The sequence below is a fragment of the Plectrocnemia conspersa genome, unplaced genomic scaffold, assembly GCF_051122295.1.
Source record: "Plectrocnemia conspersa isolate PC_06_02 unplaced genomic scaffold, ASM5112229v1 ptg000014l, whole genome shotgun sequence".
NCBI lineage: Eukaryota > Metazoa > Arthropoda > Insecta > Trichoptera > Polycentropodidae > Plectrocnemia > Plectrocnemia conspersa.
The window spans coordinates 16,164,142-16,236,230 of record NW_028277178.1 but is presented as its reverse complement, the minus strand read 5'-3'; the positions used below and the strand labels follow the sequence as shown (position 1 = coordinate 16,236,230).

At 30.1% G+C, this 72,089-nt stretch overlaps 5 protein-coding genes and 1 long non-coding RNA gene across 15 annotated transcripts in view; 4 read left to right on the top strand and 2 right to left on the bottom strand.

The window, feature by feature from the left end:
• The first annotated feature begins 24,949 nt into the window (after positions 1-24,949).
• On the top strand, positions 24,950-33,863 carry LOC148226367 (uncharacterized). The gene is made up of 6 exons (XM_088203338.1): positions 24,950-25,267; positions 25,325-25,513; positions 25,581-25,744; positions 25,804-25,951; positions 26,016-26,145; positions 33,137-33,863. The coding sequence occupies exons 1-6, from the start codon at positions 25,013-25,015 to the stop codon at positions 33,220-33,222; spliced, it is 972 nt and encodes a 323-aa protein (XP_088059464.1). The 5' UTR covers positions 24,950-25,012; the 3' UTR covers positions 33,223-33,863.
• RabX4 (RAS oncogene family member RabX4) lies at positions 33,481-34,980 on the bottom strand. Its single transcript, XM_088203339.1, has 5 exons — positions 34,833-34,980; positions 34,328-34,527; positions 34,163-34,255; positions 33,866-33,979; positions 33,481-33,797 (listed from the first exon to the last, which is right to left on the bottom strand). The coding sequence occupies exons 1-5, from the start codon at positions 34,954-34,956 to the stop codon at positions 33,690-33,692; spliced, it is 639 nt and encodes a 212-aa protein (XP_088059465.1). The 5' UTR covers positions 34,957-34,980; the 3' UTR covers positions 33,481-33,689.
• Positions 34,981-37,711: 2,731 nt separating this feature from the next.
• LOC148226365 (VWFA and cache domain-containing protein 1) lies at positions 37,712-42,685 on the top strand. The gene has a single exon (XM_088204068.1). The coding sequence runs from the start codon at positions 38,018-38,020 to the stop codon at positions 41,597-41,599; it is 3,582 nt and encodes a 1,193-aa protein (XP_088060194.1). The 5' UTR covers positions 37,712-38,017; the 3' UTR covers positions 41,600-42,685.
• A 3,349-nt stretch (positions 42,686-46,034) lies between these two features.
• LOC148226364 (uncharacterized) lies at positions 46,035-47,533 on the bottom strand. The gene is made up of 5 exons (XR_015812268.1): positions 47,396-47,533; positions 47,128-47,331; positions 46,922-47,066; positions 46,680-46,818; positions 46,035-46,611 (listed from the first exon to the last, which is right to left on the bottom strand). It is a non-coding gene; the product is annotated as an uncharacterized LOC148226364 (long non-coding RNA).
• A 1,170-nt stretch (positions 47,534-48,703) lies between these two features.
• On the top strand, positions 48,704-58,905 carry LOC148226363 (V-type proton ATPase 116 kDa subunit a 1-like). 8 transcript variants are annotated; one of them, XM_088204664.1, is made up of 18 exons: positions 48,704-48,891; positions 50,620-50,796; positions 50,867-50,995; positions 51,914-52,165; positions 52,255-52,358; positions 55,561-55,687; positions 55,758-55,934; positions 56,004-56,216; positions 56,282-56,432; positions 56,505-56,644; positions 56,725-56,961; positions 57,032-57,141; positions 57,215-57,363; positions 57,426-57,646; positions 57,722-57,841; positions 57,912-58,038; positions 58,109-58,241; positions 58,315-58,905. In XM_088204664.1, the coding sequence occupies exons 6-18, from the start codon at positions 55,610-55,612 to the stop codon at positions 58,415-58,417; spliced, it is 1,959 nt and encodes a 652-aa protein (XP_088060790.1). In that variant the 5' UTR covers positions 48,704-48,891; positions 50,620-50,796; positions 50,867-50,995; positions 51,914-52,165; positions 52,255-52,358; positions 55,561-55,609; the 3' UTR covers positions 58,418-58,905. The 8 variants fall into 8 exon arrangements, with proteins under 8 accessions (XP_088060790.1, XP_088060786.1, XP_088060789.1 ...); XM_088204660.1 differs by having other exon boundaries at positions 52,255-53,093; XM_088204663.1 differs by having other exon boundaries at positions 51,677-52,165.
• Positions 58,906-65,100: 6,195 nt separating this feature from the next.
• Positions 65,101-72,089, top strand: part of Gpdh1 (Glycerol-3-phosphate dehydrogenase 1) — an 8,281-nt gene continuing 1,292 nt past the window's right edge. For 2 of the 3 annotated variants that reach the window (XM_088204654.1, XM_088204653.1), the window contains exons 1-7: positions 65,101-65,186; positions 67,928-68,105; positions 68,249-68,389; positions 68,677-68,784; positions 68,849-69,179; positions 69,954-70,107; positions 70,637-70,729. In XM_088204654.1, the coding sequence (XP_088060780.1) occupies positions 65,146-65,186; positions 67,928-68,105; positions 68,249-68,389; positions 68,677-68,784; positions 68,849-69,179; positions 69,954-70,107; positions 70,637-70,729 (1,046 nt within the window). In that variant the 5' untranslated portion in view covers positions 65,101-65,145. Of the gene's footprint in view, positions 65,187-67,927; positions 68,106-68,248; positions 68,390-68,676; positions 68,785-68,848; positions 69,180-69,953; positions 70,108-70,636 lie in introns of all 3 variants that reach the window. The other variant, XM_088204655.1, reaches the window with a different exon arrangement.

The window sequence follows — 72,089 nt, the reverse complement described above, 5'->3', positions numbered from 1 at the left end:
TTGTACTATATTATGTGTAAAAAAACACCGACTTGAATGCCTCAAAAACTCGGTGACTGTTACCCTGTTTACGTGATTAAAAACGTATTTGCCCCGCACTTTCTACAAGATTCATAGCAACTAGCGACCGACGCAATGGCCGTAGTCGTACATTTATCTACCTACTATATTGCGCACGTAGTCCATCGCGTCGGGCAATCTTTTCCTAATTGCTGGTATTTTTAGAGCGATGCCATTCCGGCGCCATTACGGCACCATAACCGATCTGGCGCCATTATTCGCCACCCCTTGGCTCTGCCCTATGGCGGCGGAGGTCGGCGGCTAGTTTCATCCATTTTGTCACCGAGTCACAATCCACTTAAATTTACGACGAGATCACACCGCGAATGGGCGACCGTGCCCGACATATTGTGCCCGAGAAAATTAAAATATTTGTCAAATTAAGCCCTAAATAAAATGTACCTGTTATAGTGCAGAAGAGAGTGCTTTTAATTGTTTTGTTACCAAAATAACTCACTGTGTCTTTTTTTTAATTAGAAAATCTAGTCGGCAATAGCGCAATGAATTAATATTATATTTATATTGTGAGAGTTTTGAGTTTGAATCTTGTATATAGATTGCCGTAAGAGCATAGCCAATTTATATATAATATAATGAACCGTGAAAACTTAAGTAGAATAAGCCTTACAAATCATTTGTAACTTTTTTTGTGCAAAGAGGGAATGAAAACTCAGATGAAGAATAAAACTTGTCTATTGACATACATTTTTATTTTAGAGGCAATTGCTAGTGAACAGTTCGCGTTCGTGATCGATAAACGATGAAAACTATCTCATTCAATTTTGTGAAAATTTTATCATGAAAAATCAGAAGAAATAAAAATCATCTTTTTGATAACACAATAAACACAAATTATTAATACAATAAAGAAAAATTAATTGTAAAATGAGGCAAAAGAAGCTTTATCAAAGACGCAATTACCATTGAAGCGCAACAAGTTTATCTTAAAATAGATACGTATTTCATAAAAATAAATTAAACGCAGCAAGCAATTGTCTCTAAGAAAGACAGTTTTTATGCATTAAGATAACATTAATCGTAAAATAAGGTGAACATATTCGAGTTTTAATTGTGCACCCAACCAAAATATGATTAGTATATAAAACTACCTCTGGAGTTTCTAGATAATAGGTCCATCTAGTGTTTTTTCTCGATAATTATTTCTCAAATTTTCCTAAATATTCATATAACCATTTTTATTAAAAATAAAATTTCTATAAATATCTTACAACCACTGCGTGTGTTTATACTGCTGCATAGGAAAGGGTGGGTTTATGCAATATGTTTAAAATATGCATACTTTTTTAAAAGATTTTAATGGAGGTCGGAAGTGTTTCAATGGCAAAAAACTGTTCAATTACTATCATTTTTATAATCTAAAAATTACATTTATAATCAGATAAGAAGAAACCGCTTCGCGTGGGAATCGGTAGATTGCAAAAATGTATGTGTGCACAATGTAGTTAAGCTATAACATTTACCTGTCAGCGAATAGGCCAAAAAGATTTTTCAAAATAAAGATGTAAAGTAGCAACAGCTGTTATTGATAATATGCTCTACGATTCTGGTATAAATATGGAAGCCCAAAATCTCTTCGTAACTCGACTCTCTGTAAGCAATTAAAATATATCGATTAAGTAACATAAAATGGAAAACAAGCTTAAATTTAATAAACATCCTTTGAAACTTCGATTTGCCCTCAGATCGATAATATAATAAAAAGAACGCGCTAACTATAAAAAATAATATATCAATCCATAAACAATTAATTAGACTTACCAAGAACGGTGTAATACCAATAATAATATTTTTTTATAACTTGAAAGTCGTTTAAATTTATTAAAAATATTTAATACACCTTTTTTACTAATCTTAAGAGAACACAATTATCTTCATACAAGAAATATTATTAAAATTATTAGCGAAACCACACTAACCCACTTATCTCGTGTATTAGTGACTACGATAAAAATAACCTTAAATTTAAATACAAATAAAAAATGCACATTTCTTTAGAGGCTAAGGACAACATATCAATGGTTCAAGATCTTCAGTAAATTGAACTCAAATTATCTATTTATTTATTGTTTTTCTCCTATATTTTTACTTTTTTTTCGCCCAAATTGTAAATTTTTTTTATATTTTTTTCCTTAAATTATAACCACTGTTTTATTTTATATTTTTATTTTTATCAAATTGTAGCTAATAACGAATTGTAAACATGAGAATAGCTATAAACCAGTAACGTGTATAGCTTATATAATTAGTATGTATGTAAAATTATGCATATTATTAAAATAAACGTATTAAAAAAAATATGTCGATCCGTTCTGGTCCTTAAACTATTCGCGTCCAATATAAAAAAATATAATCCTATTGAAGTTTGTTATCTTTAACGATCATTCAGTTCTCTGTTCATCAATAATATAAATATATCTACCATAATATATTGTATTATTATATATTACATATATTTTTTTAATTTATCAACGATAATTCTCGAGAAAATCGAAAAGTAAAAATGAAAATTTTTATTTCTCAATAAATTAAAAGCATCAAAAAAACAAAAAGGTCCATCGTCATCTCAGCACAATCATTTCAAATGAAACGACCAGAGACAGATGAAAGTTTGGAGTTCAACTCAAGTCTACCCCGGCCACTTGAGACGACCAGTCCGCCCCATTGGGGGAACCTTACCCAATCTATGCCCTTATACGTCCCCACGACTGACATTTAATTTAACGAATTTAGTAAAAATAATTTATTTAAATACATTGTATAATCTTAACTTGTAAAATAATAATAATAATGAAGCACACTCATCCGCACATATTAATTTATTGTAGCTTAGGTCTTCTAGTATAGACTAATATATGTTACAATAAAGTCAGTATAATAAAAATATGAAAAATATTATAATACACGTTTATAAATAAACATATGGTCTAAATAAGGAGTTTAATTTAATTAAGGGATGCAAATGTATGACACGCGTGCCAAAAATAATTTTGTGAATCTTAAAACGAAACAAGTTAATTTTGTGAATCTTAAAACGAAACTGTTAGATGTGCAAAGTATGTTTTTTTCTTACGTGTAACGTTTTCTATATATAAATGATGTATAACTAATCAACGTAAAGTGCTTAAATTAAATTTGTATGAATATACTAAAAATTAGACAACGAATAAATTTTTTGAAAAAATCTTTAAATCGTTTAAATTAATTAAATAATTATTTCCCAAAGACGTTATTTTTATCGTTAGCTATAGTTCAAGCACTAAAGAGTGAATTTTCATTTGTGACGTTAATCCAAAATTTAGAATCGTATGAAGAACCAGGTTTGAAGTGACACGAGAGTTTTTAGTATTTATTTCGTCAAGCAATTTTCAAAAACATCAACATATACTGAATTTTACTTCCAGGTACAACTAAAAAAATATGTTTATTTATGATTATCGATTTAATGAATATAGTAGATCTATAAGAACTAAATGATAATATATTTTAAAATATCGATTTTGCAACGCAATTAAATATAATCCAAAAGAGGCAATATCAGTCATAGGAGATACGGCCGATAAACATTATTTTTACATTTTTTTCTAAAGCGTAGAACCATTGTTTTGTTTAGAATCTTATTGTCTGACATTTTAAAACATAATAAAAGCGAATAACGGATCATAGATTTTGAAGCAGCACTCAGTATATTGAGATAAAAAGATTACCTGTGTTGCTTAAGTATACAAATTCTGTCATTCTAAACATTTTTTCAAATTTGATTCGATATTATATAAACGAATATTCGATCAAATATTCATATAGTTGAAAATTGGGCGAATAATTAAAATAATTAAATATTCGATTAGGAACACTAGTTACTAGTCTAGAACTTGCGAACTACGCTATTCCGACTTTATTTTGTTTATAATATTTAAATAAAAACAAATAATTTTTTTTAATGTAAAATTAAATACCTTGTATGAAGAGAATTAATACCAGGTTATAAGCATGAAGAGATTGACACTATACGTTTCCAAAAGCCTAATAAATGTCTTAATAATTATATTAACTTTGATTTCAAACCCCCCTATAAACCGATCAGGTAAATACTATTTATATTCTGTATATTTAAAAATATCTGAAAAAAACAAAAGTGAAAACAAAAATTAAATAAGATTCAAAATATTATGTCCATTTAGTTAATATAGTTAAAACTTAAAATCTCGTTCTAAATCTCACCCTTAATTGAATTAAACATATCATAGGGATGCAATAGATTCTTTCAAAATTTATAGTAGCACGAAAAGAAATCAATAAAAATGACAGTAAAAGTAGTAGCATATCATAATTAATACGTTATTGTCTTGATGTTGATAGTTCAACGTTAGAAATTTATCATTACTTACAAATGTATTATGTTGAATGACTATTAAATATTATTGTACATAAATTTTGTTTTTTTTTAATAAGCTTAAACCGGTAATTATATTGCCACACCTCATATACATATATATATTTATATTTAAATGCAATCAAAATAAATAGCATGGAAAATTCTTAATGTATAATCACATTAATTTAATATTCCTCCTGATAAAACAGATATAAACCATATTTTTAATCTATAAATATACATACATAAAACACTTTATGTTTAGATACTTTATATATTAGAGGTAAAGTTCAATTAGACGTTTAATGTTGACGAAAGACCAGAAACGTGGTTACGGTAGCCATAAAAGTTTCAACCTCATAAAAATAATGTCAATTTACGAGTCTGACTTCGGAAAATAAAAACAGGAGACTCAATTACGGTTGGACAAATACATAAAATGCTAAAGCTTTTTAAATTATAGTTTATTATCTATTATTAAATGGTTTATATAAATTATATTAAATGGTATTTGTATTACTTTATTTTGTATTTAAATACATTTCATGGATATGCTAAACTTTAGATATGCTAAAATATTTAATAACATTTGTGAATTTACGGTTGTAACAAATTAAATAAAGCTTTAATCCCTTGAAAGGCGATCGCCGGTGGCGACACTGGTCCTCGTAAGGCTGTTTATCCCCATTTACGAGTGAAGGGAACACACGAAGCTAGGTGCCACCCCGACAGGGTTAACCCTGTCTACCTCCTATGCGCGGGGTCAGCCACACCCTACGAACCTTTTTATTTGCTCGGCCAGTCCGTCATTAATTATGGCGGCCTCGGAAGCCTCAACTTTTACGAGTGTCGCAGTTTGGCACTTCCGAGCTGATGAAAGTGCAAGAAGCGCTGTGGTCCGAGCCCTTAAGACCTTAGCGGATTTTCACGGGATTACGGCGCACACCGACATCAATAATAATAAAATTTTGCGACTTGCCTCGTTATCCACGAAATTTACTGCACTTGTTTTAGTTTATTCAGTAATTGGATTAATTTTTAACTGCGCTCAAAGTTTATCAACTCTGCCAGCGCAAAATAATGCTATAATATATTCATAAAGCCCAACAAAATGTGTATACTAAAGTACTATTTATGATTTTGATACACATTACAATATTTGTCAAAATGATTTTTTAAATAGCAAATTTAAAATATTCTGCACTTGCAAACAAAAAAATGTATGTGTACTTGACCTGAAACACTTGCTTCACGTCTACTCTTAAATTTATATTAATTATATGTGTGTATCGCCTGGCGACAAATAACTGCTAGCAATTAATTGCTGGCGGTAAATTAAGAGCGATAAATTTTCCAGACCCTGAATTTTGGAGTGGCACTAATCACTCGGGTATATTAAGAAAAAAAAGCGACTACCTGTGTTGCATAAGTATACAAATTGTTTCATACAAATATTTTCTTAATTTCAGTCGAGATAGTATAAACGAATATTCAATCAATTATTCGAATATTTATGTAGTTTAAATTTGGGCGAATAATTTGAATAATCAAATAATTATTTTTTCATCAGGAAAATACTTACATATATAAAATATTTAATTATTTGTATACTTACATATTATTTTTATACAACAAAAATCTATACAATTAGAAAACCCAGAAAATTGTCCATTACCTTATTAGCCCTTGCTTGTTTTAATATTTAAAAATCTTATCGCATTTAACACAATCTCTCAGTAGCAACTATTAGCAAACCATTTGGTTTTCACATGCTAACTGAGAACATTTCCGTTAATTTTAAAAATAAAATAGTTCATGCCTATTGATACTCGACAAAATACTTAATTATTTCGATAGATACAAGCATATAAATTATTCAAATTTAATGCCCCTTGTTATTTACATAATACACTAGTTGAAGCTATGTTTCTTCGTTAAATTATGAACTCTTAATACTACCTATTTACAACCGTTGCCTATACATCTTAAAAGTAAACGAGAAAACTTTATAAACTCTGCAGTACTGGCGCCTTTTTACGAACGTTTTTATAATCGGTATAACTTTGTGTACTAGAGGCGAAACATTCAACATATTTGTAGGTATACCTTCCTAGAATCATGTTTCGTCTATGCAGTTTTTTACAGTATTTGTGTTGAAAATATTCGGCTCATTAGGCCCAGCGCTATTTCTTATGCTACAATTTTTACATACCAATAATTTAAAAATCATTTATTTATCTACAATAATTAGATTCATAATTAAAAATATATTCATTATCAATTTTATTATATTTTGTAAAAAAATATTTTCTTACAAATTTAGTAAAATGAGTAACATAGAAAATTTTTCAGGCTTTAAGAAAAGAATATCTTACATCTGAATATTTTACTAATTCTAGTATATATTTATATTATATAAGTACATATGTATACGTAAAGCAGCAACCAAATTTAAAAAAATACCAGTCAAATACCTAAATATATATATACATGTATCTAGATCCCAAACATAAATGTACAATAACAATTTTTATAAATAAAAATTCGAGTCTGCTGCCGTGGCTCGAACCCGCGGCCTCTGGGTTACCAGTCTCAGATATGCTATTCCAACCTTTATAAAATTTATATTAAAAGTTGTAATAATAGTTATTATAATACACATAAATAAAATATATAATAATAATCAAAAATACATATATTGAATATTTCATTTTTTTTACAAAAACCATAAGAAGCTGACTACAAATGAAACAATAAACCGAATATGAGAGTAAATCAAACATTGCATGATATGGTAACTGAATTGTTTCGTTTTTAGGAAGTTATAAAAGGTTTTTAATATTGAGTCAGGACATTTGAGGCACGAGCTTACCACAATAGGACTTAATTGACTGCAAGTGACCAGCTCGCTATAATAGCCACTTAACGTTACTTTTGTTATTTGCTCCAAATTAAAAATAAGTTTTTTACTATAATAAATTAATTATAAAGAAAGTAAAATAGTTTTTATTATTTCAAATAAATTTTATTGGTTAAAACTAAATGTAAAGGAAAACGATTTAATTAATTAAATCAAGTCCGTGTTAGATTGAAATGCATTTCCAATGTAACATTGTTCTAGTTGCAATGCACTTACTTTAACTAAAACTAAAACATTGTAAAAAATAATACATTTATAATGGAACAGAACTATGTCTGAAAGAAAAATCAGAAAATCTTATATAAAAAAGCTATTTTTTTCGGCTTTTAACAAGAAAAATTAAAATCTTTATTTTAAACAAATTTAATATTATAAGAATATATTTTATTTATATGTGCCTAAAAAACACTGCGTTGCTTCTTATTACTAATAATTATAAAATTGTACAGGTATTATTCTTAGATGCTACTAATCAATATAATCAATACATTAGAAAACTCTGTAACATTAAATAAGAAAAGCCTAGTCATAATAAGTAACTTATTAATTTTTGATATTTATAAATATTATATTATTTTTCATTAACATTTACAGAAATTAGCAATTCATTTTTTTAATGAATCATATTTTAATAAAATACGCTATCTCTGCTGTGTAGCAAACATTAAATAGGGAAAATGCACAATTATAGAGGAAAACTCTTATAAATAAGAAAATCTACCATAGATGTCACTAGTATACCATATTTATTTTTTGCAAAAAATATATTTATGAATAGAATATTTATTAAAATTATTCCTGGTAACAAAAATTAAAATTAAATACATAATTTAAAATAATTATTTAAATCCCTTTTAATAATTTATTTGCTCTTCTTATGAAATTGTTCTGTCCACGCATATTTCGAAAGAGCTATATCTTCTTGCATCCATTTAGGTAACTAAAATAATAATAGTACCCTTGATTATTTAAGTATGCATTATTGTAATGAAATTAAGGTAACTATTAACACAAACCGGTCCAATTGTATCATAATCATCAGTAGGAGGCATCATCACGTAACTATCTAAACTGTTCGTGTTCTGTATTTTTTTCAAAGGAGCATTCGTTTTTATTAAAAATAAAATACTGTATTTTAAAGGATATAACATATCTAATAATAAACTAGTATTATTAGAAATCTGATATGGTGAAGCATATAATCTGTAAAAATTAAGTATTAAACATATCAAAGTGTTGAATTTTATTTATCATAACTTACGCTAGTAATGTTTCTGGAGTGTTTACTACTTCTGGAATATAAGTTTGTTGTACAACGCTAGGAATTGTTTCTTTAAGATTGTCTGAATTGGATTTCTATGAACATATTCAATTAATAATAATTTTAATAATATCATTGCTATTAAATGTCTTGATACCTTAAACGATTGTCCATTTAGGTGCGACCAAACAATACTTGATTCTTTATTATCGACATAGCTTTTCTTTTCATGAATTTTATATTTTACGCCCCAAAACATGATACAGTTGTCTTTAGTTCCAAAGACTACGTAAGAAGGGCCACATGCTATTTCCTAAATATATTAAAATATTTATTGCAATTGTAAGTATAGAATATAATTTATCAAAAACTTGCCTTAATTTCAGCATTATTTAAAAACTCAAGTTGAAATGGATAGTTAACCTTTTTTAAACTGATCGATCCGGCAGTTGCACCAGTTACAAAAACAGCTGTACTATTATTACTCAACTGAACTAAAAATGCGCAATGAGATTCTCCAATACTGCACTTTAACACTCTTCCGGGAATCCTTTTGACTTTCGTCTATCAAATATAAAGCACTTACTATTCATATAAAATATATATGTACTAATCTTTGTTAAATTATTCTTACAAAAACAAATACAAACTCCATATTTTCTGAACTACTTTTAAATAATGAACGATTTATTAATGACAATTTATTATGATTATTCCATCCACATGCCAGTATGGTCCCTTTGGAAGTAATTGCTACAGTTGCTTCATGACGACACTCCAAATGATTTACTTGTATGTTAGGCAAATTAATTATCAACGGTATGCAACTATTCAGCATAAAAACATTTCAATACAATATGGTACAAGTATGTCATTTAAGATGTATATAATACCTATTATACAATGAATATTGTCCAGTTTGCCCCTTTTTTCCACTACCCCATGTGTAAATTGTACCTTTAATGGTAATAGCACCGACATGATTATCACTGCAACTAATAAAATTCACATGAACTCCTATCAATGATGCTAAAAAAAATATTTTTTTACACAATATATATATATGTATATTATTCATATTAAAGTGATATGTATTACCTATCAATTTAGGTTCATGATAATTGCTCCAATCTCCATGTCCTAGCGTTCCTCGTGATCCGTCTCCAAAACTTAAAACGGTCCCATCTTTAACCAACAATATGGTAAATTCATTACCAGCAGCTGACCTAGTATTAAATTTAATATTAGGATATAGAAGAATCTCACTCAAGAATCACTAATAAAATAATTACATTTTTATATGTTTATTTAAGATGGAAGTAATCATTTCAGGATGAGTTAAACACTCTACTGCTTCTCCAAGTCCTAATTGTCCTTTATATCCATCTCCCCACACAAAAACAGAGCCATCTATATATATGAACTGTATTTATTAAAATATTATTTTACTTATTACTCACTATCATTAAAAATTATACCTTCAGTTACTGCTATAAAATGATCAGCACCTGTTGCAACTTGTATAATTTTTATTCTTGGTGGTAGTTGTATCGCTTGAAGATCCACTTTATCTTCATAGGTTTTTAATTCATACAATACAGTTCTAACGATCAAATGATAACCAATAGTTAGCTAGTACGCACATATATAAGTGATGTTACAATTAAGGACTCCATTCTAAATAATCAATGCCAAATATATAAAAATTAGAAAAAAATACACATATTAATAATATGATTTTATGCAAATGTAAATTTTCTTAGAAAATGTTATTTTTTTATCTTTTTTATGGCAAATACAATTAGCAAAAAAAAAATTTATAAATAAATGCTTCTTAGCAAGTGCACTAAATTCTTAAATGTTTTTATTCTAAGCTTTTCCAATGCTAATTTAAGAATTAAGAAATTATATTAAAATGTTTAAATTTTATATTCATTTGTTTTAAAAACAAATGAATATAAAATTTATTTTCATTTTATAATTTTTTATTATTAAAATTGCACTCATTTATATTCGAAAATTTTACCAACTCTTGTCTTAATACATATAATTACAATATATTTTAGACGTTATGAATTGCTTAGGAGGTTTTAACTGAACCGATAAAATTTGCAATTCGTATGAAATGGCAAATGTTTTAATGCAAAGTTGTGTATTAGATTGAGTTCTATAAAAAGTTCAAGAAAAGTGTTTCTCTCAATTTAATATTTCAGAAGTTATTTGAGACGTTAGGAATTGCTTAGGAGGTTTTAACTGGACCGATAAAATTTGCAATTCGCATAAAATGGCAAATGTTTTAATGCAAAGTTGTGTATTAGATTGAGTTCTACAAAAAGTTTAAAGAAAGTGTTTCTCTCAATTTAATATTTCGAAAGTTATTTGAGACGTTAGGAATTGCTTAGGAGCTTTTAACTGGATCGATAAAATTTGCAATTCGCATAAAATGGCAAATATTTTAATGCAAAGTTGTGTATTAGATTGAGTTCTATAAAAAGTTCAACGAAAGTGTTTCTCTCAATTTTATATTTCGGAAGTTATTTGAGACGTTAAGAATTGCTTAGGAGCTTTTAACTGGACCGATAAAATTTGCAATTCGCATGAAATGGCAAATGTTTTAATGCAAAGTTGTGTATTAGATTGAGTACTATAAAAAGTTTAAAGAAAGTGTTTCTCTCAATTTATTATTTCGGAAGTTATTTGAGACGTTAAGAATTGCTTAGGAGGTTTTAACTGGACCGATAAAATATGCAATTCGCATGAAATGGCAAATGTTTTAATGCAAAGTTGTGTAATAGATTGAGTTTTACAAAAAGCTTAAAGAAAGTGTTTCTCTCAATTTAATATTTCGGAAGTTATTTATGACGTTAAGAATTGCTTAGAAGGTTTTAACTGGACCGATAAAATTTGCAATTCGCATAAACTGGCAAATGTTTTAATGCAAAGTTGTGTATTAGATTGAGTTCTACAAAAAGTTTATTAAAAGTGTTTCTCTCAATTTAATATTTCGGAAGTTATTTGAGACGTTAAGAATTGCTTAAAAGCTTTTAACTGGATCGATAAAATTTGCAATTCGCATAAAATGGCAAATGTTTTATTGCAAAGTTGTGTATTAGATTGAGTTCTACAAAAAGTTTAAATAAACTGTTTCTCTCAATTTAATATTTCGGAAGTTATTTGAGACGTTAAGAATTGCTTAGAAGCTTTTAACTGGATCGATAAAATTTGCAATTCGCATAAAATGGCAAATGTTTTATTGCAAAGTTGTGTATTAGATTGAGTTCTACAAAAAGTTTAAAGAAAGTGTTTCTCTCAATTTATTATTTTGGAAGTTATTTGAGACGTTAAGAATTGCTTAGGAGGTTTTAAGTGGATCGATAAAATTTGCTATTCGCATAAACTAGCAAATGTTTTAATGCAAAGTTGTGTATTAGATTGAGTTCTATAAAAAGTTCAACGAAAGCGTTTCTCTCAATTTTATATTTCGGAAGTTATTTGAGACGTAAAGAATTGCTTAGGAGCTTTTAACTGGACCGATAAAATTTGCAATTCGCATGAAATGGCAAATGTTTTAATGCAAAGTTGTGTATTAGATTGAGTACTATAAAAAGTTTAAAGAAAGTGTTTCTCTCAATTTATTATTTCGGAAGTTATTTGAGACGTTAAGAATTGCTTAGGAGGTTTTAACTGGACCGATAAAATATGCAATTCGCATGAAATGGCAAATGTTTTAATGCAAAGTTGTGTAATAGATTGAGTTCTACAAAAAGCTTAAAGAAAGTGTTTCTCTCAATTTAATATTTCGGAAGTTATTTATGACGTTAAGAATTGCTTAGAAGGTTTTAACTGGACCGATAAAATTTGCAATTCGCATAAACTGGCAAATGTTTTAATGCAAAGTTGTGTATTAGATTGAGTTCTACAAAAAGTTTATTAAAAGTGTTTCTCTCAATTTAATATTTCGGAAGTTATTTGAGACGTTATGAATTGCTTAGGAGGTTTTAAGTGGATCGATAAAATTTGCTATTCGCATAAACTGGCAAATGTTTTAATGCAAAGTTGTGTATTAGATTGAGTTCTATAAAAAGTTTAAGGAAAGTGTTTCTCTCAATTTAATATTTCGGAAGTTATTTGAGACGTTAAGAATTGCTTAAAAGCTTTTAACTGGATCGATAAAATTTGCAATTCGCATAAAATGGCAAATGTTTTATTGCAAAGTTGTGTATTAAAATGAGTTCTACAAAAAGTTCAACGAAAGTGTTTCTCTCAATTTTATATTTCGGAAGTTATTTGAGACGTTAAGAATTGCTTAGGAGCTTTTAACTGGACCGATAAAATTTGCAATTCGCATGAAATGGCAAATGTTTTAATGCAAAGTTGTGTATTAGATTGAGTACTATAAAAAGTTTAAAGAAAGTGTTTCTCTCAATTTATTATTTCGGAAGTTATTTGAGACGTTAAGAATTGCTTAGGAGGTTTTAACTGGACCGATAAAATATGCAATTCGCATGAAATGGCAAATGTTTTAATGCAAAGTTGTGTAATAGATTGAGTTCTACAAAAAGCTTAAAGAAAGTGTTTCTCTCAATTTAATATTTCGGAAGTTATTTATGACGTTAAGAATTGCTTAGAAGGTTTTAACTGGACCGATAAAATTTGCAATTCGCATAAACTGGCAAATGTTTTAATGCAAAGTTGTGTATTAGATTGAGTTCTACAAAAAGTTTATTGAAAGTGTTTCTCTCAATTTAATATTTCGGAAGTTATTTGAGACGTTAAGAATTGCTTAGGAGGTTTTAAGTGGATCGATAAAATTTGCTATTCGCATAAACTGGCAAATGTTTTAATGCAAAGTTGTGTATTAGATTGAGTTCTATAAAAAGTTTAAGGAAAGTGTTTCTCTCAATTTAATATTTCGGAAGTTATTTGAGACGTTAAGAATTGCTTAAAAGCTTTTAACTGGATCGATAAAATTTGCAATTCGCATAAAATGGCAAATGTTTTATTGCAAAGTTGTGTATTAGATTGAGTTCTACAAAAAGTTCAACGAAAGTGTTTCTCTCAATTTTATATTTCGGAAGTTATTTGAGACGTTAAGAATTGCTTAGGAGCTTTTAACTGGACCGATAAAATTTGCAATTCGCATGAAATGGCAAATGTTTTAATGCAAAGTTGTGTATTAGATTGAGTACTATAAAAAGTTTAAAGAAAGTGTTTCTCTCAATTTATTATTTCGGAAGTTATTTGAGACGTTAAGAATTGCTTAGGAGGTTTTAACTGGACCGATAAAATATGCAATTCGCATGAAATGGCAAATGTTTTAATGCAAAGTTGTGTAATAGATTGAGTTCTACAAAAAGCTTAAAGAAAGTGTTTCTCTCAATTTAATATTTCGGAAGTTATTTATGACGTTAAGAATTGCTTAGAAGGTTTTAACTGGACCGATAAAATTTGCAATTCGCATAAACTGGCAAATGTTTTAATGCAAAGTTGTGTATTAGATTGAGTTCTACAAAAAGTTTATTGAAAGTGTTTCTCTCAATTTAATATTTCGGAAGTTATTTGAGACGTTAAGAATTGCTTAGGAGGTTTTAAGTGGATCGATAAAATTTGCTATTCGCATAAACTGGCAAATGTTTTAATGCAAAGTTGTGTATTAGATTGAGTTCTATAAAAAGTTTAAGGAAAGTGTTTCTCTCAATTTAATATTTCGGAAGTTATTTGAGACGTTAAGAATTGCTTAAAAGCTTTTAACTGGATCGATAAAATTTGCAATTCGCATAAAATGGCAAATGTTTTATTGCAAAGTTGTGTATTAGATTGAGTTCTACAAAAAGTTCAACGAAAGTGTTTCTCTCAATTTTATATTTCGGAAGTTATTTGAGACGTTAAGAATTGCTTAGGAGCTTTTAACTGGACCGATAAAATTTGCAATTCGCATGAAATGGCAAATGTTTTAATGCAAAGTTGTGTATTAGATTGAGTACTATAAAAAGTTTAAAGAAAGTGTTTCTCTCAATTTATTATTTCGGAAGTTATTTGAGACGTTAAGAATTGCTTAGGAGGTTTTAACTGGACCGATAAAATATGCAATTCGCATGAAATGGCAAATGTTTTAATGCAAAGTTGTGTAATAGATTGAGTTCTACAAAAAGCTTAAAGAAAGTGTTTCTCTCAATTTAATATTTCGGAAGTTATTTATGACGTTAAGAATTGCTTAGAAGGTTTTAACTGGACCGATAAAATTTGCAATTCGCATAAACTGGCAAATGTTTTAATGCAAAGTTGTGTATTAGATTGAGTTCTACAAAAAGTTTATTGAAAGTGTTTCTCTCAATTTAATATTTCGGAAGTTATTTGAGACGTTAAGAATTGCTTAGGAGGTTTTAAGTGGATCGATAAAATTTGCTATTCGCATAAACTGGCAAATGTTTTAATGCAAAGTTGTGTATTAGATTGAGTTCTATAAAAAGTTTAAGGAAAGTGTTTCTCTCAATTTAATATTTCGGAAGTTATTTGAGACGTTAAGAATTGCTTAAAAGCTTTTAACTGGATCGATAAAATTTGCAATTCGCATAAAATGGCAAATGTTTTATTGCAAAGTTGTGTATTAGATTGAGTTCTACAAAAAGTTCAACGAAAGTGTTTCTCTCAATTTTATATTTCGGAAGTTATTTGAGACGTTAAGAATTGCTTAGGAGCTTTTAACTGGACCGATAAAATTTGCAATTCGCATGAAATGGCAAATGTTTTAATGCAAAGTTGTGTATTAGATTGAGTACTATAAAAAGTTTAAAGAAAGTGTTTCTCTCAATTTATTATTTCGGAAGTTATTTGAGACGTTAAGAATTGCTTAGGAGGTTTTAACTGGACCGATAAAATATGCAATTCGCATGAAATGGCAAATGTTTTAATGCAAAGTTGTGTAATAGATTGAGTTCTACAAAAAGCTTAAAGAAAGTGTTTCTCTCAATTTAATATTTCGGAAGTTATTTATGACGTTAAGAATTGCTTAGAAGGTTTTAACTGGACCGATAAAATTTGCAATTCGCATAAACTGGCAAATGTTTTAATGCAAAGTTGTGTATTAGATTGAGTTCTACAAAAAGTTTATTGAAAGTGTTTCTCTCAATTTAATATTTCGGAAGTTATTTGAGACGTTAAGAATTGCTTAGGAGGTTTTAAGTGGATCGATAAAATTTGCTATTCGCATAAACTGGCAAATGTTTTAATGCAAAGTTGTGTATTAGATTGAGTTCTATAAAAAGTTTAAGGAAAGTGTTTCTCTCAATTTAATATTTCGGAAGTTATTTGAGACGTTAAGAATTGCTTAAAAGCTTTTAACTGGATCGATAAAATTTGCAATTCGCATAAAATGGCAAATGTTTTATTGCAAAGTTGTGTATTAGATTGAGTTCTACAAAAAGTTCAACGAAAGTGTTTCTCTCAATTTTATATTTCGGAAGTTATTTGAGACGTTAAGAATTGCTTAGGAGCTTTTAACTGGACCGATAAAATTTGCAATTCGCATGAAATGGCAAATGTTTTAATGCAAAGTTGTGTATTAGATTGAGTACTATAAAAAGTTTAAAGAAAGTGTTTCTCTCAATTTATTATTTCGGAAGTTATTTGAGACGTTAAGAATTGCTTAGGAGGTTTTAACTGGACCGATAAAATATGCAATTCGCATGAAATGGCAAATGTTTTAATGCAAAGTTGTGTAATAGATTGAGTTCTACAAAAAGTTTAAAGAAAGTGTTTCTCTCAATTTAATATTTCGGAAGTTATTTATGACGTTAAGAATTGCTTAGAAGGTTTTAACTGGACCGATAAAATTTGCAATTCGCATAAACTGGCAAATGTTTTAATGCAAAGTTGTGTATTAGATTGAGTTCTACAAAAAGTTTATTGAAAGTGTTTCTCTCAATTTAATATTTCGGAAGTTATTTGAGACGTTAAGAATTGCTTAGGAGGTTTTAAGTGGATCGATAAAATTTGCTATTCGCATAAACTGGCAAATGTTTTAATGCAAAGTTGTGTATTAGATTGAGTTCTATAAAAAGTTTAAGGAAAGTGTTTCTCTCAATTTAATATTTCGGAAGTTATTTGAGACGTTAAGAATTGCTTAGGAGGTTTTAAGTGGATCGATAAAATTTGCTATTCGCATAAACTGGCAAATGTTTTAATGCAAAGTTGTGTATTAGATTGAGTTCTATAAAAAGTTTAAAGAAAGTGTTTCTCTCAATTTATTATTTCGGAAGTTATTTGAGACGTTAAGAATTGCTTAGGAGGTTTTAACTGGACCGATAAAATTTGCAATTCGCATGAAATGGCAAATGTTTTATTGCAAAGTTGTGTATTAGATTGAGTTCTACAAAAAGTTCAACGAAAGTGTTTCTCTCAATTTTATATTTCGGAAGTTATTTGAGACGTTAAGAATTGCTTAGGAGCTTTTAACTGGACCGATAAAATTTGCAATTCGCATGAAATGGCAAATGTTTTAATGCAAAGTTGTGTATTAGATTGAGTACTATAAAAAGTTTGAAGAAAGTGTTTCTCTCAATTTATTATTTCGGAAGTTATTTGAGACGTTAAGAATTGCTTAGGAGGTTTTAACTGGACCGATAAAATATGCAATTCGCATGAAATGGCAAATGTTTTAATGCAAAGTTGTGTAATAGATTGAGTTCTACAAAAAGTTTAAAGAAAGTGTTTCTCTCAATTTAATATTTCGGAAGTTATTTATGACGTTAAGAATTGCTTAGAAGGTTTTAACTGGACCGATAAAATTTGCAATTCGCATAAACTGGCAAATGTTTTAATGCAAAGTTGTGTATTAGATTGAGTTCTACAAAAAGTTTAAGGAAAGTGTTTCTCTCAATTTAATATTTCGGAAGTTATTTGAGACGTTAAGAATTGCTTAGGAGGTTTTAAGTGGATCGATAAAATTTGCTATTCGCATAAACTGGCAAATGTTTTAATGCAAAGTTGTGTATTAGATTGAGTTCTATAAAAAGTTTAAAGAAAGTGTTTCTCTCAATTTATTATTTCGGAAGTTATTTGAGACGTTAAGAATTGCTTAGGAGGTTTTAACTGGACCGATAAAATTTGCAATTCGCATGAAATGGCAAATGTTTTATTGCAAAGTTGTGTATTAGATTGAGTTCTACAAAAAGTTCAACGAAAGTGTTTCTCTCAATTTTATATTTCGGAAGTTATTTGAGACGTTAAGAATTGCTTAGGAGCTTTTAACTGGACCGATAAAATTTGCAATTCGCATGAAATGGCAAATGTTTTAATGCAAAGTTGTGTATTAGATTGAGTACTATAAAAAGTTTGAAGAAAGTGTTTCTCTCAATTTATTATTTCGGAAGTTATTTGAGACGTTAAGAATTGCTTAGGAGGTTTTAACTGGACCGATAAAATATGCAATTCGCATGAAATGGCAAATGTTTTAATGCAAAGTTGTGTAATAGATTGAGTTCTACAAAAAGTTTAAAGAAAGTGTTTCTCTCAATTTAATATTTCGGAAGTTATTTATGACGTTAAGAATTGCTTAGAAGGTTTTAACTGGACCGATAAAATTTGCAATTCGCATAAACTGGCAAATGTTTTAATGCAAAGTTGTGTATTAGATTGAGTTCTACAAAAAGTTTAAGGAAAGTGTTTCTCTCAATTTAATATTTCGGAAGTTATTTGAGACGTTAAGAATTGCTTAGGAGGTTTTAAGTGGATCGATAAAATTTGCTATTCGCATAAACTGGCAAATGTTTTAATGCAAAGTTGTGTATTAGATTGAGTTCTATAAAAAGTTTAAAGAAAGTGTTTCTCTCAATTTATTATTTCGGAAGTTATTTGAGACGTTAAGAATTGCTTAGGAGGTTTTAACTGGACCGATAAAATTTGCAATTCGCATGAAATGGCAAATGTTTTAATGCAAAGTTGTGTATTAGATTGAGTACTATAAAAAGTTTAAAGAAAGTGTTTCTCTCAATTTATTATTTCGGAAGTTATTTGAGACGTTAAGAATTGCTTAGGAGCTTTTAACTGGACCGATAAAATTTGCAATTCGCATGAAATGGCAAATGTTTTAATGCAAAGTTGTGTATTAGATTGAGTACTATAAAAAGTTTAAAGAAAGTGTTTCTCTCAATTTATTATTTCGGAAGTTATTTGAGACGTTAAGAATTGCTTAGGAGGTTTTAACTGGACCGATAAAATATGCAATTCGCATGAAATGGCAAATGTTTTAATGCAAAGTTGTGTAATAGATTGAGTTCTACAAAAAGCTTAAAGAAAGTGTTTCTCTCAATTTAATATTTCGGAAGTTATTTATGACGTTAAGAATTGCTTAGAAGGTTTTAACTGGACCGATAAAATTTGCAATTCGCATAAACTGGCAAATGTTTTAATGCAAAGTTGTGTATTAGATTGAGTTCTACAAAAAGTTTATTGAAAGTGTTTCTCTCAATTTAATATTACGGAAGTTATTTGAGACGTTAAGAATTGCTTAGGAGGTTTTAAGTGGATCGATAAAATTTGCTATTCGCATAAACTGGCAAATGTTTTAATGCAAAGTTGTGTATTAGATTGAGTTTTATAAAAAGTTTAAGGAAAGTGTTTCTCTCAATTTAATATTTCGGAAGTTATTTGAGACGTTAAGAATTGCTTAAAAGCTTTTAACTGGATCGATAAAATTTGCAATTCGCATAAAATGGCAAATGTTTTATTGCAAAGTTGTGTATTAGATTGAGTTCTACAAAAAGTTCAACGAAAGTGTTTCTCTCAATTTTATATTTCGGAAGTTATTTGAGACGTTAAGAATTGCTTAGAAGCTTTTAACTGGATCGATAAAATTTGCTATTCGCATAAACTGGCAAATGTGTTAATGCAAAGTTGTGTATTAGATTGAGTTCTATAAAAAGTTTAAGGAAAGTGTTTCTCTCAATTCATTATTTCGGAAGTTATTTGAGACGTTAAGAATTGCTTAAAAGCTTTTAACTGGATCGATAAAATTTGCAATTCGCATAAAATGGCAAATGTTTTATTGCAAAGTTGTGTATTAGATTGAGTTCTACAAAAAGTTTAAATAAACTGTTTCTCTCAATTTAATATTTCGGTAGTTATTTGAGACGTTAAGAATTGCTTAGAAGCTTTTAACTGGATCGATAAAATTTGCAATTCGCATAAAATGGCAAATGTTTAATGCAAAGTTGTGTATTAGATTGATTTCTACAAAAAGTTTAATGAAAGTGTTTCTCTCAATTTAATATTTCGGTAGTTATTTGAGACGTTGAGAATTGCTTAGAAGCTTTTAACTGGATCGATAAAATTTGCAATTTGCATAAAATGGCAAATATTTTAATGCAAAGTTGTGTATTAGATTGAGTTCTACAAAAAGTTTTAAGAAAGTGTTTCTCTCAATTTAATATTTTAGAAGTTATTTGAGACGTTAAGAATTGCTTAGGAGCTTTTTACTGGACTGATAAAATTTGCAATTCGCATCAAATGGCAAATGTTTTAATGCAAAGTTGTGTATTAGATTGAGTTCTATAAAAAGTTCAAAAAAGTGTTTCTTTCAATTTAATATCTTAGAAGTTATTTGAGACGTTAAGAATTGCTTAGGAGCTTTCAACTGGACCGATAAAATTTGCAATTCGCATAAAATGGCAAATATTTTAATGCAAAGTTGTGTATTAGATTGAGTTCTACAAAAAGTTTTAAGAAAGTGTTTCTCTCAATTTAATATTTTAGAAGTTATTTGAGACGTTAAGAATTGCTTAGGAGCTTTTTACTGGACTGATAAAATTTGCAATTCGCATCAAATGGCAAATGTTTTAATGCAAAGTTGTGTATTAGATTGAGTTCTATAAAAAGTTCAAAAAAGTGTTTCTTTCAATTTAATATCTTAGAAGTTATTTGAGACGTTAAGAATTGCTTAGGAGCTTTCAACTGGACCGATAAAATTTGCAATTCGCATAAAATGGCAAATATTTTAATGCAAAGTTGTGTATTAAATTGAGTTCCACAAAAAGTTTAAAGAAAGTGTTTCTCTCAATTTAATATTTCGGAAGTTATTTGAGACGTTAAGAATATCTTAGGAGCTTTTAACTGGATCGATAAAATTTGCAATTCCCATAAAATGGCAAATGTTTTAATGCAAAGTTGTGTATTAGATTGAGTTCTATAAAAAGTTTAAAGAAAGTGTTTCTCTAAATTTAATATTTCGGAAGTTATTTGAGACGTTAAGAATTGCTAAGGAGCTTTTAACTGGATCGATAAAATTTGCAATTCGCATAAAATGGCAAATGTTTTAATGCAAAGTTGTGTATTAGATTGAGTTTTATCGATAAGTTTTTTTAACTTTCGTATAGGTCAAATTTTACGGTATTTATTAGCAACGTTAACTTTGGCAAAGAATAGTTTAACTTGGTCAAAAATTCGCAATTCTTAAAAGATTGCAAACTTTATCGAGCATAGTTGTATATTAGATCGAGTTCTATCGATTATTGTTTTTAACTCTCGGCTAAGTCACATTTTGTGATAGTTATTATCGACGGTAACTTTTGCATAAGACTTCTGAAACCAATCGATAAATTTAGAAATGATTTTGTTTATTTATATACATTAAAAATGGCAAAAAGAGTAGTTGTACTTCACGATGCATTAATGAGAATACAGCATTACAATAACAAGCATCTCTCGAACAAATCTTTGGTACGGTAAGAATTAATATTTCAAAATATTTTACTCTATAATATATTTGAAAAAAAAAAATTTAATTGTCTGGTACATTCTTTTGTTTTTATTTATAATAGACAAATATTTATATTTGTAATAATTAATTATTTTTAAATGTTTGCACTGTATTTTACGTTTCTACAAACTCTACGAATATTTTTGCATTTGAAATGTCTAATTACAAGTTATGCATATAAATATTGAATATCTATGACCCCACATTTAAACTCAGGTAAAGGTTTCATATATCAAAGTTTTCACACATTTTAAATAGGTTAATAATTTGCTTTAGTATTTATTGGCTTTAATATTGTAAAATTTTAATTACCTTTCAACATGTTCATTTTGAAATAAGTTTATATACTCATATCCTTTATTGCCAAGTGAAGATAATATTTCTGGTATCCTTGAGTTATGGACTTCTTTAGCAGTCGGTCTTAGATCAGGATCCTTTATTAGTATATCTCGAACTAGTTTATTTAATTTAAGTGTGTAACCACCAGGGACTGCTTTATATTTACCCTATTTTTTAATAATATATTAATAGGAAACAAAAAATTATATATATAATCATGAAATAAACTACCGTCATTATTTTGTTAACTAACGCTGAAAGACTTGACGCTTGGAAAGCTTTTTGCAGACAACACATTTCATAAAGAATACATCCCATTGCCCATATATCTGATTTCTCATTATATTCCTTTCCTTCGCACTATTAATATTACAAATATATGTAAAAATGAATTATTTTAATATAATTTAAATTAACATTTACTATTTCAGGACTGATATAATATGGAGTTCCCAGCACGGTTTGAGCTTGAACGCTAGTCGTCAATATTTTAGCAATGCCAAAGTCACCGATTTTAATACATCCATTTAAATTCATGAAGACATTAGCCGTTTTTAAATCTCTGATTAAAAATATTGCTTTAATATTTGCGTAACATTATTTTAATATTTATGTTATACAAACCTGTGTAGAATGTTGTTTTCATGCATGTGAGAAATTGCTGAAGATATTTGACTCAGAAGATCTAGGACATCTCGTTCTGGTATATGATCTGTTTTGTTAGAAAGCATCTCGCTCAATGTTCCACCATCAGCATATTCCATCTCAATCATAAGCACATTTTGTACGATAAAACTTCCAGCATATCTAAAATATTTTTATGAAAATTCAAGTGCTTTTTTATAAATATGTAACGCAATAATTGCAATTTTGTGTTATTTTAATTGACTCATAATCCGCCACTAATCTAATGGTCTTTATTTTGGCATGTGTTGCTTTGATATTGTGCGAAGAATATTCAAGAGTCTAACAAAAATTTAGGTGGAACTTGTTTAATTTATAATATATTGGTGACATGCTATGTTTTCATAAAATAAATAATAAAATACCCGATTATATTTGGATGATTCAGAGACGATAATACTTCCACTTCGTTTAATGCCATTTGACGCTCTTCAGATGAAAGATCGCTGGTGTTAATTTCTTTTATGACAACCAGTTCATTTGTACTCTTCTTTTTGTATAACACAGCCACACCAAAAGCACCTTAATATAATAATATATACTTATTAAACAGCATTCTTTACAATTATGATTGATTGCACTACCTTTCCCAACTATGCGTATCTTTTCGTATCTATCCAAAGGGTTCGTCATTTCAACGTCGATTTAAAGCGGTGTAAATCTGACGAATGACCATATATAACTGATTTAATCTTAACAGCGTTTGCATTTTAACAAGTGATTAACTATGTCGCCATAACTACGATATCGTGCAACACGAAATGATTGAAATATTTTCAAACCATATTATTTCATTTCATTATGTAATACGATCAATACTCGATACAAAATAATTATTAATAAACATGTATAGTATATTTCTTAGTTTTAAATGCATTCTCTCTTTAAAATTAAATTAATCCAATATTTCAGGTACAATATATAAATCTCGTCTATTGGTTTTCAGGACCCATCTGGCGAATCGTTGTCAAATAATGAGTGTCAAGTAATTTCGCGGTTGATCGCATCTAGGCTTCTGGTATAAACTGATAAAGTGACACACCTATACACTTAGTTTCTGCGCAATATACGCTATATTTTTAAAACAGGGTTTTTAAGCTTTTAAAATATATTTTATATAGTAACATTATTTTTTTCTCGTGTACTTTATTAGGAGCTTGAGACCAAAATTTTATATACTTCAATGAAAAAAACTTATCACGTGTATTAAAAAATATAATACGAGTATTTGTTTTTTTACTCCTTCTTAATGGATATATAAATAATGCTTTAATGATGAAAGTTATAATAAAAAATCTTAATAAATAAACACAGATATATTCACATAGTGTTATTTTTATTTATATTTGATCCACAGAGCAGTCGAACTGGGTCAGGGTTGACGTGAAGAGCGAAGCAGCTGCTTTCTCGATCTCGTCTGTTGATGATCAGCGGCTATTCTTGGTTTGATTTACAAACCCTCGGGTGTCCATATTGAGAGCTCAGTAAAAGTTCTTTATGTGTTTCTGGAAGCAAGTCTCAAACGATATTTGTGCATTTGGGTATCTGATTTTATACATTTTTATAGCGTGAGAGAGGTAAAGTCCTTATTGACTTTTTGCTGCCACGACCAATACGATAAACTGGGAGTGTAATTAGATTAGCTTATATTCTTAGTGGACTTGTATGAAGAATTAGAATTTAAACATGTTGCAACCTGTCATCCAAACAGGTTAGGAACACCCATTAAATATTTTGAACAAGTGAGATATCTGGCAACTTCATGGCCATTTTTATTGGATCCCAAAGTGCTATTTTTGTTATATTATAATAACACTTTCAGAAAGTATTGAATGGTTATTGTCACGTACGGTCTGCACTAGCCGGCATAAAAAAATATTAATGAATTTATGGCACTTTAAATAAGCAAGAGGGTTTGTTCTTACGTTTAGTGCGTTAAATAAAATTAAAACTTTGCACTTACAGGTGATCCCTGTGAACTTTACAACTTTATTAAAATTATAATTAACAACTAATGTTACTATCTATGTATATGTAATCATCGTTAGACAAGATGTATTGGAACCTTAAATTATTTTGTAGCTGGATGCATAAGTTGACATAATAGTTGTATCGCTTACACTGGATATTAGTGCGAGCCTTCAATGAAGATGCTTTTAATAAGACGAAAATTGTACAATTTCTTCGCAAACAATTTAAATTCTCTCGCGGACTCTCAAATCAATGGTCCGCGGACTACCGGTTTACAGTCACAGATACTGCTTATATTTTTTTGTAGAATTTTTTCGTTTAAAATTTTTAATATTTATCGATAATTATTTAAAGAAAAGTTTTATCAGTTTTATATTCAAAAAGGCTGAAATAAATAAATGTATATAAGTCAATTATTTATTCATAGTCTAGATAGCATAACACAGCTCCATTCAATATGTATATTTCTATTTTTGTAAGACGTATTTCGCGTATAAAACGCGTTAAAGCTTCTGGTAAAATCAAATTCGACACCCACTTGTTGGGCAGTTTAACATCCCTGACACAGACTCCCGCATAAAAGGTACGCGTCTTCTCGAAAACGTTCAGTAACACATTTTCGCTTTCGGAATGACCAACAAAATGTGCGACACAAAAATTTCTCCCAAAAATCGACAGGAAGTCGAAAAGAAGATGAAAGAGATAATAACGAAATGCAAAAAGGTTGGACTTCAAAGAGAAGACATTGCAAAATTGTTTAATTTTAACGTCGAAAACTATAAGAAACAAAAAACTAAGTTACCATACAGAAATGCTTTGATATTAGCATTCGTGTTAATCGGAAGCGGTATCTATATGATGAGCGACAAGTTTAAAGACGACAAGGTATAAACAATATAAACTATAAATTTTATTTGTCGTAAATTTAATTCAATATTGCAGTGTTTTATCGAAATGCCAAGTTTTATAACAAAAGCGACTAGACCGCCTGAAAAATGCTCCATGTGTTCGGATATTTTTGAAATACAAAGAGTGGCGAATTTAACCCCAGAATTGTTCGAAAAAATGTATGCTTATAGTGCTATTCCTATTGTGGTGACAGATGCAACAAAATCTTGGGAAGCCATAAACGTAAAATTGTCATATATTTAAAAGTATTTTAATGATTGTCGTTGAAATTATTTTTTTATAATTTCAGATTTTTGACTTTTGGTTCTTCAAGAAATTATATACAGAATCGGACTTGGGTAAAGCTGCTAGAGATTGCCAATTCTTTCCGTACAAGACAGAGTTTAAAAATCTATATGATGCTTTAGAAATGGATGACGATAGAGCTAATCTTACTGAGGGAACGAAACCATGGTTTGAATTACTATTATATGATTACCATATATATTTACTTTTTGTGAAATGATCTTCAGGTATTTCGGATGGAGCAATTGCCACGACAGCATCGCTAAAATTTTGAGACTATACTATGACAAGCCTTACTTTTTACCGAATTCGGCTGAAACCAATGCAATCGATTGGATATTTATGGGAGGGCCGGGAGATGGAGCACAGATGCATGTAAATAATATTTAATAGTATTCTTTAATTTTAAAAATATAAAATTAATGTAGATTTGTTCAAGGTGGATAATGTAGTACATCCTTCATGGCAAGCTCAATTAAAAGGGAAAAAACGATGGTATTTAGCCCCCCCTCCCGAATGTTTCTATTCTTGTAAATTTATCGATGTCGTCATGCAACCAGGAGAAATAAGTAAGATATACTTTTGTTTTATTTTGCTTTTTATTTATAATACGCTTTTATTAGTTGAATAATATATTATTTTATTTAATTCGACGATTATGGTAAATTATTTAAGAAAACATACACGATTTATTATTGGAAATCAGTATAGTACAATATAATCGCTCGTAATTTACCAAGCGTCCATAATTGGGGCATTAAGGCTATATTTTTCTCGAACCCAAATGCGTAAGCAGGTGTTTTAAATAATTTTGTTGATTCATTTTAAAGGTTTGATATTATAAAAGAAATATATTACAATTTCACATAGCTTACGCTTTAAAAATGTTGCTTTCTTATCAAATAATATTTTTTTAATCTTAGTGTACATCACTATAGATATCACTAGCTAAAATTATTAAAAATAAAATTGATGATAATTAAAAAAAACAAGATAATACATATAAAAAAAACACTAAATAGATTTGCAATTTAATTATTATTATTATCAGTTAGTTGTTTGTGTTCATCGTATGTGCATGTGTCTGCCGTGCAATTAGCCAAGATTGTGGTAACCAACCCCTTTGGAGGTGAAAACCGGCAGATATTTGCGCGTAAGTAGCACAATTTAATAAATAGTATAAATAGATTGATTAATATAATATATAAATAGTATAAGATAGAAATAATTAGTATTGTTACATAAAAAAAAATGGCCGATAGCGGCGTGAATATAGCGGGCGTAATTACGCCAGAAAATAGAATAAAAGAAATGGATGAATTAAAAACAAAATTAAATGTATTATTATCAAATGGTAATATATTATCAAAAGAAAAAAAAACCATTATAACTAATACATTTGATATAATGTATAAACATTTATTAGATGTATTAAAAACTAATAGGGACGATGTAAATAATAAAAATGAAAATAATAACTCAATAATTGAGTTATTAAATGAAGTTAGAAAATATGTTTATAATATAAAGGATAAACTAAATTTAAATAACAATATTATTAAAAATAAAATGCAAAAGAAACATTATTCGGAAATCGTAAAAAAAGGAAAAGATATTGCGATAATTATACCTAAAAATTTGCAAAATATAGAGCAGACAAAAAAGGATTGCAAAAATTTAATTAAACCAACAGAATTAGAAGTTGGAATACAAAATATAAGACCAATAAGCAAAGGAGGTATAATAATTACATGTGATAGTAAAGAAGATGCATCGAAAATTACGACAGATGCAGTAAAAAAACTAGGAGATAAATATAATATAAAAGTAGGAAATTTAAAGAAACCAAAAATAAAAATAATTGGAATTTCTGAAGAATTAAAATATGATCAACTAAAAAAGTGTATAATGAAACAAAACACATGTGTAGAAGAAAACAAATGTTATTTAGAAGTAAAACATATTAAAAAAAACAAATTTAATAAGTATGATGCTATTATTGAAGTAGATGTTACGACATTTAAAAATATAATGGATGTAGGCAAATTAAATATTGAATGGGATAGGTGTAAAGTATATGAAGACATATTCATATACCGTTGTTATAACTGTTATGGTTATAATCACAAAGCCAGTGAATGTAAAAATAAAAAAAATTGTATAAAATGTGGTTCGGAAGAACATTTAATAAATCAATGCAACAAAAAAGAAAACTGTGTGAATTGCTGTAGAGCAAATAAATTACTAAATCTTAATTTGAATGTGGAACACAACTCCATGGATAGAAATTGTTCAATTTATAAAAGATACGAGCAAAATTACTATAATAAAATACAATATAATATAGTATAGCAATTAAAAAAATCAAGTTCATATGGGAAACAAGAATCAGTAACTGGGATATTAATCAATGCACAAGGTTATTTAAAACATAAAGAGGAAATAGAATTAATTACTGAAAATGAATATCCAATATTTTTAGGGTTAACTGAAACCCATATCACAAATGACATTGAAGAATTTGAACTAAATATTGGCAATTATAATATAATTAGATGTGATTCTAATTCCAGACATACAGGAGGTGTTATACTGTATATTAGAAATGATATAAAATTCAATACTATATTTAAAAATAATCAAGATAAGACATACTGGTCTATCACAGTTAAGATTTTTATTGAAAAAATTCCCATAATATTATGTATAGCATACAGATCTCCAAATAGTAATCCGAATATATTCATAGAATTTATAAATAATATTGCAGAATGGAGTTTTGATCAAATTTTGGATACTGTTTTAATTGGAGATTGGAATTTTAATTGGAACAAATGTGAAGATTTTTACACAGCAAAATTAGAAAAAATATCAAATATATTTGGTTTAAGACAATGTGTCAAAGAAAATACAAGGACTAATAATAGATCGAGCACATTAATAGATTTAGTATTTACCAACAACAAAAAAATTTATTGTGAAGTAAAATCAACTCCAAGAATAACTGACCATTCAATTGTATATATTTATATAGAAAAACATAATGAACTTAAGTTTAAAAAAACAAAAAAAATTGATATAATTAAAAAAATTAATTTTAATAAATTAAGATTAGAATTACAAAAATGTGACTGGAATGTAGATAATATGGATGTTAATAGGATATGGAACAAAATTTATAAGAATATAGTAGATTGTAAAACAAAAAGTCAATATAATTTTAAAAAGGAATATCGTTACAACCCAAAACCGTGGTTTAATGATGATGTTAAAAATGCTATAAAGAAAAGAGATGAGTCATACAAAATTTTTCAAATATTAAAAACAGAACAAATAGAATATAAAGTCTTTAATGAAAAATGGAAAACATACACACAATGTAGAAATATGGCAGTCAAAGTATTAAGAATGGCTAAAAAGAAATGGTATGAAAAATTGATAGATGAAATACAAAATGATCCAAATAAGATGTGGAAATCAATAAAACAATTAATTAATCCAACTCAGAAAAACGACATAATAAAAATGGAAATTAATGGAAATATATATCAAGATCCTTATATAATGGCAGAAAAGATGAATACATATTACATTGAGAACATAGAAGAAATTGTAAATTCAATACCAAGGATTAGTAATTTAGTACAATATAATAATAAAACATTAATTGTAAAATTTAGTAAATTTAAATCAGTATCATTAGATGAAATTCATAACATAATATGTAAATTTAAAAAAGGAACTAGTACTGATGAACTAGATATAAATATAATTAAAGAAACATGGGAAATAATAGGAACTAAATTAAATTATTTAATAAATAAAGCACTCTCATTAGGAGAAATGCCTGAAAATTTAAAGATTGCTACTATTGTACCTATACCTAAAATAAAAAATAGTAAAAAAGTTGAAGAAATGAGACCAATCAACATGCTACCGTGTATAGAAAAAATAATAGAAGAAGTAGTAATCAAACAATTAAAGGAATTTATTACTTCTCAAAACATAATATGTGAACAACAATCGGGATTCAGAGAAAAGCATTCCACTGAAACTGCATTACAAGTGGTGATAAATGATTGGCTGTTGGCTAAGGATACAAACAAAATCATTGGAGCAGTTTTCTTGGATTTCAAGAGAGCCTTCGAAACAATAGACAGAGAAATAATGTTGAAGAAATTGGAGAGTATAGGTATAAGTGATATAGTTTTGAGATGGTTTAATAATTACTTATATAAAAGAAAACCAAAAGTTAAGATAAATAATGTATGTTCTGAAGAGAGGTTAGTGTATTATGGAGTACCACAAGGGTCTAAATTGGGACCATTGTTGTTTGTTTTATATATAAATGATATAGTTAATAACGTAAGAAAATGTAAAGTTCATCTATTTGCGGATGACACATTGATCTATTGCATGGGTGATAACATTGAAGAAGTTGTGAGTAATTTGAATGATGAATTAGGTGTGTTAGAGATATGGTTAAAGAATAATGTACTTAAATTAAATGAGAATAAAACTAAATGTATGTTTATTAATTATAAAAATGTGTTAGATGATAGTACCAAAATAGTAATAAATAACTCTAATATAGAAATAGTGGATAATATAAAATATTTAGGAGTAATTGTTGATACAAAATTAAACTTTAAAGAACATTGTAATTACATATTAAAAAAAATTAGTAGAAAAATAGGTTTATTATCTAGATTAAGAAATATATTAAGTATAAATACAAAAAAATTAATTTACAATAGTATAATATTGCCCCATTTTAATTATTGTGCAACACTATTAAATATGTTGAATAAATTAGATAAACAAATGTTGCAAAAATTACAAAATAGGGCAATGAGAGTAATCTTAAATAAAAATAGATTAACTAATTGTAAAAGTATGATTGATAGATTAGAATGGTTGAATGTTCAAGAAATATTGAGTATGAATGTTTTAGTATTTATATATAAGTTAGAAAATAATATGTTACCACACTATTTTAATAAGTATTTAATAAGAAATAAAGATGTACATAAATATAATACTAGAAATAGAGAAAATTTAAAGATAATTAAGTATAAGAAAACGAGTATGGCTAGGGGAATTATGTACGGAGGTTTTAATTTATATAATAGTCTTCCAAGAGAAATCCGAAACAGCAAAAATATAACGGGTTTTATAAATGGAATAAAAAAACACCTTCGTACATATAGAAATAAAATATTATAATATTAAGTCTTTATTATTGTATATTTTTTCTTTCTGTTATGTATTTTTTATATATTTTTATATATGTTTACTAAATTTGTTAGATGTAAAGATTAGCTATTAAGCTAAATAAATTAATAAAATAAAATAAAATAAAAATAATAAATTATATAATTATTAATAATTATATATTAAAATTCAATTTGCTAAGCTTGACGTAACGAATATTTATGTCCTTTATTTCTTATGAAATGAATCTGAAGTCGCATCAGAAATAATAGTAAAATATTTTACTGTCTCAACTTTCTCAATGTTCGCGTTTTGAAGAAAACGAACCACAAATAATAATAAACTTGTTTTATATTATTATTAAACGAACTTTTAAAACATTCTCTATTTGTAGTAATTATAAAAATAAAAAAGATATAATTGATAAAATTAAAGACTTGCAACTTTTGAGAAATACAGATACGTAACGAATTAAAAAAATAAGTTAAGATATAATTTGTAAACTAAAAGAGGACATAAATATGCGTTACCTTTTCATTACAATTTAATGAATTAACTGATGTGATGGATACTGTACAATTAATATTTATCGGGATGCTATTGGTCGATTTTTCAGTAAAAGAAAAACTCCTTAAAGTATAATACATGCACAAAAAAACGAGAGAAGATATATGTATATACAGCAGTGGCGTAGCTATGGGGGGGCGGAGGGGGCGGGCCGCCCCGGGCGGCACTTGCTTGGGGGCGGCATATTCGCGATGGGATCGTCTAGTGTGGTTCTTAACCCTGAATACACTAAAACATATATAAATCCACGAATAACAAGAGCTTAATAATAACCAATTTATTATTTTAAGAAATGCTGATTTTATGACCATGCAAAAATTATATGGTGGGGGGGGCGGCAATTTCAAGGATCGCCCTGGGCGGCACATACTCTAGCTACGCCACTGATATACAGTTTTTAGTACCTTCCTAATAGATACAAAATTTCTATTTATATACTGTTTTCGATTACGACAGACGGTGTTCCATGTTTGACGGATAACAATAAACGTTTTATTGCTTTATGCCAGCAAGATAACAAGTATCTAATTTTTTTATCATACCATTGCATTATCCACCAACAAGTTTTATGATTAAAGAAACTTAATACACGTAATATTATCTTTTAAATAGTAAATTCTATACGAGGCAGTGCCCTTCAGAGACACCTGTTTAGATTAGAAAATAAGGATAATGATAAAGGAACTTTTGTTTCACGCTAATGTTTGTTGGCTTAGCAAAAATCGACTACTCGTGAGGTTTTTGGAGTAGTTAGAAGACATAACAAGCTTCCTTTCTGATAGAGGTGATAGTTACCCACAATTAACAAACAAAGAGTAGTTATTGAATTTATTATTCTTAGCAGAACTTAGCTCAAAACTCACTGATTTGAATCTTGAATTAGAAGGCAAAGATAAAAAATATTCCATATGATAAGCTCGACAAAGGCTTTTCAAGTATTAAGCATTTCCCGTGCATTAAAAAATCTTTGCATATATATCCAAATATGACTCAATTCAACCCAAAGAAAATGATTCTCGAATTTAAAAATGTAAATGTTAAAAATAGGAGAAATCTCTACAATATTTGTAAATCAGAATGAACTAGAATTTAAAATAATCAAATTTCAAAATGATTTGTTTTATGATTATTTTTTAAATTCTATTTTTTTCTACAGATATGTTTAATTAACATTCTATATTTACATAAAACAAATTTAAAGGACGGAATAGCGTAGTAACGTCCCAGACTAGTAACTTTGAGGTTGCGGGTTCGAGCTCAGACAGCGGCACTCGAATTCTTATTTATAAAAAATGCACTATTATAAAATAACCGGCCCCAGCTGCAGTACATCTATTGGATAACAATTATATTACACATACTTATTTATAATTATTAATATAGATGTCACCGATTTCCAGACTTTCAGTCTGGTGGTTAATACTTGTGTAGGTATTCATTATATCTGATTGACTTACTCAGTTGGTACAGATTTACGTCGTTGTAATGCATTGGGCTTAGGCCTGTCAGGTTATAATGAAATATTTAAAAAATGTAAACATTTTATAAAATATTATTATTTCTCCCCTGCACATTAGTATACCGCGATGAGTTTTTATAGAAATAAGTAGATCGCAACTATATAAAGGTTGGGCTCCCCTGTTATATGTTAACTTTATCAGCTATGTAAAAGACAATTTGTATGATATATTATTGCTATTTTGCTATTGTTATTAAAAATATTTACTATGCATATTTTTTAGTGTAATAGCATAACTTAATCATTTTCTTTATTTATAGTTGTAGTTGATACAAATCGCTGGTATCACAAGACGGAAGTTCTCCCAGGGGAAATCAGCGTTACCATCGGAGCCGAATATGATTAATAGTAATATAAGAGGCGGCGAAAATTTGTAATTGATACGTATATATATTCGTAAAATGATTATATTTTACCACGTACTATAAAAAAGATCAATAATTGCATCGTGTTTATGAGTAGTTTCCATGACCACGCTCGTGTTGCATGTTTTCAGCGACACGAAAACTCGTTCATTAAGCAGTGAAATGAAAATTCGTATTTTTTATATAAAACTATATGTATTCATTAGATGTTTTACAAATGATTTTAAGAAGCGTCAGTAGCATTGCACAGATATACAAATTTATTGAAAAATATCGACAGCGTTACACACTTCAAAATCTTATATCTATGATAAAAGCGACAAAATATCACATTTTTTTTCTTCAAGTAATCCCATGGAAATATCCTTTAGACATACATATATAGTATGTATCATTATATAAAAGCATCAACAACTCAAAAGCGAAGAGTTAAGAATGCCAAAAGTCGTTAACAAGAACACCTCGATTGATCGCTAGGAGAGTCGCTCCTAAGGTAAAGACTTGCGCCGAGATTGCGAGTGTCCTTGTCGTTTTCAGAAGAATCGAAGGCATTTCCCTGAAATGATAAAAATTGTAAAAAAAATGATTCACATAGGATAAAATAAATACAAGAATATTACATACCCTATTCTCTCTTTGTTCCCTTATTTTCCTAGCTAAAGTGATAAATGACTCTTCAATATTAATATTTTCCTTACAGGAAACCTCAAAAAATGGCATATCAAAATCATCAGCAATCTGTAAAATAAACATATCGATTCATTCGTGCAATTTTAAAGATCGATGACGTCATGGTGAAATGATTAAATATTAATTCGTACGCGCATGCGCACTTTGAATTTTCTTTATATTGAAACGTCATTTGTTTTAATTGTTTTTTCATAATGGTAACACTCGAGTTTATCGTTTTGAAAAAGCTACCTTTTGTCCTCTATCAGCAGTAACAGCCCTTTGAACACCGACTACTTCGCATTTATTGCCGACTAATACTTTGACTACGTCCGGAGATGCATTCTAAAATTAGATAAGAAAAAATATATCACTAATTTTCCTGAACATTTAAATACGAAAAGGTATAAAATGTACCTCTTGTATGTTTCTCAACCAATATGACAGATGGTTGAACGATTCTAAACTAGTCACGTCGTACATAATCAATATGCCCATGGCTCCCCTGTAATAAGCTGTAGTCAGCGTGCGAAACCGCTCCTGTCCCGCCGTATCCCATATTTGCAACTTGACAGGAACTCCGTCTAAATTGATTATCTTCTGTTTGAAATCGATACCTGAAACAAATAAAGATAAATATAATATAATTGCGTACAATAATAAAAAACAATAACGTCACAGGTATCCAAGATGGCGTCATCACGGGGAAAACATATGACGCACATTTTCAATTTGAACATAATCAATTAATTTGCGACCATGATTATTTAATTCGATAATTATTTCAACTATATTTCCCTTTTATAAAAAATATTATGATAAAATAAATTAAAAATATTTTTTTACACAGCCGATGTTTACACGAATGTGACGTTGAAAATTAAAACATTAAAAATTTGCATATTAGAGTAAAATATCGTACCTATCGTCGAGATGTAGGTGTCATAGTACCGCTCGTCGCAGTACCTGTGCACAATGCAAGTCTTGCCGACGTTGGAGTCCCCCAGGACGAGTATTTTGTAGGTGGCCGAAAAGTCTACGGCCATATTCGTCCAGCCGTCCCGACGATCGATGGCTCGAGATGAAATGCGCCTGCGCCCGCCCTTCGTTATTATCATGTGCGAAAATGGTGGCCCAAGCGCTCGCTTTTCTCGACATGACCTGATGGAGTGGAAAAACTGTCATAGTCATCTTAACCGCGCAATAGATATTTTCGTTAGATGCCAGCTAAGTTAAAATAAATCGAATGTCTTATTATTTTGAGATTTAGAAAGGCAAGGATCTAACAAAAAATGTTACAATAAACCCTTTTTCAATAATATTACATATATCAGTACCACTCAAACTTTTTCGTTACGTGAACCAGTATATATTTTTAAATATTAACTAGGGACCACATATTAACCAATGGTTAACTACATAAAACGCTGGTCCACGGACCAGCATTTACGTAGCACTGATATATACAATACTCCTTACTATATTACCGTACTAAAATTGCATTAAAATGTAACAGCAATATATGATAAATATTTTTAGTTGCTGCATAGTGTATATTTTATTAGACGAAAACAAGTAGATGTTTATAAAATGATGTAATAATATAGCAAATTTTGTAATCAGCGTCCTGTAAGGTTCTGTTTTATGTCGACAAAAAAATGTAATAATTTTACAACAAAAATGTGAAGTACTAAAATCTTTTTTTTTAATATATATTTTTTTCTTTAAATATGTTCATAACATATACATAAATTTTCACAGTATTTTGGCCAATACTGCGGAATGCGGAATTGGAAAAATCAGAATTAATTGTAGATCGACATTAATTATTTTAACTATATATTTATTATGTGATTTATTTATAACGATTAATTGCGCCAATCTTACGATGAATTTTACTTATGACAATTAATTTATAATCCAATTTTTACACAATATATAATATAATACACAAAATACCATTTTTTGAACTTTTTTTCGTATTTTTGGGGAACGGGTGGTAGCTGGTGGCAATTAGACACAAATTGGGCTACTGCAGTAGTATTTATTGAAAGTTTGCACTTTAGGTTACGTATTAAAACGATGCTATGAGTAGTCGACGGACGAGGTACCGCCGTACGTCAAATCCCGTCACATTTCACCGCCTAGTTTTGGTTATAATAAAATAAATAAATAGTACCCACAGTATTATGTTCTCTAAAGTGGGATTTAAGCTTTTGAAATTTAGCCTCTGAAACTCTGCTTCCCCTCAGCTCTTTAGTTGAAATGATAAAAATACGTTATTATATTGTTAGCTCGACAGACAATTTATATTTCGAATATATATTAGCACCCATTTTTATTGAGCTGATAAACAAAAACATAAACTATCGCTTTGTGGGAAAGGGGACGATACGAATTGTAAGCATGGAGTAACACTAGCGGCAGTGGAAAACTATTAGCGAACCAACAGAAAGATAGCTCCTTCCCGATCGATGCCTAATAAATAAATAAATTTTAATGATTTTTTTCTTTAAAAACACAGGTATTGATAAAGTATCTATGTGTAAATACCGAAAAGTCCTGGGTTCGAATCCCATATGAACCCTAATGTTTTTCAATTTAGATAAGAATCAGTAATGATTAAATATTTATAATTCTGATTAATCATTACAGATAATGTTTTCCTAGCTTTTTCTAATCTCACTAATAAATATTAAAATAAAATAAAACTAGATCATGCATAGTGACTTCGCTGTTATTATATTTTTTAATTATTAAAATGTACGGGCCAATTTCAGTCTGGTGTTTCACTGCTTACTTAATATGTGTTGATTGTATTTACCCAGTAGTAATACATTAGTCTAACGCCTTTCATGTTACAACAAAATATCAGGGCCGGCCTAAGAATATCAAGGCCCGGGCCCTGTCATGTAGATTTTTTTTTTTGTACATTTTGGAATGTTGCGAGAGCTATAAAAAAGGTCATCTGGGAAATTTTAGCAGCTTTAAAAGAGGATCACATCTCGGACATTTTTAAACAAACAAAAATTTCCGAGGTGACCTTTTTATCAGCTCTCGCAGCATCACTAAATAAATAAATAAAATCATTTTTTGCCAAGTGGACGGCGCTGCTTGCGCTTAAACAAACTTCCAATACCATGTTATATATAATCAAATGGCGCCCCCCTTCGGAATAATTGGCACACCTTTCGGGGCTAGCGCCCCGGGCGACTGTTCTTCGGGTCGACTCTGCAAAATATTAACAATAAATACACATACTGTTCTGATGCGACAAGGAGAGAGAGAGAAAGAATCAAAAGAAGTTAATGCTGAAGAGGATTATTTTGGGTGAGCGCAGAAATAAACATTAACTAACAAACAAACAATATTGTAATTATATTGTATCTGAAATATATATAGCATATCAGACAATCAAAAGTACTTATAAAATTTAATAAAAACAAAAATAGCTCATTTTTTTAATAATAGTTTTGCAGCTGTTGCCTTGAAAAAAATTTTTGTATGTTTGGTTGTAAGTTAGTAAGTAGTCAGTAGTAACATAATTAAATGTCTTATTTTCGTTTTGGAAATTTGAATTTTGAATTTGAAAAAATATCAAAACAAAATGATTAAAAAATGGATATTATTATGCATTTTCATGCCAATTTAAAAAATAGATTATTTCTGTATTTATTTTGCTCAAAATAGACAAAAAAGATCAATGGAGGAAAATCCAGTTCAAATGGGGACGTCTAGTCACCTTACTTAAGCTGCTCACAAATAACCACTTCAAGAACTAATTATTAATTTTAATAAAAGTATTTTTTTTAATAAAATAAACGAGTTATTAACTAATATCCCTGCATTAAAATAAAAGGTTTGTAATTAAAATAAATATTTAAGTGCAAAATTTTGAATAATATGTTACATGGTCACTAAAATCGTTGTTGAGATCATTCTGTGCTCGTTGACAGTTCTCGGTTTCGACATGTTGTTAAACAATATATCGGAATATAAAGCAAAGATTTAAGTATGCATTTCAATAAAATGTCCTGGTGGATTCGGCGCAAGATTATCGCATACAAAAGGATCCTTTAATCCGCGAGAAGATTGTACAAAACGTCAATGGAAGCGGTACGCTTCGAACTGCGATGGCTGACAATATTAACGCTGGCGATGACTGCGATGGCTTCGGACGGATCTCCGGCGTCCGCGTCGGTGGCTTCGGCGGCTGTGGCTGCCGGAACGCAACTGAGAGCCGCCGCGGAGCGCGCAGGACGAGCGCCCCTCGCCGAACTGGCCGCCGGAGCTTGGCCGGGAAGACCTGCTTCGGACCTGTTGCTCGCGGCTGCGGATAGACTGGCGGCCAAATTGACCGCGACCCACACCGCTCTCGTCGAAATGAAGAAATCGGTCGACAACGACACGTCCCTGGGTTCTTTCGTGCTTCCTTGTCCGCTCAACGCCATGAAGAGAAATCCGCACTACAGAGAAAAAGAACAAAACTTATCGTCAAACTCGCCGGAGACTCTCGAGCGGCTCATATTGGCCACTAAACGATTCGAAGACGTCTATGACTTGAAAATCAAACGCCAATATTTCCTATCGGCCGCAGACGGTGCTACTCCGTCCGAATGCAGACTGCTATCAGACGACGCCAGATTGAGAAGCTTATTTCACAGATATTATCAACCTTTTTCTAAAAGAGTCGCCGTAATTGTCGATAACGGAAAAGATATAAGTACCAACGAATTGCAAATAGCCAAATCGATAACTGTTGAAATATTAAATCTATTACAAGAAACTGACACTATTGAAATATTAGCAGAATACGACGAAGACAAGTCTTTTAAAGGCGTCAAAAATTGTACATTTTCAATTTTGGATTTAGAAAAAAATAAGGAATTTTTGATCGAATATATCGATCATCTAGAGATCGCCAACGAGACAATGGATATTTCTAATAAAATTGCTCAAATAACTGATTCATTTTTCGACTATTCTCAAAATGTAATAATCATCTATATCGGTTCAGATGCCAATTGGATAAAACAAGCACAAAATGTCTCAAATGTTATCGAAAGAATGGATAAAAACCTCAATTATAGTGTCGTTATTAACACGTGTAACGTCGGATCGTCAAACCATATAGAATCATTTTGGAAAATCGATTTGCTTAAAATGCCAAACTGTAGTGAAAATGCTGAATTTTCAATTTGCAGAGGAGTAAATGTGCAATACGATTCGTTATTTACGATCGGTCAACTGTCCTCGATTTTACTTTTAAGTATGAGCAGAGAAATCGGGGATAATAATATGCTAGCAGCCAATCCCATTTGGGATCCTATTCAACGAGATCTACTCGTACCATTTTTATTACCATCTGCCGCACGTGGTCTTATTATCGTCGATTTATATCTAGCTGATCTCGCTCAAGATATCATTTATTTCAATCAGCACGCGAACAAGCGTCGAGCTTTCATTGTCAACTTTGACGGATATGTGATAATGCATTCGTCTTATTCTAGACCGGAAGCGATAGCAGCGAAGCCAAAACTCGTAGATATATCCTTCTTAGAAATCGATCCAAGATTCGAAACAGTCAAATCAGCCATGTTCTCCAATTCCAGCGGAAAAAGCGTCATCCGTTATGAATCAAAAGCCGTCGTTTACATTTGGAAGTGGGTTAAAAATACTTACATCATTTGTATCGCATCTGAAATAGATAAAAACGATGAAAATTTGTCCAATTACACTAGACGAGTGATGAATCGCTCGATACGCGAATTGCAATATCATCGAATAGACTTATGGCCGCCGCCGAACGGGGAGCTCTGTCGACATTTCAAGCAAGTCTCCACCGTCGATAGAGGAACGTTATATTTGAGCCCGTCGAGTTTCCAATCGCCATTTAATTATCTATACAATATCAAGAGTGGAAAAGATATGTCGTTTAAAGTTTTGCAGAGCTGCATGGCATACTTGAAAGATACTTCTAGATTGCTTTCCAATCCTGGATTAAAATTGGAAATACGCAACGACGTCGGTCTGTTATATCCGATGCTGAATTATTACAAACGACAATACATTCACGGATCGTACAATAAATACGTAGTGAGACGATACGCTGCTACTGATCACGGCGTTTTAGTGATGTTCCCAGGTTCAGTTTTAGAATCGGATTATGAACCGAATCGAAAAGCTTGGTTCATGAAAGCGGTTCAAAATCCTGGAAGGATAATATTAACACAGCCGTATCTGGACGCTGGAGGCGCCGGATATATAGTCACGATATCGTACGCGTTAAAAGATTCATTCAGTAATGTTAAACCATCGCTCGTCGTCGCCATGGATATAACTATCGGTTTCTTGCATAAGATAGTCGCAGATTCATCTCGCTTTTGCTCCACTCCTAATGTCAAATGTTTTATAATGGACGAACAGGGTTATTTGCTATCGCATCCCAGTCTTTTCGATCGCCGGAAAACCGGACCGATCGAACAGCAACACATAACTCATAAGGAATCGCTAATTGCGATCGACATGTTGAATCATAAGAACTTCGTTCAGAAAAATTTGTGTAAAAACTTTGTAGACGGAACTTTGCAAAGATTTTATTCATTTAATACGTCCATCTCTGAAGTGTTGACTAACGTGATTAACGGAGAACATTGCGCCCGTTATCATATAGCGGCGATTCAAGGAACTAATACGTTTTTCGGAATGGTAAATTCGACATGCGATATGGGAGCTTTTTGCGCCTGTAATGTAGTAGATCGACTATGTTTGATTTGCAATCGCATGGAACAAAACGAATGCGAATGTCCTTGCGAATGCGCATTACCCGAACCGCTATCGTGCAACTCCAGCTCCGTATCCGTACCTATTTGCGAATTACAACCCGAGAAAAACAATCATAAAAACCATTTCTTTTATAATATGGCGACGCATCTCAAACCGTGCTTCGATTTTCAATGCGACACTTACAGAACCGAATCAAATTGCTTAGGCGTTTTAGGGTGCGAATGGTGTAGGACGGATAACGACGGTGAAACTTTACTTTCGTCGCCGTTTTGTTCGAATCAAGCCGCTTGCTTCGGAGGTGTCTTCGGCGCCGTTACACCTTACGGAGAAGGTTCTTTAGGTCACGTAATGCAAGATGACATCTTAGCTACGTATTCGGCTGTAGGGCCCATAGCCGGTTGCATTGTTGCAGTTTGCTTAATTTTAGCTTTAGCTGTATATTGTTATAAACAAAATTTATCTGTAAATTCAGCTTCGGATGCGTACATCGGAGTGACACCGGACACGTGGCCAGATCCGGCCGTACAGATGAGCCATATACCTTCCGAAGACGACATACACGACGAACACTCGGGCCATCAAGAAAAGTTACTACTAGCCAACGACATGGTGACTGTGCCGATTTCGCCGTATAGAGTACTCACCGGCTACAAGCGGCCCAACACTACCGGCGAATCCGATCATGGATATTCAACCATGACTCCGCACGACGATTCCGAACATTTAGCTTTCGGCACTGTGGAAACACTCACTTCGTCGGAAGCAAACTCTTCTGGAGATTTGACACAAAGTTCAAACATTCTATTGAGAACAAATATTACAGACCCGATTACCGTGTTACCGTATGGTAGAAATAATGTTATCGCTCCTGTTACTGTTCATAGGAATATGGAAGCAGCATAATATTTGTTCGCGATCAACTCAAAACTCCTACTTATCTGTATTCTTAATATTTCACTGCCATTGTGATTGACTATACTGTATATATTCATATTATAAATGTAACATTGACTATAATTTAAGCTTTCTTTCATATTTATAGCTTTACTGTTTTTATATAATTTTATTGTATCAGTATTATTTTATGATTAATAAATAATGCATTTAATATTTCAACTTAATGTGATTTCTAACTTTAGTATGTATAGAATTTGACAGGTTGTATATTATGTCAATATTGACATTAACATTTGTACTGATCGCAGTTTTTATACATGTATTTTTATTAAATAATTATGGGATTATTTTGGTATATGATAATTTTAAGTTATTCTCCTTTTTACAAAGTTTTGGAATATAAAAAACTATTTTTAATACATTTTAATGGGTATAAAAAAATATGTATTTTTGATGAGCATTTGTCAAATTTTTAAATAACCGGTTATTACGTATTTGTACATATTAGAGATTACTCGATAGATCTCAGCTATGAAATTAACTTGTGTAAAGATGGATTTATGAAAAGTTCGAAACGTTTATAATTACATATAACATACAAATTATATTATATAGCGTTAATGTGAACGTTGACTGTGTTGCATTTAAATAATCTTAAAATTTTAACAATGTTTTGTAATCATTATTTACAGACAATGGTTTTAAGCGGTATGTAAATTATTGTACATTTAATGTTATGATTCGTAGTTATAATTTAATAGTCTTATACTCGTTTGTTTGTGATCCTCGTGTCAATGATGTATTTCGAAGGTTGTCATTATAAAACTATTTGAAGCGTCAGGATATGTCGACAAATTTTAAATGATGATTTATAACTTTACTATTAAAAAAACGAACAAGGAATTTATTTCAAAATTTACATTTATTGTCACACCGAGAAGACTTAACTACATGCCAAACGTTATTATGAATAATTAAATAGGTAATTCTCGAAATAATTGTATTTATGTAGAAGATGTGTAATTTTTTATGCCATTGCCATATTTTTTGTTAATTGACATATTTTTTGCAATAAAATATTGTAATTTCTGATAATCGTCTTTGATTAATTTATGAAGTTATAATGCTGTTTAGTCTCACATAAATGATATATACATTATTTAATAAAAAAAATATCCAACTTATTTTTTTATGTATTATTGTTACGTTGAGAGTAGCATGAACAATACTGTGACTAACAGACATGAGTTTAGGCAAGTACACACCATCGTGTCGTGATGTGACGTGGCGCGTCAGAATGATATCGGTTTCATGCATTTTATATGGGTAGATGCACATTACTGTGGACCCGTGTATCATGACGCATTGTGTCCTGATGGCGATCGTTCGATTTCGATCGACATTACAACCCCTACCGCTGCCCTGACTCTTGTTACTCTTAAACTAAACATAAAATTAGTTAAAATTATACATTTAGAATCAGCTTAAAAACTTTTATACTTTTTACTAAAAATAATATTTTTTCCAGAAATCATTTTTTATGCTCCACTGAATAATTAGGTCGTATGTATTTCTTCAAATTGTGTTTTGGTCATTCTAAAATGAAAATGGCCCTCTAGTTCTTTTACTAGACAAGAGGTCCCTAAACTTTTTTGTCTCATAGACCACTTGCCATATTTTTCAGTTTTGGGTAGACCCAATGCTTGCTTGATATTGCTTTTTTGCAAATTCATCAACTTCAAATGTGTTTTTGACAGCTGGTATCGTGCTACTCACTTTGAAAGATTTCTACTATCTGTGTATGTGGATTATTCCATTCATTGAAAGCCAAAAATAAAGTCACCCATATTTACATCTCATGGATCCCCAATTTTATTTTTCACTGACATGGACCCCTTGCAGGTCGTCGTCGACCCCTAGGGGTCGATATAGACCACTTTGAGAATCACGGTGGTATATGATTATGTGCAGGCTCTTACAAGTTCAAAATGTATGGCGACCACAAAGCGAATGCCTACATCCTACAACTTACACAATTTTATAAACATATATAATAATTTTTTTACTTCATAGGTACTTTTATAAATAATGTATATGTCTTTATTTTATAAGATTATAATGTAAGTAGATAGGTACTATCAGTGGTTGTTGAGATCCACTTCAGTGGACCCCCATTTTTATTTCATGGACACCCAAATTATTTTTCGCTGACGTAGACCCCTTGCAGGTTATCATAGACCCCTGGGGGTCGATATAGACCACTTTGGGAATCACTGTACTAGACCATTAAATTCGCCTCTATTCCTTCTTCGTTTATTAATTGGATAAACCCGATATATTCTTTCAATTTTCAAGTGTTTTAACATGCCAGATACGCAGTGGCGTTCCTATGGTATGTGCCACCTGGGGCGATCCTTAAAATTGCCCCCCCCCCCATACATTTTTTTGCAGGGTCATAAAATCAGCATTTTTTAAAATAATTAATTGGTTATTGTTAAGCTCTTGTTATTCGTGGATATATACGTATATATATTTTAGTGCATTCAGGGTTAAGAACCACACTAGACGATCCCATCGCGAATATGCCGCCCGGGGTGGCCCGCTTCCCATAGCTACACTACTACAGATACAAAATATCTTCAAAATCATTATCCGAATCTGACGAAAGCATTTAAGGCGTACGCGGCCACAGCTGATTGTTTGATATTTTACCCATAATCAAATTTTCATTAGTGATTAGGATCTCTGTGCGAACTGAGGCTAGACTCAACCTCCTACCTGGGCTGTTTTCTATCTTACTTGTGTCTTCTTACACTCTTACAGTTAATGCAAAGGGTAACCAAACGATTATTACAATAATGTAACTAGTAAAAATAAACAAAGGGTAACTCGCAGGAACAATAACATAATAGACAAACACTGAACTGACCACCAAGGTAAACCCTCGTAATGTCCAGAGTATAAAATAATCCTTTTGGACATAAAGGAACTCATAAGCAATGTGTCAAAGCATGTCAGTATTACCATCGTAAATACAGAAAATTCATACCCTTTTGTAGATTATAATTGCACCAACAATACAGACAAAAGACCGGTAATATTTATCCTTTGCATTATTTGACCTTCGAAATCTATTCATCTAACAAACTTCACTCTTTCAAGGTGTGGACATATTTCATCGGTCGAATATATGAGCGCAACAATTGGTTGAATGATCTCTGTGTGGTTGTAATTCGCTGGAGACCTTCACAACCTAAGGTATAAAATGCCCGACTCTAAGATACGCCACCACACACTGCAGAGAAGCAGATAACCGATCAATGGAAGCAGCTGACAGACGATAAAGTCCCTTGTTATTATTTTTGTTGTGTGCTAGTAGCAGTATATTTGATACTTTCCATTATATAGTATATTCTCTAAAATAAGTTGGTAAATATTAAAAAAAATATAATATTGATTTATACTAATATTTAAAGTCATATTTATGTATAATATTTATTAAATAGTTTGGTATTTCAGAATAGAAAATAAACTAAATGTAAAAATTAAGTTTATTTATTATTTTATTCAAAATTTAACAAAAAAATATATATAATATAATAAATCTCTATAGCTAGACGCGGATGGAATTAAATTTTAAGAGTTTGTCGAGCTATACGACGATCTATGAAATATTTCAATTTCTTAAACAAATGGACCATTTATTAATAAAACAAACTACAATAATGAAAATGTTGTTAGAATTATCATTTAACCATTAAAAAAGAATTGAAAATTATAGATCAAACTTTACATACTCGTATTATCGTGTTAATATATAGATATACACATTACATCCAATACTTCACTTAATTAGAAAAAATACGTATAACATAACAAAAGTCTTTAAATAAGTTCTTAATCAATATTCTCTAACATATTGTAAGTTCTGCATGAAACTATTATTTGAAAATGGGAATTTTTTAATTTTCTAACAAGATTTCTCATCAAACAAACAATAATGCATTTTTTTATGAATTGCAAAAATTGTTTGCGCTCCTGCAAGTGAAATATAAAAGCTTACACCAAAAGAAACTATTATTGTTCTTTTGTTATTTGACAATATTTTTAACATAAGATGCTTAAATTTGTCAAAAGATTAGTTTTTTAACCTTATCTAACACTGAACATTGTACGGAACGCAAGTTTTATTTTTTGGCATTAAGTCAAATACTTGTAGATCAACATATGTATATGCTGTTGAAGAAATAACACATGTTAGCTGTAAAATCATACAAAACAATAAAAATGTGATAACAGACATATATTTGGAAGGTTATACTTGTAATATCAATATAATAATATACTTAAAACAACGAATTGTATTTGTTTATACTTAATCAATATATATGATAAGTACATACATAGATTGTAAGTAGCGCTTTGTATAAAATAAATAAAGTTTTCTTTTTAAAAATGTTTTATTTCATTGAGACATAAGAACATTCATACACAACATTTATTTATTTTCCTCATCTTGCATATAAGGAAAAAGAGTAACTTAATACATGGAATTAAGGTTTCTTAGAAAATTAAATTGGAAATACCTATCTCATTTTAAAATTGAAAATAACATCTATACATGTGAAATATGAGGTAAAAATAAATAAATAATTTTTGATTGAAGGTTATTAAAAAATAATTAAAAATAAATTAGGCGTAATACATACAGCACATTTTTGATTCATTAAAAAAATACTTGTTTATATATTATTTTTATAATTTAAAAAAATCCATAACATAAGCGATAGTTTAATTTGGCAGTTGTGATGCAATAATTAAACTGAATTTACAAATTTAATCTTCTCTTATTGTTTCTTTTAAACTTGGACATATTTGACAAGCTTTCTTTTTCTGCAACAGCATTTGCTGAAATTATACTTATTATATTCTCCTCCTTTACCTCTTTTTTAATCAAAGAAGTATTTTCTGCATTATCTTTCTTTGGAGTTATTTTTGCTTTTTTAATTACAGATTCTCTGAAAAATATATTAATTTATTTACTATATAAGAAAATAATATATACATTATTTTATAATATACTCACACAACAATATTTTTAGCAGTGATTCCAAATGATTCACACAAATTGTTTGAAACACATAAAACGCTTTTATCATCTAAAAATTCCATGGAAGGCTTGTAAGATTTCTTATGTTTATTCATATCGAATTGATTTGTTTGTTCTATAAAAATACATACATATATATTTGGAATACAATAAATACAAAATTATTATTAGGTAACGACTTTTTCAAAGCAATGTTTAGAATCAATACGGGTACTCACTTAAGTGATCTGGCCAAATAGCTCCTTCGTTTTTATATTCCGATATTTCTTCATCCTTTTTTGATAATAAATTCATTAGCTGTTCCTCGCTATCGTACAATTCTTTGAGTCGCACCATCGAAGGCAGCGTTACATGCTCACAAAACTGAAAACATAACAAACGTTCATACTAAACAAACAAACTTTTCATATCAGTGATTACTCACAGTTTCTGGATTCGAAATTGAAAATTGAAATGGAAATTTTAAATTGAAACTGTCGTCACTGATGTGAAAACATAAATCAATTTTCTGATCTTGTTCATATTTAATAATTGATTTGTTTGCTTGACTAGACAATGTTTTAAATAGTAAATCGATACTGCAATCAACTAACGAAGAACCGCTCGCCTCTAATAGTGGATTATTTTTCTACAGTAATAAATTGTGTCGTTAAGGATATAAATCGAAATTGTTAAATTCCATATATACTGACCTTGAGATTTGATATCAGACTCTCTTTATTCAGTTGGGTTTCCCAAATTTTAATGAAATTTGTTAAATAAAAATAATATATTTCATTCGTGATTATGTACTTCAAGAAAAAATTGCAATTCTCCGAATTCGATATTTGTTTCCACATACTTAATGTGTATAATGATTATTTATAAAATAAATTAAATAAAAAAATGATATTTTAATAATAAAATGATATACATATATTATAATAAATGATATTTTACACGGCTGTCAAAATGACAGCTCAGGTGTTTTACTTAAAAATAATTGGTCCTAATATAAATTTTGACCATTATGTCAAAGTTGATTTTAATCATTTCACCGCGGCTGATATTTTTGCGCGCTATTTCGAAATTTGTTAATATATGAGGGGCACCTATTTATGCCATATTTTTAAAAATACTTTTGACTTCTATAGAAGCCATCTGTGGTGAAAGTATTAAGAGATATCTACTTTTTTTAATTAATATTATAGATTAAAAAAATATTAAATTTGTTTTTATAATGAAATATAACACTTGCTAAGAATTTCAACGCCACATTTAAAAAACGATGATTATGAACATTTTTTGCATTGGTCCCTAACGATAACGAAAGTTAACATCAACGTTTTGCTACATCAATACGGTTACTAGTGAGGAATTTTGCGATTCGGATCAAAAGCCTCGGGTGAAGATGACTTTTCGTCAAATATTTTTTTTCTAATGCAATTTTTTATCCCAAGATTAAGATCGTCTTTCAAATCTACATATGTTACAAAAGTTTTTGCCTCTAAAACACATGTGTCGAAAAAATCTTCGCATTTGCGAGACACGAGAAAATCTGTCGTTTTTATATTACAGTTGCTGCAAGTGCACATACCCTAGTTACGCCACTGTTTATATGGCTTTCCTACTTAGTATTACTCAATAATCTCACCGTTATTTTAAAGCTCATGGACCGTAAACTTTGCCAACGCTTTGTTGATCCCGATAAAAAAACAGTTTGGATGATTGAAAAAGTAATTACAATTTCAATTGCTTCTTTTATACCATCAACAGTGACTAGATTCAAAGAATGACAGATATATGAAATGAAAAACGCTTTTGGATTAATATTTGAAATATGAGATTGTACACCGTTCCTTAAACTGGCCTTTACAAAGTGATCGCAGTGAAAAGTTGACTAGCCAAAAGACGCGTTCACAAAAAAATATAGGTATAATATGACTTCATTCACACCTTAGGACCCTTAATATTGCATACAATTTTAACGAATGGCAACTCTGTTAAGTTCCGTATTGATCGCTTCGCAACTGGCATCACTGGAGTGACGGAGGTCTGTCAGTGGTCCGTCGGTCGAGCGACAGCCGGCGCCATGGGGTCCCTATTTCGAAGCGAGGAGATGACCCTGTGTCAGCTCTTCTTGCAGAGCGAAGCAGCGTACGCCTGCGTGTCAGAACTGGGAGAACTGGGACTCGTTCAGTTCCGGGACGTGAGTCACTATTGTCTTCTCCCACCACTGTTGGCTATTCCCATCGGCCGCTTACGTTCGTACTGTTCGCAAATCCGTTCTATTCGCACAAAAAATCAATACAATACAATCGAACTGACAAAGGCCTCAATCTAATTTATATCCTATACATTTTCTTTTTTGCCGTAACAATTGAATTACGCTTCAAACTAGCTATCTTATCGATTAGTTATTCGCTCGCGTTCTTCATCTTTTATCTTCGAAAAATTATGTCAATAACTCATTTCCTTAAAAATGTTTTTAGACAAAGCCCAAAATTTGCATATGAATATATCATTTATCTTTGTCATTAGATAAAACATACTTGTGTATGCTAAAATCATTTTACACTGTGTCGACCGTACCATATATGAACTTAAGACCTTGACCTGAGTATTGAAATGCCAAATTCCACACTTAAAACACTGTTTACATATTTAATCAGCGATCTTAAAATTGTAATGTTGTAATTATAGAGTAAACAATATTTTAAATAAATGGCTACATATGCAATGAAAATCTCACATTGTCACTGAAAGCGACAAATTACAAGAAACTTGCCCTTAATTAAGGTGATATAGTGCAAAATATATACAATTCTTAAGAAAAAATCTTTAAAATCCCCTCTCCCTTATTTCTAGATAGTTTCATTGTATGTAATTATTATTAAAAAACAAAAATATATATGGTATAAAAAAACAATCATTTTAAAACATATAGGAAAAGTCATGGGTTAATTATATTATTTTTATTTTATTTTTTCCCTGTAGTTCCACACATTAGTTTCTAGTGTGCCAAAAGACACTAACATTTTTAAAATAGCTAACTATTCGTATTTTCAAAAAAAAAAAAATTTATCTTTTACATAGTGTGGAGATTATTTTACATGAAATATAATATTTTGTAAATGCCTCCTATTTTTACCTTTACAAATACAAACTCTTTCAATGACGCTTTCCATAACTGTATGCAACAGACCTGGCACCAGGCTCTATCGTTTGGATTTCTCCACAAATGTTGTTCTTACCTCACAAAGGAATTTGAGCTTATTGAAAAACTCATTCATAAAATGTTCCTGTTGAAGCTCCTAATCTTATATGAAAACATTTTAAGACCACTTTAATTCAAGCTTTTAAGAATGTCGGGTAAATTTTACCAATTCTGTGTTAATGCATTGCTTCACACGTTGATTATTTTTATGGATACTGCAGATAGCAGAATCTTCCACTTTGTGGGAAATTCGTGAGTGATCCTTATTTCTGTAAACGGTATACCAATACCTAGATACTTCCTAGCTTCTAATTTTAGAAAGTAAAAGTAAATTTTTAAATATTTAACGGCAACTTATCTTCAATGTTTGGGAGAAAATGCTTACTGCAGCAATATAATTAGTTCATTCAGAATGTTGAATGTTTAGAAAATAAAGTATATGTAGATAGATGGACGAAAATTTGCATGTGAAAAGAACAGAACAGAAGATAGAAGTTACCACAAATTAACCTGTCTTTCTAGTAAAGTTAGCCAATTTACACACAAAGCCACTGATATGCTAATTGTGTTCTTTACCATGTAATTAATTAATTGTTCTCAGTTTCGTGAAATTTATGCATAGTATGTAAAAATAATGTTTTATCACAAATTTTACGCTTGCACGCATTTAAATCTTTATATATAATATAATTTGTTTTATTGCCTTTTTATAATCTGCAGTTAAATCCCGATGTGAATGCTTTTCAACGCAAGTTTGTCAACGAAGTTCGAAGATGCGACGAAATGGAGAGGAAACTCAGATATTTGGAGAAAGAGATCAGGAAGGACGATATACCCTTGCTGGATACTGGTGATAATCCGGAGGCTCCGCAGCCACGTGAGATGATCGATCTTGAGGTGCTCTAAAATTTATAATCTAATAATTTAAATACATTGTTGTTTTTGTACTAATTTTATTATTTTAAAGGCCACTTTTGAAAAATTAGAAAATGAACTACGCGAAGTAAACCAAAACGCCGAAGCTTTGAAGAGAAACTTTCTCGAGTTGACTGAGCTGAAGCATATTTTGCGTAAGACGCAAGTTTTCTTCGACGAGGTAATATGCTTTGAAGTATCACATTATCGATGATAGAATTTGATTTTTGACATCATTTAAATAGCGAGTCGAAATAATTTATTGCAATTTAATCACCTCATAGTTTTTAAACGCATTATCGATATATTCTTATGGGCAATAAATATATTGATCTTAATTAAATCAATCGGTAAGTATTCTGCGAAATACATAACCAATGTAATGTTGTCGATTTCATTAATTTAAATTCGTTTTTATATTAAAATATCATAATTTCATCACTTTTTAAAAGATGCGGGGTCTCCATATTGCTACATTACTGATTTTGTTAATAGCGTATATTCATCTTCTTTTTATAAGCTTTTGATCGCTGAAATAATTTTCCCATACAGTTTTTGGAATGAATTAATGTTGTATTATCTATAGTATGAAAGAATTCAAAAGCATTAATATTTTAAACTAAATATTCTTAACATATCGCTATTAATGCACATCGAAAGGTGTCGGCTTTATATTTGTTGATAACGTGTTCCAGTCGGTCTTCGTGTTTATAAGTGTTCCAGTATGTTATATATTGTGTAATTAATTTGTTTTTGATATTCCATAATAATTCACGAGAGAGAAACATTATTCATTTCATGATTTTCTAAATGTTCATCATATATGTGCATATATAAACGTTTTAAAAAAATGTTCTCCAAGATGGCTGATCCTTCGCGTGAAGAAGAACAAGTTACGTTACTAGGTGAGGAGGGCCTGCGCGCTGGGGGGCAAGCTCTTAAGTTAGGGTATGATTATTAACGTCAAATTATAATGTCCCAATTTGTAATTTAGTGGACGATACTTCAGTTAAACAGCCGATATCGTCGCCGACGATTCATCTGCGGTAGTTTCAAGTAGCTGAAGAATACGTCTTTTGTAATTCCGTTATTGTTACAGCAATTGTACTGCGACCTAGACACGGATCAGTACCGCTCACCACTCAGGCAAGCCACGTCCCTTGTGTTCTCCCTGTTGGATTGCACTCTCTAACGCTCTACGTCGTTTCCCTCCCTTGAATTTATTCTTATTAAAATGAGATTATCGACGCAGATTACTTCAAAATCCTTACACACACATACTGATAAATATGCAGATAAACAATGTGACATAAATTGCTGTATACGCTGTCGTAAAAAAATATGAATAACAGTTAAGATTACATTAATATTTGTACCTTCAAGCATAACATATAAATCAAATTAATTAAACGCTAACATAACTGATAATTGTTTGTTTAGTTTTGTGTGCTGCCTGAGTGTGTATTCGATCTAATAAAACTTAACTTCTCTGTTGTCATTAGTGCAAATGTTTTCAATCATAGAAAACTGTTTAAATATACAAAGTAAGTACTAGTTAAAATTTCAGCTGATGTCCCAAACGATTTTCATTAAGAAAAGTGGTGATTTGCTTTTATTTTTTTAATTAACATTTGATTTTGTTAACTTGTTAAAAGTGGTGTTATATTAATATATTATGTATTTGCTTTCACTTTACTCTAAACAACAACTTATTCTTAGTACAACATTGATTCTTCTATGCATGTCATTCATAATGCTTGTGATGTCTGCAGTTAGATGTATTATTATCATTGCTAGTCAAAACTCATCTCCAGTTATATATTCATATTTGTCATTAAAGGATGGATGAAAAGATACTTAATATTTTATTTTACAAAACAAGTGTCTTTTGAATCATCTTTGTTTTTCATTTATTTTAACATACATGCTGATAACATGATCAGTTATTTGTAATGATGGTGACTCCTGTAGAATATCGAAATATTTTTTAATATGCCCATACGTTTCACACAAAACCACATTGCATCAGTAGTGCTATTGTGTTATATACTATATATGGATCATAATGAGATATAGACATAGCTTTATCGCTTTTAATATACATAATATATATAACAATACAATGTCGGTGATTAAACTTCTTGATTGAGGGGATTTGTGTTGTAATTTGTTGTTTGTGTTGTGTGTCAGCACGAGGGTGGGCACAATACCACCGAGTCGATGACGCGGGCGCTTATTAGTGACGAAACGCAAAGAAACTTTGGACCTGTGCAACTTGGGTATGTATCAAACATGTATTTTACGTTAAACGCTCTCTAAATAAATTAACATTGCAAAATATGTCGTCTTCTCCTGTGATTTGATTCTACACACAGTGAACACGCGTCACTCGCACACAACTGGCAATATTTCAATTAACTATCAACTGTTTAAATATGTTTTACTGTGTGTATTTTTATTCAAATCGCTAATAGCTTGGAACTAATGTGGTGTGGGTGTTAATGGTGTTTGAATTACATACATATATTATCATATTAACCGATTTTAACAATCAATATAATTTTAATCTAAAGAACACATACGCACAATAATAAAACGATATGCGCTTAATTACTGTGTATAGCAAAAATTTTTCACAAAGGTAGAATAACTTAATTTATACGTAATATTACATACTAATTTCAACTGCAACATTAGTTTTTTTTTATTTATAATTTTGATTTTAAAATATTTTCAGTTATCGTATATATATTTTATTTATTTATATCATAAATAGTATATATAATTATATACATTTACAAATGTGTCAAATGAAACACCTCTATGTATTTTTATCCTAATTTTTTTAATGAAAATGCTACAAATTGCCCTAATATGACTCCAATATGTGTTTTCCAGAACTTAAAAAGTACACGGATTATTTTAGAAAAAATTGGCAGGCATAGCTTTTGGATCGTTAAAATCGTTGAACGAGCAGTATCGGGTCGAGCATTGTCTTACTGACACATAACACCTGTACTCAGAAGTCTACGTGGTTTTCGAAGATAATTCTTAAGATATTCATATATTGTACTAATAACAAATGTTCCTCCTGTGCATTTAGTGCTCCAAAATTACCCCTTTTTATCCGAAAAGAGAGCATAGTTTTGCATAATTGTTTTGGCAAAACCCAGATTTTATATGAATTAACAATTTTTCCTTGGAAATATAAACATATTGTTAACGATTTTCCTTCACAATGCCTTCAAGAGCTCTAATAGATCCTGGTGTCACTACTTAGCTGAGAAGAGTTTGCTACAGAACTTATGCCATTTAAAATATTTTTAGTACACCTACTTGCCGTAGCGATAGACCTGCATAGCCACATTAACCTTTCATTCATCCATGAATCTTGAAGAATTTTTATTCACTTTAAAAAATACTGAATGATAGAGCTCTGGTTCACCAAGTGCTGCCGCAACATTAAGCTACTGCTGTGCATTCATGTTGCATTTATGGTTATTTCAGTCAGCTATCGACCATTCTCTCAATTTACAGGACAATGGAGCTGTGTTTTGAATTATTTTTTGCATTTTCAAGGTATTCATTTAACTCACCCTTGTACGATGTACACGTTGAATTGATATAAACCCAAGGTTTTGGCTAATAAAAACAACTACATATAACAAAAAACTATATAAGTAGTCAAAAAAAGAAACATTAAGTCAGCTTGTACTTTTTTACATGTATGTTGAGGTATTTTATTTTTGTGGAAAATTTTAGTACGGTATTATTTTACTTTATATACGTACATTTTGCTTTTATAAAGAAATTATAATAATTTCATAGTAATATAATAATCTTTCATTGAATGATGGTTGAATTAAGAATATAATTATATCATTTAGTCCACGGGACAAACAATCGGATCAACTGGATTTTCTTCCCTGGTCAGTAAATTTGCTAGAGTGAACGTTGATCGTTGTTGGCATACTATGTCATTGTATATTATTTCCTGATTATTTAGTTGCATGTCTATTATTTTTAATGTTTTCTTAATGATTACAAGTGGGGGACATCAGAGCTGTGTATTATATACGTACATATGTACAGTATGCATTTTGATTTTTAATACATAATAAAATAAATGTGTATTAACAATTTTGTATATTTATTACCGTGATTGAGTCGCAGTATAAAAAAAATATTATGGTAAATTGTTCGTGTATGTATAAAGTGTAAAAATGCATGGATTTTTAATACGTTGTATATATTCATTACTTTGGCTTATTAATAACCTCACGTAACTTATATTGTCATTGACAATACTTTTTCTTTAAATTTGGATTATTAAAAGGACTCATTTTTATAACTATTGAATAAAATAAAGCATTGTTAAAACAAATGGAATCCAAATATAAAAGAATATAAATGTTAATGAGAATATTGGATACCTAAGGTTAAAACTAAGCCAACAATATACAATAGTGATGCTCTACCTATCAAATTGATGTGTATTTACTAAATTTTGCATTCATTTTCATATTTATTAATATTTTTATATATGTAATTGCATGCAGAGTTACTTATAAATATTTTACTTATAATTTATTATTGTAATACCTTTAGCTGAATTTTAAATTTTACCATATTTTTTTTAATTTTAACTAATAATTGGTAGAGCATTACCTTTTTACTCTTTACCTAGCTATCTTATGAACAATAATCCTAAGATTGTTATATTAATATTCTTCTTCATATACATAGCTTCGTCGCCGGTGTGATTCTGCGCGAACGGATTCCCGCATTTGAACGCATGTTATGGCGAGCATGCAGAGGAAATGTATTCTTGCGGCAAGCAGAAATCGAAACACCGTTGGAGGACCCGTCCACGGCACGATTCAATAAATTTGACCAGATATTTCAATTTAAGTTTGTTTGTAATTAAATTTTAACAATTTTAGGGCGATCAAGTTTACAAGTCGGTATTCATCATATTTTTCCAAGGCGATCAGTTGAAGACGAGGGTGAAGAAAATTTGCGAGGGCTTCCGGGCCACTCTTTATCCGTGCCCAGAGGCGCCTGCCGACAGGCGCGAAATGGCAATGGGTGTAATGACACGCATCGAGGACTTAAATACTGTAAATAATTTATTTTATACATTGTCAAAATATTCAACTGCATATTGCTAAAATCTTCATATATTGTAGGTTCTCGGCCAAACGCAAGATCATCGTCATAGAGTTTTAGTGGCTGCCGCTAAGAATATCGTCAAGTGGTTTGTGAAAGTTCGCAAGATAAAAGCAATCTATCACACGCTAAATTTGTTCAATTTAGACGTTACTCAAAAATGCTTGATTGCCGAGTGCTGGGTTCCAGCCCTCGATCTTGAAACGATTCAACTTGCATTGAGACGAGGAACGGTTAGTTTAATTTATGTATTTGATTAACTTTTCAAAAGAACAATACTTATTATCTATATATTTAGGAACGCAGCGGAAGCTCTGTGCCTCCGATATTGAATCGGATGGAGACGTTTGAAGATCCACCGACTTATAATCGAACAAACAAGTTTACAAGTGCTTTCCAGACATTAATTAATGCTTACGGCGTTGCTACTTATCGTGAAGTCAATCCAGGTTGATGGAAATTTCAAATCGAATCTGTTAATATGCTACCCTTATTTAATTTACATGTATATTTATTTGCAGCTCCTTACACCATCATTACATTCCCATTTTTGTTCGCTGTCATGTTTGGTGATCTTGGACATGGTTTGTTAATGGCACTTTTTGGACTGTGGATGGTGTTGAAGGAGAAGCCTCTTGCTGCAAAGAAATCTGATAGTGAAGTACGTTAACAAATTAATATATATATTAAAAATACAGTATACTGTATTTTTAAATTTTACAATAATGTCAATCTTTTTAGATTTGGAATATATTCTTCGGGGGCCGTTACATTATTTTACTAATGGGAGTATTCTCTATGTATACTGGATTGATTTACAATGACATATTCTCTAAGAGTTTGAATATATTCGGATCATATTGGAATATAAATTATAGCACATGCACCGTTGTGACTAATAAGGACTTGCAATTAAATCCTGATTCTAAAGATTACTATCAAGTTCCATATCCTATTGGCATGGATCCTGTTTGGCAGGTATATATATATATATATATATGACTATTATTTAAAATACATATTGAACATATGGAGCATTAATTTTCAGCTTGCAGATAATAAAATCATCTTCCAAAATGCATTCAAAATGAAGATTTCGATCATTCTTGGAGTAATTCATATGTTATTTGGGGTTTCTCTGTCTTTATGGAATCATACGTAATATAAATTTTATTAAATGCCACTTTTAATCCTAATTCTTAATTTATTAATAGTTCGTATTGCATTTTAGATACTTCAAGAGGAAATTGAACATTTGGTTTGAATTCATTCCCCAAGTTGTGTTTATGACATTCCTTTTCTTCTATATGGTGTTGTTGATATTTACTAAATGGGCTAACTATGGACCAAACCCTGACAATCACGGATCGAATGAGATAGGTTTGTATTTTAAAAGTATATACACACATTTTAAAATGATAGTAATTAACTATAATTTTTAGAATACATACAAGTATCACCTTATTGCGCACCCTCAATTCTCATTACGTTTATTAACATGGTATTGATGAAAGAAAATCCTAAACGAATTCCCTGTGCCGATGTGATGTATGCCGGTCAAATGGGCATCCAAAAACTGCTGGTAGTCTGTGCGCTTTTATGCGTACCCGTAATGTTGTTTGCTAAACCTTATTATATTATGAGGGAGAATAAACTGCGTACGGTATGTATGATTTATTTTTCACTTTTAGTATTTTATTAATGTTTATTTTAATAATTTTTATATATTTTTCAATAGATGAACCATCAACCAATGCACAATGGAGAGAATGGTGATGTTGGTTCAAATAGTCAAGCACCACCTCCCGAAGCCAACAAGGGACACGAAGAAGATGTAGCTGAGATGTACATTCATCAGGTATGTACATTCATATGTATATGTTCATAATTATGTTGTATATGAAACTTACATTATAAATATTTTATAGGGTATTCATACCATCGAATACGTTCTTGGGAGTGTATCTCATACAGCTTCGTACCTTCGACTCTGGGCTTTATCACTTGCCCATGCGCAACTAGCTGAAGTCCTATGGAATATGGTGATGAAAAATGGTACATAGAACTATATTGTCTTGTATTCATTATATTCAATTTATGCCTAATATTATTATATGTTTCATAGGTGTTACACAAGATGGATGGTTAGGTGGATTTGCCGCATGGGCAGCCTTTGCTTTATGGGCGTCGCTTACCTTAAGCATTTTAGTACTAATGGAAGGTCTTTCGGCCTTCTTGCATACTTTACGTTTGCATTGGTATAAATATTTGTTTTAATAGTTTTTTTTAATATATTTTACATTAGTATTATAATTGATTAATAATTTTCAGGGTTGAGTTCCAAAGCAAATTCTATGAAGGGCTGGGTCACAGCTTCCAACCATTTGCCTTCGAGGTAATTTTGGATGTAGCTTCTCAAACTGCTGAAGAATAAATTATTTAGTATCATTCTAGACATATTACCCTTATATATATATATATATTAATATGTATATGTAAAAAAATTTCATTGTAGTGTTGTTGAGTTTAGAAACTGTTACAGTATTGAAATGAATAAAAATATACGATGATCGTTTATCTTGTTCGAAATCTTAATATTTAACGATCAAAATCTATTTATCATAATATATAATACTCAATGATATACAATACATATATACAAAAAATGTTTATGTACTTACTAATCTCAATATTTATTCTATATTATAATGTCATAATTCTTGCCAGTAGTGGTAGAACTTGTTGACGAATCTCATAAAGAATTATTGTGCGGCATGTTATTCGCTTTTGATGTTGTGTGAATTAAATAATGGTTTTACTGCTACTGACTTGTGAAATTGTAAGATTTGTTTAATGTATGTTGATAACATAATGCATACTTATGTATTTTTCGGTCAGTGCAATAAATAACTAATGCATCGATTATGTGTATATTTTTTACAAGTATATATTATATTTATCTTTTCATCCATATATTTTTCAATGTTTTGAGCACCGATAAAGCTATCTCTTTTATATACATGTATTATCAGATAAAAACATCACCTAAATTCGCTTGATTACCATATGATAGAAACAATATTTTATGATTGTTTGTTTAGCGATAGCTATTATTATTTTAGCGATATTCATACAGTCAATCTAAAAATGTGCCAAAACAATATTGAAATCTATTTGTGAGCTTTAATTTAAATAAGAACTGCAACTATAAATTATAGTACATCAAAAATTCGAATTTCATTCTAGTTCTAACAAATTTTATGAGCATTTTTTAAACATTACCTTCAGTCTAATGATGACACTATTACATTTAGCTGCCGCATTGAACATGATACCCTTGACCCAATGCAAGATACGGCATCGGTGATGTATCAGTATCAGTAATGATCAAATGCAATACTAAAAATTACTAGCGTCGACCCAATAAGGACAAACTTTTTGTTGAAATATAGGAGTCTTAGATTCTCCGCTGCTCGTAACATTGAGATAAAATTGCCAATGAAAAGTAAATTCCTGTCATATTAAGCACTGACCTTTTGACTATATTGTCACGGAAATTAGAAATTCACTATGCTAAATTTTGATAATGAACACATTCTAATATTTAAAGTATATGTTGTTACCTCAAATATGTGCAGTACCTTCATAACTACTCAACGTCCCATTACACAGTTTTGATAAAACTAATTTCTTCAGTAGCATAATAGGGTTACCAACCTTGAGGGTTAGTTCGTGCTGTGACAATCCACTTGGATTCATGGAATTTAAGAACTCAATAGGTTAATAGAATTGATTAAAACATTATTTTTAAATATATCAATATTATATAAATGTATATAATAAAATTTACAGTATATTAAAGTAAAATTTTTACTCATTGTTTTTTGTATACGCAATGGTAAAATCATTAAATGCCAATCTGTGGATCTGGTACCAAAAAAATAAATTTATGTTTAAAAAAAGTTGGGAACGAATGCTCTAATTCAAACATGTCGAGACGATTCTAGGTCCAAATATTAGCGGCAAAACTTGGGAAGACCTTAAAGTTGCAGATCGATGAATGTGCGTAAGAAGGCTGACAGATGATGGGGGGATGTAAGTAATAAAAAATGTACTAGAAATGTGTTTATTACATAGAAACAAAGGAGATGGAGAAGATATTAATTTTGCTGAACTATTTTATTTAATATGATACTAGTGGCATCTTTAACCAAACAGCTAAATATATATACATATGTTACTCAGAAGTCAAAAATCCATGTCAAAAGCAATAAAATCGTGCCGTCGTAGTGGGAACGTTCGGTAACGAGCGTTCCCACTGCAACCCCCATTTGCCCAAAATTCGGTTTGAATACACTATGACCAACACTCATGTCAGAATTCCGTAGTAATATCGGTAAGGATAGCTATCATATTTTTAAATCATGGTGTAATATCCAAGTGCAGACTAACTATGAAGCAATATGCGAGATATGACGTCAGTCTCTACTTCCGCTTATTTTCCCATAATAGATGAGTTGCCTTAGCTTATTTTTGACTTGACCTAATGAAAGTTCTAAAACTGTAATTATTTTTAGAACATTCATTAGATCAAGTTGGGCATGGTTTGGATTTGAACAGCAAATTTACGTTTCGCAGACATTTTAGAGTAGCATATAATTTGCCTAGCGCCTATAAATTAAATTATATTTTCACTAGTAAAAATATATATCTACTGGTGAAAATATATTTGTTCTTGGACGCAAATGAATATATAACTTCACCGAAAAATACACATACACTGTAACACTTATACATCGCATGTAAATACATAATGATAAGTATGTAAATATATATATTACTACATATGGAAAAGTTGAAATCATATAATTATACTAGCACGTGCCAGATAAATTATATTTACTGATAAAAATATATGTCTACTAGTGAAAATGTATTCTGATATGATTATACTGAAATGACATATGGAGAGGAGGCAAAAGTTGCCCATTTTTCTGGCCAAGTTTAAGAGAGGGCAAATACCCCCCTGCCCCCCTCCCTCCCTCCCCAAATGACGTCCCTGACGTATCGTTGCAATCAATTTTTATAAGTTACAAAAACGAATGATTTTTTTATACGTGCACGGAAAAGGTGTTTTGGCGACCTGACTAAAAATAATATTGGGCAATCGACACTTTTACAAATATTATCTCTTTTCTTATAAATACCAAAATAATGTGTAGCTTTTGAATATAACTGACCGTTACCTAAATACCAAAAAAGGAGATCAACTGTTATGTGAGCAGGTAGCGAGTGACACTAAAAATATGTTATTGCCGGATTTATGCAATCCAGGCCGAATGCACAACTATAATATTCTAATAAGATTAATAATGATTTCAGTTCCGCCCCAAACACTAATGAATGATTGGTAAATAAGTCGAGGAAGAGGTGGATCGTTGATCTCCTCTCATTTTTCCGACTGTGTATAAGCCGAAACGCTGCAAACATTCAAAATATCATTTTAACTTTCAATGTTTGAAACTTTCCACTTCGCTTCTGACTTAAAAAACACGACAGTTAAGCTCTTAATTCGAAGTCTAGAGAAAATCAGCCGCTTCCACTTCGATCTTTAGATCAAGGAGTCACTTTAAATTATCATTCAACTCGACTTTTAAGACGACTTTAAGACGCAGTGCCACTGCACGAACGACAACTTATTTATATAAATTTTCAATTTATTGCGTAAATTGTCGACCGTATTTCAGTTGTTTACAAAAATGAAATATGAACTAAAAATAAACGTACCAAGCACTGGTAATGTACAATAACATTTGTCCGCGTAGCGTAATATTTTTGCTGCGTAACATATTTTTATATATTTTTAAATTATAGTGATAATTTATATACGTTTATTTAAAACAATCCGTTTAACGAAAATAACTATTTTTTTATAAAGAAACGTAAGGTTTTTAAACAAACTAATAAAAATAATTAAATAAAATGTCTCGCAGCGCTGGTCAAATAATATGGGCAAAAAATATAAATTTTGATAAAAATTTCACTGCAGCATATTTTTAGTAAAATATGTAGTTGTTTCAGAGAAAATGCAAAACAAATCGGTTAATCTTATTTTCTTTAAATTTTGAGTCACCTCAGACTGACCTATAGTAACTTTGTCAAGTTATGTTATTCCGACGACAACGCCAATGCGAATGTGTTATTTGGGTCGCAGAGCTTCTTATGTAATCTTATGTTTCATTGGAGATTATCTCTCTCTTCTAATATTTACGTTTACATATAGAGTAGTAACATGGCATGTCTCCAACTACCTTGACCATCATGGGCCGAATTCAACACAATGCCCTTGTCTGCATACTATATCAGACTGTGAGCTTTAAAGCTTCGCTTCATGGACATTAAATAAATGGGTCAAGGACGTTCGATCGGTCAGAGCAACACTAAAATGCACTTCTCTGTGACTGCATTCTCATAACATAGGTGTATGTAGTAAAAATAAGACTACTAAAGAATAATCTAAATTTATTAAAATAATACAATGATCTCATATATATACGTTGCGATAGTAAAAAAATAGAATTCTATTAATTGTGCCAAAACATTTTTTTTATAGAAAAAATGTGAATAGCGTAATCCAAATATATTCGTAGCAACAATCGTTTAAAAGCATAAATCTTAAGTTGGCGAGTCACATTACTCTATGTATATTATTCCCTGCGTTTTGTTGAGACTCGCCATGGCAAGCATTGTTACAGATTTAATATTAGTTGCCATTTTTAAAATCTACTCAATGTGAGAATAGTTTTGATAAAATCTATATATTAGAAATATTTACAAGTTCTTGACACAAATAAAGTTAGTCAACAATGTTATAATACAAAGTTCATTATTAAAAAACTTATGCATTTTTTTTTATATTCATTCAATTAATATGAAGAGGTAAAACGCCGGAAATTAGTCAACATCTTGGGGAATATGTTTGGCAGCAAATGCTCGACATATTTGGCAACATGAGTCAGCCTTCGTATATGTATTTCCTAATGGTTCATCCAAAAAATTTGCATAAATCGATATAATATCAAAAATATATGGATAGGATACTTAATTAAAATTAACTATATTTTATGAAAGATCTGTATGTGTTTACAGCATATTAAATAATTAATATATAAACGCCTAGATCGATGTGTGCATGCAAGAAATATTCGCCCACGCTTGGGAACGCTCGTTGAGTCATTGCATAGGTCACTGAGACAAGCGACGTTTCAAAATAGTTTTTATTTCTTAAATTTTAAAGACCATGCGATATTTTGATGAAAAGCATGAACGACATAACCTAAAATATTATTATTTAATGAAATAAACGCTGAAATGTCTTATCCAATTTATCTTCAGATTTATAATACGTAACTTTTGATCACACCTAGTATTATTTTTTTGATGACATGTTATTCGTGTAGTTTGCCACATTTTTGTCATTAGTGATAAAATTAACTCTTATATAAAAGTACAATTAACACATAATTCACTTGCTTGTTCCACATATTCTAGCAATGTGAGTATATTAATTTAAGATTACACACGAAACTTATTCTAGTGGACAGTATAACTCATTTTCTACAAAAATATTAACTAACACGTTTTGGTCGGAACTCTATTTTCTTAAATTCCATGAACCAGAATTGTGATGTGGTTTAATCAATTCCATTCTGTGGTATATTTTGTGTGGATATTGTTAAATTGTTATTGATAAATATCTAGCAAAAAAACTTCGGTTAAATAATTAATTATATTTTTTTATTAGTATCGGTCTACCCAATCACTATAATTGAAATGAAAACGAGGCGTGTTTTAATTCACAGTGTAAAGGTGTGGCTACACTATATAATATTACATTAATTGACTATTATTGCAAAAATACATATCTTTATCGGCAAGATCCGGCGATCGATTGATTCTGGGTTACATAAATCCAGCGACAATGGAATTTAGCAATCTTTGGTGGGCGAATGGTGACGGATCGCAATTAGGCACTGATTGAGCCGCTGCAGTATTAGTTTATTGAATGATATAATAATTATTTACATGTTATCGAATGATACGAATAATCGGCGACGAAGTGCCATCGGTCGTCGTTTTCCTGTCGAGGTCTACAAAATAACGTATTTCCCTACGTCAGCGTTACCACTACCAGAGCGCCGCCTTGCTTTTGGCCATGTAAAATAAATCGCCACCACAACTTCTCCCACTCCTCGATGGTATATATTATGTCATACTTAATTTTTTCCGTCAATAATTTAATTCGGAAACTGATCATAGAAATAGAACTTCGCTTCCGACTTGAAATAAACGAGATTTTAGTTTAGCTCGCAGCAATTGTAGCTACGCCGAATCGACTGAGACCACTATTAAAAGTCCGAGAAAAGCAACCGCTTTATGTTCGACTGTCCTATTTGGTTCAACCAAGCAGTCTTCTTGAATCTCTAATAGTTGAATTCGAATTTCTGAACAACTAGGGCAATATCATTGTTGCACAAATTTTACGACCATATTTAAAAACGTTATTTAAAAATAATTTATTATAACGTTTTTAATTATGTAAATAAACGCGCGTACCGTCCAGATATTTGTAAATCTAGTACGATCACCATTTTGAGTTGTGACGACTCTATGTTGAACGGCAATGTATGATAGTACTAGCAATGTAATTAGTTAAATTTGACAACATAAATAAACCGAATTAAGCACATTAAGTACCATATATTGAGTCGCTAAACTGGACTATTGGATTCTTATCTGATTCTAGTTGCTCATTGTATATTATTTTACAACGTAGATAACGTGAAATTATTGTCACAGATTATGGGATTATGTAACGTGTTACTAACAAGAGCGAAGCGCTTAAATTCCGACTTTTGAAAATATTTCATTCGAATTGAAACCAATTGTTTTTTTTTATTATTTGAAATAAAAACAATATCCATATACCAGGTTCATTATCAATGTGATTATCAAAGGCATGTAGCGAATTCGGATGCAATTAGCCTATTTTGCACAAAAGCCCAGCGACGAGAAAAGGTTGGCGTCTTCTGACCGGTGCGCCAAGCTAGCAGTGCTAGTGCTTGTCCAGCTGTTGTCGGTGTTTGACGCGCTTCTAGAACCATGGCCAACACCTCCGTTTGTATCGTCGGATCCGGCAACTGGTAAACCAGCTCCACCTTTCTAACCTTGACCTTCGAAGCGTATACACCATTTATACCGTGGCCTTCGACTTGAATCTTATCAATGCGCTCGCTTTGCGCTTCCGACGATCGCCGCGTGTAAATGTGTAAATGGGCAAATGCAATTCTAATTATACCCTCGAGTACTCGATTAGACATTACTTTTATTCGCAATTTATAGTAGATAATAAAATTGCGCTGATAACGCGCATGTAAACAAACGCGTATTGATGTCGAGCGTGTGTGTGCTCCCTTAATAATTCAATTTTAATCTTATGAAACGTCTGAAGCGCTTATTATTCGGCCATTGAAAATATCTTCAAAAACACAAGTGTGTGTGTGTGTTTTTTTATTTATAAATTCAATACTAGTTTTTTACATTTGAATTTAAATGAAAAAAAAACTGTGGAAAATGTTAAATACAAAGTATTCGAAGGTCGTTTTTGTATAATATTGTTATTTCCATCGTTTTAAAATACTTGTAAAAAATTTCGCGTTTTTGTCCAATACCAAATTAGTAAATTACAATAGCTAAAATCGTGATTGACACTCAGCATTCCTAGCGGTGTAAAATATAAATTATTGTTTTTTTTAATAGGGCCTGGAAAGTTGGCCTTGAAGCGAAATTATAACTTTTAACAAATTATTTGTTTTATAGACCTCCAACTTTTTGATTCAGCCTGAACCTGCTCATTTAAATATATTTGCCCCCCTCTCCCCATTCCCAAAATGAATTAGGCTAATTATGTTTTCTGTGTACTACATTTTTAAAGCAAAATATGTATAATATTAAAATAGTATTTTATAACTATTATTCCTTTAAAAATATTTAACTTATTTACAATATATAAACGAAATAGTATGAACATGAATATGAGTATCACAACGATCTAATTTATCGGTTTTAGAATCGAGTAAGAATCCAATAGGGGTTTTTACATGAAACAAAACTTGACTTGAAAAATTTCAGGGTTACAACATTCATTTTACGTAATATGTATAAATCCGTCTATTTATATTATCAATTTTAACTATTTACATAGTATATAAAAGTAACAATATTCCCGTTTTTTCCAATTTCAAACCACTAATTTTTACATGTATGTACACTGAGTGAACATTATCATTAAAGAAAGGTTGAGGTGGTCTTGAATTCCGAAAATTTCAAAGGAAGGGCCATTTACATGAATTAAAATTTTATACGAATATCACTAAAAGCACCATTGCATATTTATTTAAATAAACATGAAGAAACTATGAAGTTTTATCTCAACATAATTGTGATATTATATTAATTATAACCGATTGCAGAAAGTTAAAACCAAATATTGGTTTTAGTCATTTTTTAAAAGTTATAAACAACGAATCACGCATATATGAGTTCCCCGGCGCCAACGTTCGTTACAATTTTATAGAAAGTAAAAATTGTTCATAAAATCGTTTTACTCTGTTTTTTACAATCCTTTGTGGTAGGTAATGTATGTGTTAGACTCGTTGAAACTTGGAGTAAGATGTTATTTATTGTTCAAAATGATAAAGCGCTACTGACAAATCGTTGAATTTAACTTTCGGTACACAGCTGAAACTGGCTCTTTGTCTGCTTCTAATTTTATCACTTCTTCGATGGAAGATGATTAGCATTTAGCAAATCAAATATATTTTATTAATGAAAAATATGATCAGCTTCAGCCATTTATTATTGGTCGTAATAATGAAAAGCATTACAACAGGCGTGTATTATATAAATGGGTACGATGACCTAAAATAACTATATATTCATTTGCTGCCCATTGTAGTAACAATTGGAATAACGCATAAAATTTACACAAAAAGAATATCTTACATTACATTAATTGCCCAAATATGGTTGGTTTTAAAGTTAATTTAAATATTATTTGATAACTTTAATCGTGTAAATTAATTACTATAACACTTATTAATTTATATATTAATTTTAAAACTACTATATTTATAATCAACGTTTAATTAATTCATATTTTTTACCACATCTTAGTATTTAACATGGAATGTGACTTTCTATTGAAATTAGTGTTGACAAATGTCACCCTTAAATTATAAACTAAACTATTGTTTTAGTTTTTAATGAAGATTGAAGTTAAATTTATCATTAGCCCATTGACAATATTTTTTGTAAATATCATCTGGTGTCTACCCCTGATATATGCTACAAATTTAGCAGTGCATTATATAATATTTAATTGTTGATGTTTAATGCCTATGTGGGTATTTTAAGAATCTTTAAATAACAGTGTTCCCGTTTTGATTTAAAATTGGCATTATTTCAATATTGGTTATCGCACACAACAATATCATAAAGACACAAATACAATAATGTTTTCGCTATATTTTTTATATATGCGTGCCGTATGATTTTTATATACAGAATTACGACTTTAATCAAAATAAATTTGACAGCTCCTTCTAATACATAATGATTTGTTTTTATTTAGCAATTTTTTCGAAAAAAGACTAGCATATAAAAATCAAAATAGTATCAATAGTTTAATGTTAACAGACATTTTAACATAATTTTATTCCAATTTTTTATATAAAAATGTAAAACAAATTTTGCTAAGCCTAAAACTCTACTGGTGCAAAAATTTACTTACATTCCTGTAGTTTAGGCACTTCTGTTTCTGGACTTCACAAAAATATGCGATAGGTTTCAAATGATTTGTTATTATTTTAATGTAATATTTCAGGGGTTCAGCAATTGCCAAAATTGTAGGGGCCAATGCGGTCGCCTTGCCAAATTTCAATGAACGCGTCACTATGTACGTTTACGAGGAAATGATTGAGGGAAAGAAATTGACTGAAATCATCAATGAAACCCACGAAAATGTAAAATACTTACCTGGCCACATAATTCCATCAAATGTTGTAAGTATTTGTATTTAATCTTGAATTTTTTTTCTTAAATAATATATCTTGGACTTTTAACTTAATAGATAACCGTTTTTAATCAAGGTTATCTTACTTTCGAGTTGTTTTAAGCCATAAATAATGATTTTATATATTTTAAGGTGGCTGTTCCGGACGTTGTGGAAGCGGCAAAAAATGCTGATATATTGATTTTTGTCGTTCCTCATCAGTTCATTCGTAACCTATGCTCTTTACTCCTCGGTAAAATCAAGCCGACAGCCGTCGCGTTGTCGTTGATTAAAGTACGTAAATATATTATTGGCATTTTAATACCTTTCAAAATATATGTAAATAACATATGTATATAAAAATTACTATTCTTTAATATAGTACTAGTTTATTTTAGAACAATATAATTTAAATATACGTTAAAATAAAGAATATGGTCTTTTGTTCGAAATTTATTATTTTTGATAACATATTATTTCATTGCTGTTAAGTATATTGAATAAGTTTGACGTGCAAATGTTATTTGTTAGATTTTCTCAGTAGAATAATTAAATCAATATATTTTTTATCTTATTTTCAGGGCTTTGATGTTGCCGAAGGTGGTGGTATTGATCTCATCTCTCACATTATTACCAGACACTTGAAAATCCCGTGCCACGTTCTTATGGGAGCTAATTTGGCCGGCGAAGTACGTACGAACTTAATAATTATGACTGAATGTTATTTTCATTATTTTCGTTAATATTTTTAAGGTGGCAGAAGAAAAGTTCTGTGAAACTACCATCGGCTGCCGGGACCCTAAAATGGCTCCTATTTTGAGAGATATGATGCAAACCCAAAACTTCAGAGTAGTCGTCGTCGATGATGAAGACGCTGTCGAAGTTTGTGGTGCTTTGAAGAACATCGTAGCGTGCGGCGCTGGTTTCGTCGACGGCCTCGGTTATGGAGACAACACAAAGGCAGCTATTATCAGATTGGGACTCATGGAAATGATCAAATTTGTCGACGTTTTCTACCCGGGTAGCAAACTCAGCACATTCTTTGAATCGTGTGGCGTAGCTGATCTCATCACTACTTGCTACGGTACATGTTATTTATTATTTTTATTAATTCATTTAGCTAATATAGTTAATTGTTTATATAATAAACAAATATAATCGAAACATACATATAAACATACTTTAATATTATAATTTATTTCTTAATGCAGGAAGGTGTTTCTTTATTCCATTGAGGAAACCCGCTACATTTTTATTTTTGGGAATTGTCCTAGGATTATACAAACTCACACCTCCGTACAATATTCCCCTGGCCGTGCCCGTTTTCTTATACCTATCTATCCCTACATTATCTCTATTTCTAGAATTAAATCTACATACATCTTTATTTCTTATTAATAATTATTTTTTAACTTATATATAAATACCAAAATATTCATCTTCAATATTTCTTGAATATTCAAATAAACTATTTCAATCATTCGTCTACAACTAGTAAATCTATTTTTATTTTCAACTACTCTCATTGCCCTATTTTGTAATTTTTGCACATCGTTTTATCTAATTTATTAAGTATATATAATAGTGTTGCACAATAATTGAAGTGAGGCAATATAATACTATTGTTGATTATTTTTTTTATTTATACTTATCATATTAATTTCTCATCCTATATAATATACCTATTTTTCTACTAATTTTTTGATTATTTAATTACAATGCTCCTTAAAATTTAATATTTTACCTACAATTATTCCTAAATATTTTATATTATCAACTATTTCTATAATAGTATTGTGTATTATATGATGTGTGACAATTGTTGAATGGATGTAATAAAATTAATTTTCAAACACAGGCGGCAGAAACAGGCGTGTGTCCGAGGCATTCGTCAAAACAGGAAAATCCATCAAGGAATTAGAAGACGAAATGTTGAACGGTCAGAAGTTACAAGGTCCATTTACGGCTGAGGAAGTTAATCACATGCTCAAAAATAAAGGAATGGAAAACAAGTATGTTTTTATTTAATTGATTTATATCATATGTACATACATTGATCAAAAAATATCAGAAGAACAGTTTTTCAAAGGATTTTTTCGGGAATTGCATCAGGTGTTGCATTTATATTATATGTCTTTGAGTCTGGGAAAGAGCCAAAAGTTGCACGGAGTCTGAAGAGTAGCAGAACTGTCAATTTAATGCAATGCTTTTTCAGACGTTGATGACTTTCAAATCATCAGTGAAACAACTTTTGCTAAGGTGCATATGCGCCAAGAATATTATTGCACTGAACTAAGCCAAATCAATCGTCAATTTAACGTTATTCCATCCCTAACTGTTGAAGTTTCTATAGATGAAAATAGTATTAATTTACCTCAAGCTTTCTATATGTTTTACTCATAATACATATTACAATTTAAAAGTATTTATCTTGTTCTAAATATTTACATACTTGTAAGAATGATAGTACTGTTACTTTTTGATCAGATCTCTCGATTCATAACTTGTGATATATATTTGATATTATTGAATTATTTATAGATTTCCACTCTTCACCGCTATTCATCGCATCTGTATGAGGGAGCTGAAACCGGCTGACCTTATCGACTGCATCAGAAACCACCCTGAGCATATGTAAGCAACTGTATTTGAATATAACGACTGAGTATAAAACACATGTATTAGTCATATTTGCTAATCGCTTTCTTGGATCAATACATTCGTTTGTTTTCTTTCTTTTTAAACATTTGATTTTAGAAATATATACATTTTATATAGTTGTGTGCTAATCGCATTTTAACAAAATTCTATATATTTTTTCATAGTTAGTTTGTTGTCATGTGCCTATATATTTGGTTTTATATTCAATTATGATCATTAAAATTAGATGTGATAAATATATATATATGTAAATTACATATGAGAAGAATATAGATAAACATATTAGATATATAATTTTTTGTCAAAATTTTTAAAGAAGATTACTTCTAGAGCCGCTTGAATATATTTATTTTTTATATAAAAGTATAAAATGTCCTGCTACACTGTGAATATATCTAGCTATTTTACATATTATATACAGAGTAAAATATTTTAAAAGTATAAACGTTAAAAATATAATTATGTTGTGCTACAATTCCAGATTATGTATTATTATCAATTAGCATGATTATTTCAATAGTTAGACCATCTATATTATATGTAATAATTTTTGGTTGCAATTCAATAACAAAATTAGTCACTAAATAACAACTTTCAATTAATAAAAAAAATATACCACAACTTCCCATGTAAATGTATAATTTGTTAAAATTGATATTCATCCCGTATCTTGTGAATGTTATTTAGAGGTGTAATTTAAAACGAGGTGTCAGCAACGAACGGTATGTCAAATATAAGTGTATCACAACATCTGTTTACTTATGAAAATGTTCATCCAAATTGTGACTTATCTATGTGTTGTGATAATTAAAAAAAAAACATATAATACACAATATTATATATCATACAAAATTTATTTCATAATGTTATGTACTTAGTTACCATAGTTTGGTGCCTACGAAATGTATGCCAAAGTCATTTTAGTTATTGCTTTGTGTATTTCGATAACGATAAATGATAAAAGTAAACACTTAATTGTTAACTTCTCACATTATGTGTGAATTAAAAATTAGTAGTAGTATGTGACTAAATTAGTATTGTTAAATGCCAAATTGTTTATGATAACGCAAACGCTCAATTTTTGATTAAATTTTTCTTTTAAATAGAAAACTTAAATTGGTGATTAAGCGAGCTTAAAATGCATTTAATGCAAATTTGTTGTAAAAGTATTGTTTTTATGGTGCCTTTTATTAGTTTTGGTTAACTGTTATATTTTTGTTTAACTGTATTTAATAATTGTTGAAAAAAATGTTTTTATTTATGTGTAAAAAATATTTAATGATTATTGACATTCCCTATCTTATTTATCCTATCGTAATTTAACATGTCTACT

Excerpts from the sequence above, each read along its gene's own strand:
- LOC148226367 (XM_088203338.1), top strand. The coding sequence starts at position 25,013 with ATGACCAACAAAATGTGCGACACAAAAATTTCTCCCAAAAATCGACAG. Across the intron at positions 25,268-25,324 it reads ACAAGTTTAAAGACGACAAG|TGTTTTATCGAAATGCCAAG; the intron begins GTATAAACAATA and ends TCAATATTGCAG. Across the intron at positions 25,745-25,803 it reads ACTGAGGGAACGAAACCATG|GTATTTCGGATGGAGCAATT; the intron begins GTTTGAATTACT and ends AATGATCTTCAG.
- RabX4 (XM_088203339.1), bottom strand. The coding sequence starts at position 34,956 with ATGGCCGTAGACTTTTCGGCCACCTACAAAATACTCGTCCTGGGGGAC. Across the intron at positions 34,256-34,327 it reads GGTTGAGAAACATACAAGAG|AATGCATCTCCGGACGTAGT; the intron begins GTACATTTTATA and ends ATCTAATTTTAG. Across the intron at positions 33,798-33,865 it reads GGGAACAAAGAGAGAATAGG|GGAAATGCCTTCGATTCTTC; the intron begins GTATGTAATATT and ends TTATCATTTCAG.
- LOC148226365 (XM_088204068.1), top strand. The coding sequence starts at position 38,018 with ATGGAAGCGGTACGCTTCGAACTGCGATGGCTGACAATATTAACGCTG.
- LOC148226363 (XM_088204656.1), top strand. The coding sequence starts at position 48,775 with ATGGGGTCCCTATTTCGAAGCGAGGAGATGACCCTGTGTCAGCTCTTC. Across the intron at positions 55,935-56,003 it reads GCATCGAGGACTTAAATACT|GTTCTCGGCCAAACGCAAGA; the intron begins GTAAATAATTTA and ends CATATATTGTAG. Across the intron at positions 56,217-56,281 it reads TTGCATTGAGACGAGGAACG|GAACGCAGCGGAAGCTCTGT; the intron begins GTTAGTTTAATT and ends CTATATATTTAG.